General features: G+C 49.7%; 1 protein-coding gene and 1 long non-coding RNA gene across 5 annotated transcripts; one reads left to right on the top strand and one right to left on the bottom strand.

Annotated features, from left to right (window-relative positions):
• The first annotated feature begins 9,613 nt into the window (after positions 1-9,613).
• Positions 9,614-13,050, top strand: LOC129647899 (uncharacterized). The gene is made up of 3 exons (XR_008712563.1): positions 9,614-9,680; positions 12,228-12,396; positions 12,537-13,050. It is a non-coding gene; the product is annotated as an uncharacterized LOC129647899 (long non-coding RNA).
• A 7,791-nt stretch (positions 13,051-20,841) lies between these two features.
• NKAIN1 (sodium/potassium transporting ATPase interacting 1) lies at positions 20,842-67,094 on the bottom strand. 4 transcript variants are annotated; one of them, XM_055573870.1, is made up of 7 exons: positions 66,691-67,094; positions 27,384-27,521; positions 25,431-25,511; positions 24,006-24,203; positions 23,600-23,660; positions 22,974-23,055; positions 20,842-22,824 (listed from the first exon to the last, which is right to left on the bottom strand). In XM_055573870.1, the coding sequence occupies exons 1-7, from the start codon at positions 66,742-66,744 to the stop codon at positions 22,815-22,817; spliced, it is 624 nt and encodes a 207-aa protein (XP_055429845.1). In that variant the 5' UTR covers positions 66,745-67,094; the 3' UTR covers positions 20,842-22,814. The 4 variants fall into 4 exon arrangements, with proteins under 4 accessions (XP_055429845.1, XP_055429847.1, XP_055429848.1 ...); XM_055573872.1 differs by lacking the exon at positions 66,691-67,094 and adding an exon at positions 33,146-33,411; XM_055573873.1 differs by lacking the exon at positions 66,691-67,094 and adding an exon at positions 33,135-33,408.
• Positions 67,095-71,013: the final 3,919 nt, after the last annotated feature.

Below are 71,013 nucleotides of genomic sequence, written 5' to 3'. Positions count from 1 at the left end.
CTCTTTTAATTCTGATTTCCTCAGTGTGTATGCCCAGCAGTGGGATTGCTGGGTCGTATGGCAGTTCTATTTCCAGTTTTTAAAGGAATCTTCACACTGTTCTCCATAGTAGCTGTACTAGTTTGCATTCCCACCAACAGTGTAAGAGGGTTCCCTTTTCTCCGTACCATCTCCAGTATTTATTGTTTGTAGACTTTTTGATAGCAGCCATTCTGACTGGTACCTCATTGTGGTGAGATGGTACCTTATTGTGGTTTTGATTTGCATTTCTTTGTTAATGAGTGATGTAGAGGATCTTTTCATGTAGGACAAGCCATTCTTAAGGCTGACTTTCTAGGGAGAAAAAAGGAGTGGCCTGAGCCTTTTCTTTGCTGATGACCCTTCCGAATTTTTGGAACTGTGTACTTGTATTAATCATTTTAAAATATTGATCCATTATTTTCAAAAATGAATGCCATGGATTTCCCTGGTGGTCAAGTGGTTAAGAATCTGCTTGTTAATGCAGCGGACATGGGTTCAACCCCTGGTCTGGGAAGATTCCACACGCCACAGGGAAATAAGCCTGTGTGTCACAACTACGGAGTCCACTCACCTCGAGCCAGTGCTCCGTAACAAGAGAAGCCACTGCAATGAAAAGCAGCGAGGGGCTAGCTCACTACACCTAGAGAAAGCCTAACTGCAGCAGTGAAGATCCAGGGCAGCCCCCCCCAAAATTAATAAGTTAATTAATTAAATTTTTTTTAAAAGCAATGCCATAAGGAGATACATTGCACCCACTTTCACGAAAGTGAAACGACTGGCGGTGCCAAATGCTCAGGAGCGTGTGGAAGAACCAGAAGCCTCTCATGTTGCTGATAAGAATGTAAAATATTATAACCACTGTAGAGAACTATTTGGCAGTTTCTTATAAAATTAAACCTACAACAACCTTATGACCCAGAAATTCCCCTCCTAAGAAATAAAAAAAGCAGGTCCACAAAAAATTGTGATGTTCATAGCTTAATAATTGCCACAAACTGAAAACAACCCCAGAGGCCATCAACAGAGAAACGAATAAACAAAGCATGCTATGGCTATATAATGAAATACTACTCATCAATGAAAAGAAACAAATTACTAATCATACAATATATCTGAATCTCAAGAAGAATACGCTGAATGAAAGAAGTCAGGCTCAGAAAAGTCATACTGTATGCTTTAATTTATATGAAGTTCTAGAACTGGCAAAACTTATCCAGGTTAACTGTAATAGGAACAGTGGTTGTGGGCGGTGACAGATGCTATTCATTGGGAAGGGAACTTCCTGTGGAGTTCTCTGTCTCCACAGTGTTCTCTGTCTTGATAGAGGTGTAAGTTACAGAGATGTTTCCATTTTGTCAAAACTCATGGAACTGCGTGTTTAAGTTCTGTCTGTGCGTTTCATTCACCGTAAATTATACCTCAATTTAAAAAGAAAGTAGGTGCAAGTATTTGAGTTGAGGAAGCTACTGCCTACTATGGAAATGTGTGACAGGGTAACTCCAGGAGCTTGTAGGTGTTTAAGAGAGATCAGGGAAGGCCCTTACTGAGAAAGTGTGGTTTCAAAGATCTGAGGAAGGTGAGAAGAAATGAAGGAGGTGAACTCAACACACATGTCAGCTTTTATCAGTGGAGCCCTTCCAAAGCCAAGCATCTAACATTCATTTTGTGTCTGCAGCTTTCATAATCGTGTTTTCGAAGTTAATCTCCCAAGTGTTCCTTCAACATCAGCCTTCTGGTTCCCATTGTACAAATGAGCAAACTGAGGGTTTCCCTGGTGGCTCAGTGGTAAAGAATCTGCCTGCCAATGCAGGAGATGCCTGTATGATCCCTGGCTGGGGAAGATCCCCTGGAGAAGGAAAGGCAACACAGTATTCTTTCCTGGGAAACCCCATGGACAGAGGAGCCTGGTGGGCTACAGTCCATGGGGTCGCAAAGAGTGGGACACAACTTAGCGACTACACAACAACAAACCTGAGGTTCACACCAACAACCACGACGTGGTAGGAGCCAGGTTCTAGGGCTGCATATTGGGTATCACGGTCCTGAAACAGGAACCGTGAACTCCAGGTTGGGAGGGCAGGAGCAAAGGAATGTTCTCCGAACAAAAGAAGAGCGGCTGGGCGGGCACGATCGCACCTCTCATCTCCCCAGGCGCCAACCTCCAACTCTGCTGGAAGAGTGGGGTGGGGCTGGGGGCGCCAAGGACTGGTTCTATTCCGCTGAGTCAGCGCCTACCAAGACCCAGGAGAGCTGGCTCCTGAACAAAGGGAATCAGTGGGGCTGAGAGGCGGGGCGCAAGCCTTGGGAGGAGCAGGGTGGAGGCGGGGGGCGGGGCTCAACTCCGGGGAAAGGGGCGGGGCTCGGAGGGGCCCAGAGTCAGGAAGAGGTGCTCCACGAAGGGTGAGGCTGGAGGCGGGGCCCGAGCTCAGGGAGTGTCAGTCCAGGAGGGACCAAGGGGTGGGAGGTGTCAGGCTGGAGGGGCGCAATGGGCGGACCGAGGACCCGACGCCCTGTTTGAGCGCCCGCGGCCCCAGAAGTTTCCAGGAACCCGCTCGCTCTGCAGCCCCACCTGCTGGTCTCCGCCAGACCCTGCCGGTCCACCGAGGCCTGGAGGAAATCCTTTGTCTGCATTTTCTTCTGTAGCATGACCACGGCCTATCTTGTTTCTCAGGGTCTTTGGAGAGTGGATTGGGAGGATGGAAGTGAAAAGGAAGGCTTGTTGTCAGCCTCTTCACCAACACACATTTTGAATACTTGCTAGGAAGAATTGTATTAATAGCTGTACTAATAACTTCACACGCAATTTCCACTTTTCCACACACCAATCCATAGAATAGGTGGTATTGTTGGTAGCCATGCATTCTGGGAAACAAACTCACTCAGAAGGACAATGCAGATGTGCAGTTTATTACACCAGCGGGCCCAAGGCAGAGCCTCCTCTTGGCCAAGGACCCCGACCAGCATTTGTGAAAATCTTTTATACCCCCATGTGTACATGTCTGAACCCACCACGCCAAATTCCTTGAGACTTACATAAACCAAGGAAAATACAATCCCAATAACCCCATCATTAACATGCTATGTGCTCATGTGCTCAGTCAAACAATTAGCCAATAATCAATAAACCTGAGGTTAAACTCTGATAGAGAAAAATTTATGGCCTGTCTGGAGGAAGGGGTGATTAGTGTGTGTTTTCTCTTAGGCGATGAGTAACCTAGATACGATCTTCAAGGTTCCCCTGTCTGGAGGGGGTCTTATCCTTCTGTTATTGTTTTCATAGGCACTAAACACAAGAGTTCAGAGTCCATTGGAAAGGTGGCCGAGCATGATCAGGCCTAAGATGGAGTCCAGGCCCTATGAATTCCTTCTTCAGTATTATCATCCTATTTTACAGCTGAGAAGACTGAGGCTCAGAAGTGTTGATATGACTTGCCCGGATTAACACAGCTAGTAGGTGGTAGAAGCACTTCAACCTGGGGTCTGACTTAGAATTTTGAGAGTCTTTCTTACCCTGAAGCCGGTGCTTTGAACCACCGTTTAATTACTGCCTAATTATTTTATTCACTAATTTATTCACTTTGATTTCGTTCAAAAAATAGTTATTGATCACCTGCTCTGTGCTTGGTCATATATTGAGTATAAGGTATGCAGTGACGAGTTTACAGTTTGTACACAAATAAGGCTTACAGTCTAATTGGAAAACAGTGTACAGCTGATGGCAAAACGAATTACCCAGTTAAAATTGTGGTATGTACTTTGGTGGAAAAGTATGGGGAACTGTAAGAGCAATGTCTTCTGGGAGATGAGGGCCTGTGATGTGTCATGGATGCTCAGCCGCTAAGTTGTATCCAACTCTTCCCGACCCCATGGACTGTAGCCTGCCAGGCTTCTCTGTCCATGGGATTTTCCAGGCAAGAATACTGGAGTGGGTTGCCATTTCCTTCTCCAGGGGATATTCCTGACCCAGGGATCAAGCAGCTGTCTCCTGTCTCCTCAATTAGCAGGAAGATTCTTTACCACTGAGCCACCTGGGAAGCCAGGTTCATGCTAAACGATTTATGATTTGACTTGGGTCTCCTGCCCCCTTAAAATCTAGCTCAGGGGGCTTCCCTGGTGGTCCAGTGGTTAAGACTAGGTGCTTCCAGTGCAGGGGGCACAAGTTCGATCCCTGGTGGGGGAACTAAGGTCCTGCAGGCTGCAGTGGTGCAGCCAAAAACAAAAGTCTTTATCAAACTCGTTTGAGCATTGTGTTAACCAGGATTCTAGCAGTTACAAGTGACAAAACTTACCACAAACCAAAGTAAGCATTGCTATGTCACATTCTGGATTAAGAGCACATTAACAAGTATTGACTCAGCTCCTGCCCCCTCATATGTTGGGGGACAGGCACATGGATGTACAACTTATTCACTCAACAAATATTTGCTGAGCTTTTGTTATGTGTTAGGTGAAACTATCTGGTGACCCTATTCTTGCCCCCATGGGAATTTACTGTCTGGTGGGGAGACTAATAACAAACACTAAATACAAATGAGCATATAATTATACTTGTGAGTAGTGCTAGGAAGAAGAGCAGAGTGGTCCAAAAGCCTCTAAGCAGAGATCTTTGCCTCGTCTGGAAGGTCAGAGGAGACCTTCCTCTTCCAGAGGAATGTTTGATGTGACATTTGAAGGATTCTTAGGTTAAGTAGGAAAAATAAGAGATAGTGCATTTTAGACAGAGGAGCCTGCATGTGCAAAGGTCCTGGGGTAGAAGGGAGCATGGTAATATCAAGGACTTGAAAGAAGGTCATTGTGGGGCACTCAAACAAGAAGGAGGACTGGCATGAGATGAGGAGGAAGAGGTCATTAGAGGCTGGTGGATTTTCTCAGAGCTTACAGTTTGAAGAAACAGGGGCTGTGCACAGAGGCTACCATTTTTTGTGTGTTTGAATCAAATGTGGTGATGTGTGAAAGGCATAACAGTGCCTGACATACAGCAGACACTCAACAAATGGTAGCTTCTAATATTGTTCCACTGAACTGTGAATTTGTAGAAGTCAGGGATTGTATCCATTTCTTCTCAGTTTACAGCCCCTCTATGGAGAAAGAGGACTCAGCAAATGTTTGTGAACCAAACTAAAAGAGGAAGGTATAGGCCTTGACCAGGAAGCAGGAATAGACATTACTGATTTTTGGAAAGGCTGGTGGAAAACTGAAGGGGGTTGCACCATAATGATCATTTGTGAATTGGCTCCCCAGCATCCATCCCCTCTGATTTTCATTTGGAGATCGATCATTTCGAGGGAAGTGCCCTTCCCACTGACTCAGTGTGGTGAGGATGTGGCTACATTCACAGCATCAGGGATGAAGTGAGTACAGGAATGGCTTGACCAATCTTTATATCCATTCTCTTCGCTGTGGTGATTGGCTCATGTATGGGCACATGACATACATTTGTCCAATCGGAATGGGTTTTGGGAGTTACAATGATCTAGTGCGGATGGAGCTGGAACGTCTCCCCAGTATGAGGGCCTTTCTGAAGGCTGAGCCAATCTAGAGTCCTTGTCACTGAGAGATGAAGAGGGAGAAATCAGTCTGGGAAGGGCCTGGATGTGGGTTCACCCTGACTTCAATGAGGAGACAAGTGAGCTCCATGCTGTGTCTTTTTTGACCCACAGCATGGACACAGGCACACGTGGTGGAGACAAGAGTTCCCAGTAGGAGAGGAGCAGGAAGTGGAGATGTGAGAGCTGAGACAGTTGCAGAGACGTTCATGATGACAATTTTGTAGAGAATGGCCTGGGTCCTTGAGTAACTGCAGGGAGCAGAGCTGGCCACCTACCTGGGCAATTCACATGGGGACTGTAATGTGAGAAAGACATTGTGTTCCTTAAGCCACTGTGTTGTTAGGTCTCTATGAAAGAGCTGTCTGGTTTGGCACCAACTGATTCATTCTTCCTGATACCCAGCAACCTCCTTCTCATCCTTTGAAACTCAGCTCAAATGTCCCCTCCTCCAGGAAGTCTCCTCTGAACTCATCCAGAAGAGTGATCAGTTCTCCCTGCTCCGTGTTTCAAGGTTGTGTTTCTCTCTCTCTCTTTTTTGCTGCTGTTTTGTTTATTTCTTTTTAATTGAAGGATAATCACTTTATAACATTGGTTTGATTTCTGCCATACATCAGTGAACAAGGTTGTGTTTCTAAGTCCCTTCTCCAGGCCTCCATCACAGGCCACATCTGATTCTGATGTGCTCCGGTTTTGGAGAGGGTGCCTACCCTGTTGGATTGTGACCCCTTAAGGGCTGAGATTATGAACCCAGATTGTGATTTGACTCATCCATTCATATATCTGTAGAGGTCCATACACTTGCAGGCTGTTTGCAAAATCCTGGGAGATGCAGTGTAGGGATGGAGCTTGGAATTTGAGCCCCTGTTCCTGCTTAATTAGTTGAGCTCATGGAAGCATCTCCATCTTGTTCTGTCTCTGGTACTCATTTTGTTAGACCAGATCTAGAACTCAGCCTTGTTCTCTGACTTCCACAAATCCCCCCTCACACAGGCCTTTGTGTGGGTAGCAGATTTTACTAAAGATTTGATGAAGGTGGGAGGAGGGTTTTTATATCTAAAGTTGGTTCTTATTTTATTCTCTTTTTCAGCAACTTGTGAATTTCCTTAGTAAGATTTATAGCAATTTGTCATTATTTTATCTGTCTTTTTAGTTTTTGTGTGTTCGTTTTCTTCCCCTGTGATGTTGTATATAAGGACTGATCTTGCTCATCATCCTGTTTATAGTGCTCAGAATTGGTAGGCAGTAGACTGACCTCAGATGAATGAATGAATGTGAATTTGGACATCTGTCTGAAAAGCTCTTCCACCATGGGGAGATTTTCATCCAGCTCACCCCCTCCAGTTTTTTCCAGGCCTTTTCCTATTTCTCATTTTTCTTTTGTATCAGTTTGTTCCCCAACATTCTTCTCACCCTGTATGTGGAAAATGTTCTATTCTTTCTAGCCCCTACTCCTAAACCCATCTGCAAATCTAAGCCCCTAAGGCATTCAGAAACAAGACATCTTTTATATAAGGATATCTCCACTTCTTAAGACACAGCCATGATTTTAAGTTTCCTCTACCATGACCATTTCATCCCTAGTACCCCATACAGGGCCTGGCACAGTAGAAGCTGAGGCTACACACGTGTGTGTTAAATTCAAGGGAATGGAGAGACTTTAGATGGTGTGACAGACTAAAGACGGCCACAATTTCTTTGCCAGTCCTCTTGTTGAGAGATAGGGTTAGTGGTTCCCTTTCTTGAATGTCGACCAGCCATTGTCGACCAGCTGTTTTGACCAATGGATTATAGTGGAAGACATGCTGTACCAGTTCCAAACCTAGCTTTTATGAGGACTGGAAGTACCACCTTGGGTTTTTGAAGCTCTGAATCACCCTGTGAAACTCCAATGATTCTGCTGGAGAGACCATGTGGAGAGGCCCTGAGACAACAGGGAGATGGGCCCAGTTGAGCTCAGTCTTGTTGCTGATGCCATCCAGACAGCAAGCATGTGAGGGCAGCCTCGTGGGTGCCTAGGACTCTCAGACCGAACTCATCACTCGTTAACTACTGTTGCCCAGTGACTATGGTTGGTGCCATGGAGCAGAATAACCCACCCAAACCCTTGATCCCCCCCAAGTTGTGAGATATATTAAAATGTTTTAAGCCACAACATTTTGAGTTGATTTGTTAGGCAGCAATAGGTCACTGGAAGAGAGGGAGCAAGAGCCTTGGGGAGCCAGGCCAAGGATGCTGGCTGGGCCACCAGCAGGACTCAGGAGGGTGGGCAGGTGACACTCTGATGGGAAAAGGAAAGCACCCTAATGGGGCTGTGGCTGGAGGAACAGGTAGTCCGTGGCCACCTCACCTCTCCCTGGCTGGTCCAAGCTTAGAGAGTCCTTCGTGGTCCTTGGCATTGACCTCATAGTGGAGGTGTCAACGTACCTTGTACTGATGACATGGGTCAGAAAAGCTACATATATAGAGGTCCTACTCAGTGCCAGGCACAGTGATGCATGGGTCCTTATAAACCCGGTACAACCCAGAGAGAGAGATGCAAATACTGCATCTATATAAGTAAAACTAAGGCTTGGAGAGGGTAAGTGAGCTTCCCAGGGACAGAGCTGGGGTTGGATTCTACGCTGTCTGTTCCAAAGCTCCAGCTATGGCACTGTGACCTGGCCACACTAGAGGGGTCAGAGGGGTTTGAGGACCTCATTGTGGTAGTGGTGACCACAGCTCCCAGGGGTGTGACATGTGCATTCACCCAGGAGACGAGGCTGTGTTGCCCCCTGCCAGGATGAGGGTTTTTAAGTTTTTTCCATAGAAAAGAAGGTGGGGGATGTAGGGGAGCCCAGGTTCCCTAAAACCCAGGGAATTAGGCCAGTAGTTCTTACCATGCTGCAGGACCCAGGCAAAGAGGCAGGATCTCTGCCCGCAGGAGAACAGGGCATTAGAGTGGGAAAACAGGAGTCCAGTCATGGCTGGGTGGCCCGGCGAAGGAAAGGGCCCTTTGCCTCACCAAACCTCAATTTCCTCGTTTGTAGAAGGGAATAACCACAGTATCCGCCCTGCTATTCTTTCACTCATTCATTTATTCATTCGTTCATTCTCTCACTTACTCAGCAAGCACCTACTGAGCATCGACAGGACCAGGCTGGATGCAGCAGTGTGCCAGTGACATCCAGACCCCTGGCCAGTGCTTGCGGTCACGGAATGGGGAGAGATGATGGTCCTCAGACCCGGAACAGCTCCTTTTCCATCCGGGAGCTCTCTTTTCACTTCCGGGCAACGGCAGTGCTTATCACAGTGGAGGCTCAGAGATGCTTCCTGGGGCCTCTGGGCGAAGGCCGCAGGGAGGTGAGCGGAGCTTGGGATGGAGAGGAGGCAGAAGCGGATGGTGGCTGATTCTCAAGGCCAAGTCCTGCGACAGTGAAATGGGTCCTCTGCCCGTGGCCATCTCAGGAGGGTGGGCTGGGTTGCAGAGGCAGATGGAGGAAGACTGGGTCTGGCTGGTTGAGGAGGCATCTGGGAGCCCCTCTGGGGTTCGGAACTGAGATTCAGGTCCCACCAGACTGCTCCAGAGTGTAGTCTGTCAAGGAGGCCTCAGGCCACCCCAAAATAGAGTGAGTTCTTTCCCTGTGTAGTTTTTTACAATTTCCAAAGCTCTTACCCTTTATGGCCTGAAAATATACATTAAGAGGGTCATTTTCCAGATGGGAATATTGAGGCTCAGAACAGCGGCTGGCTTGTCTAAAGTGATCCATTAAACTGAGACAAGAACTCACCTTCCTGGTCCCCTAGTGCTCTGTCTCACCCTGACTCCTCTCCTCTCCCTACTGACCTTCTCCCCGTGGAGTCCCATTGACCCCCGCTCCCCATCTACCTTCTCCCTGGGGCCCTGAGCGCCCCCGCCATCCCCATCCATGGTGATTCAGGAGCTGCCATCTTTCAAGAAGTGGGGAGATGCGACGGAAGAGCAGGCGCGCAGGCTGGAGTGCAATCCTACGTCCTCACACTCACCCCGGGCGGGCAGAGAGGACACCTTCTGTGCCTGGAGGCCAGGGGGCGGAACTCACGTTGCATCTCTTACTTTCAGGAGCACCTGTGATCCTCAGAGAACCCTGCCTGGTGAGGAATTTTACAAGTGAGGGATTTTTATCAAGAAATGATAAGACATGACCAAGATTTCCCAGTTAGCAGGTGCCAGAGCCAGGACACGAACCCTGGTCTGGTTCTGCATAAGCCTGGTTATTCTGCAGAGCCCTTTCTGAGTCTGGTGCCAAGAGAGGGAGGGTGGTGTCTGGGCAGCAGGATGGTCAGGCATTCGCGGGGGACGTGGAGTCCAGGTGTCTGGAGGCAGTGTAGATACGGCACCAGCCAGCAGGTGTCACTGTGACAGCCGTGCTCCCCAGAGTTCCCCCCGGAAGGAGGCAGAGTGAGATCACGCAAAAGCAAGATTAGGATTTTTGTGAAAACAAGCAAGAGACAGCAAGGGTAAAACAGGGGCTATACCTCTACTGGAGACGGTGGGGAGGATGAACAATATCACTCATGAGGAGTCCAACCAGGCGTTCAACAAGCAGGCGTGGTCCCCTTGTACCACTTGTGCAATCTTAATTTCTCTGTGGCTCAGTTTCCCCATCCATCAAATGGGAATTACAGCAGCTGCCTCACCGGCTCTCTGTGAGGATTAAGGGAGTTGATGTAACCCCGGCACACTGTAAGGGCTCGGTGAGGTTTAGTGTTGGCTATATTCCTCCTGTCAGTAGCATCCTCTCCTGTTGGGCCTCACAGCTTTATTTCCCACCACCCTCACAAACTCCACCAGTCACACTGAGGACCCTCCGTACACGCAAGAGCAGGAAGCCAAGAATGTGGACAGAAATGCATATAAGGTGTACTCACCTGGAGGGTGAGGGAGTTTGGAAGTCCTTATCCTTGGCAGGTGACATACTATGTCTAGAAAACCCTAAAGATGCCACATCAAAACTACTAGAATGGAAACATGAATTCAGCAAGGTAGCACGATACAAGATTAACATACAGATGGACTTCCCTGGTGGCGTACTGGATAGGAATCCGCCTGCCAGTGCAGGCGACACGAGTTCAATCCTTGGTCCAAGAAGATTCCACATGGGTGGAGCAACTAAGCCCATAAGCCACAACTACTGAGCTTGAGTTCTAGGGCCCTTGAACTGCAACTATTGCACCCAGAACCTGTTCTCCACAAGAGAAGTCAGTGCAGTGAGAAGCCCGAACATTGCAACAAAGAGTAGCCCCCACTTGCCACAACCAGAGAAAACACACACACAGCAACGAAGACCCAGCACAACCGAAAAAAAAAAAAGATTAACATATAGAAATCTATTGCATTTCTTTACACTAATAATGAAATATCAGAAAGGGATGATAAAAACAAAATCGCTTTAAAAATCACATTTTAAAAAAAAGCAAACAGGAATAAACCTGACCAAGGAAGTGAAAGGTTTATATACTGAGAACTCTAAGATAGTGTTAAAGGAAATTAAAGATGACTCCCGGGTAGCTCATACAGTAAAGAAACTGCCTGAAATGTGGGAGACCTGGGTTCGATCCCTGGGTTGGGAAGATCCCCTGGAGAAGGAAATGGCAACCCACTCCAGTATCCTTGCCTGGGAAATCCCATGGACGAAGGAGCCTGATGGGCTACAGTCCATGGGGTCACAAAGAATTGGACACGACTGAGCAACTAACACTTTCATAGAAATGGAGAGAGATCCCATGCTCTTGGATTGGAAGAATTAATATTGCTAAAATGGCCATAGTGAACTTCCCTGGTGGTTCAGTGGTTAAGATCAGTCTGTCAATGGTGGAGACAGAGATTCCATCCTCGATCTGGGAAGATTCTGCATGCCAGGGGGCAACTAAGCCCGTGCACCACAGCTACTGAGCTGGAGTCCACGAGCCACAACCACTGAAGCCCATGTGCCTTAGAGCCTGTGCTCTGCAACAAGAGAAGCCTCTGCAATCAGAAGCCTGTGCAACACAATGAAGAGTAGCCTCTGCTTTCTCTGGCAACTAGACAAAGGCCATACACAGCAATGAAGACCTAGCACAGACAAAAGGAATTAATTAAGATAAGATCATTAAAACATCAAATTGTTTGCTTCCTAAAAAAATAAAAATGACCATAGTACTCAAAGCAAAATACAGATTTAATGCAATCCTTATCCATGTCCTTACCTATGAAACGGTGACAATAGCAGCGAATGAGCCATTGACACGAGTGAAACCCCAAGTCCAGTGCCCGGCACAGTAGCTGCAGGGCTTGGTGCTGGTGCTGGAGGCTTGGGGATCCCCGCTCTCTTATAATCACCAACCATTTGTGATTCTTAATCTGATATTTGGGAGCCTGTGTAGCAGATTGGGATCCTTGTGACCTCGCAGTATTTCTGAAAGCCAGAGAACCATCTCGTGCTGAAATGGGAAGAGGTCATCAAGCTGATAAAGGAGCCAGTGCTCCAGGAGGTCATGTGGTGAGTCCTGCCCCACAGAGCTGGGACAGCTGCCTTGAGTAGTTGGGAAATAAATTATTAATCAGTGCTCTCTTTTAAAAAAATAATCAGGTGAGGATGAGCATGGTAATTTCAAAAGTCTGGAGCCACTGATCTAGCTTCATTCCTCCCTTCTCCCCAGGGCCATTGTCTGGACAGAAACACTAACGCCCTAGTTTGGAGCCTAAAGATCCCAGTCTCGGAAGCAGCCCATCATTTGATGAGACAAGGGTCAGAAGGTGTCATTTTCGTGTTATGATGGAAAGGAAGTAACATTTATCTGGGACCTTCATATGTCAAGTGCGTTACAGGTATTCTTACTATCACAATAAACCTTTCAGATACTGCACCATTTTACACATGAGAAAAAATGAGGCTCAGGTTAAGTGATTTACCCAAGTCTCACTCATCCCTCCCTGATGACTTAACTCACTTTATTTCTTCTGTCTAGAGAGGCAATTCCCCACTGAGGGCAATGTCGCCCTGCAGGGATATCTGGCAATTGTCACTACTGAGGGTGGGGCTACATCCGGTGAGTGGAGCCCCAGGTTGCTGCTGAACATCCTACAGTGCACAGGATAGCTTCCCAAGGCAAGGAACCACCTGGCCCCAAGTTCAGACGGTAAAGAATCTGCCTGCAGTGCAGGAGACCTGGGTTCGATCCCTCGGTTGAGAAGAGCCTCTGGAGGAGGGCATTTGGCAACCCACTTCAGTATTCTTGCCTGGAGAATCCCATGGACAGAGGAGCCTGGCGGGCTACAGTCCATGGGGCTGCAGAGAGTCGGACATGACTGAGCGACTAACACTACTACTATTAGGTTGAAAATGTGGAGCTGGAGAAACTCTGATCTAGAGAAATCCAGGCGCTTCCCTCTGGGTCACTCTGGGAGGCCCTCCTTGAGTCCCCACTGGGAGAGGTTGCCCCTCCTCACCAACCCTGCAGCCACTGTCTGTCCTAATAGGTGCTGATCATGCTGCCTCGAATCAGAGCTTTCAGTAAATGGTGCTGGATTGATGATCAATAAATGCTTGTTGGCTTAACACACAAGGCAGTGCCTGTCTATTAACTCCTTGCTTCAATTAGGCTGGCAATTCCTAGCATTTTAGGACTGGAAAGAAATACCCCGAGGCCTCTTTGTTCTGGCCATCCTAACTGAGCACTACCATCCCTCACTTGCATTGTCTTGATAGCGTCTGACCTGGTCTCCGTGCTCCAGTCCTTGACCTCTTACAGTGTATTCTTCATACAGTATCCCAAGGGATTCTTCCTAGGTCTATAGTTTCCCATCTCAGATCAGAAACTAAAGCCCTTATGGTGGTGTTCAAGCCAATACAGTGTCAGACATTCACACCCTTATCTCTCTGACTTTGTCTCCTCCCACTCTCCCCTTTCCTTGCTTTGAGCCACAGTAGCCTCCTGCGGCCGGGAGGAGCAACCCCACGCCCGAGGCCAGGGGCAGTGGCCGGGAGGACCAACCTCACATCCAAGGATCCATGGCTGCACGGGCGCAGGAGGGCCTAGAGGAGCTATCCCACGTTGAAGGTCAGAAAGGGTGGCGGTGAGGAGATACCCCTCGTCCAAGGTAAGGAGCAATGGTTGCGCTTTGCTGGAGCAGCCGTGAAGAGATACCCCACGCCCAAGGTAAGAGAAACCCAAGTAAGACGGTAGGTGTTGCAAGAGGGCATCAGAGGGCAAACACACTGAAACCATACTCACAGAAAACTAGACAATCTAATCACACTAGGACCACAGCCTTGTCTAACTCAATGAAACTAAGCCATGCACATGGGGCCACCCAAGATGGGCGGGTCATGGTGGAGAGATCTGACAGAATGTGGTCCACTGGAGAAGGGAATGGCAAACCACTTCAGTATTCTTGCCTTGAGAACCCCATGAACAGTATGAAAAGGCAAAATGATAGGATACTGAAAGAGAAACTCCCCAGGTCAGTAGGTGCCCAATATGCTACTGGAGATCAGTGGAGAAATAACTCCAGAAAGAATGAAGGGATGGAGCCAAAGCAAAAAGAATACCCAGCTGTGGATGTGACTGGTGATAGAAGCAAGGTCCGATGCTGTAAAGAGCAATATTGCATAGGAACCTGGAATGTCAGGTCCATGAATCAAGGCAAGTTGGAAGTGGTCAAACAAGAGATGGCAAGAGTGAACGTCGACATTCTAGGAATCAGCGAACTGAAATGGACTGGAATGGGTGAATTTAACTCAGATGACCATTATATCTACTACTGCAGGCAGGAATCCCTCAGAAGAAATGGAGTAGCCATCATGGTAAACAAAAGAGTCCGAAATGCAGTACTTGGATGCAATCTCAAAAATGACAGAATGATCTCTGTTTGTTTCCAAGGCAAACCATTCAATATCACAGTAATCCAAGTCTATGCCCCAACCAGTAATGCTGAAGAAGCTGAAGTTGAACGGTTCTATGAAGATCTACAAGACCTTTTAGAACTAACACCCCAAAAAAGATGTCCTTTTCATTATAGGGGACTGGAATGCAAAAGTAGGAAGTCAAGAAACACCTGGAGTAACAGGCAAATTTGGCCTTGGAATACGGAATGAAGCAGGACAAAGACTAATAGAGTTTTGCCAAGAAAATGCACTGGTCAAACAAACACCCTCTTCCAACAACACAACAGAAGATTCTACAGATGGACATCACCAGATGGTCAACACCGAAATCAGATTGATTATAGTCTTTGCAGCCAAAGATGGAGAAGCTCTATACAGTCAGCAAAAACAAGACCAGGAGCCGACTGTGGCTCAGACCATGAACTCCTTATTGCCAAATTCAGACTTAAATTGAAGAAAGTAGGGAAAACCACTAGACCATTCAGGTATGACCTAAATCAAATCCCTTATGATTATACAGTGGAAGTGAGAAATAGATTTAAGGGCCTAGATCTGATAGATAGAGTGCCTGATGAAGTATGGAATGAGGTTTGTGACATTGTACAGGAGACAGGGATCAAGACCATCCCCATGGAAAAGAAATGCAAAAAAGCAAAATGGCTGTTTGGGGAGGCCTTACAAATAGCTGTGAAAAGAAGAGAAGTGAAAAGCAAAGGAGAAAAGGAAAGATATAAAAATCTGAATGCAGAGTTCCAAAGAATAGCAAGAAGAGATAAGAAAGCCTTCTTCAGCGATCAATGCAAAGAAATAGAGGAAAACAACAGAATGGGAAAGACTAGAGATCTCTTCAAGAAAATCAGAGATACCAAGGGAACATTTCATGCAAAGATGGGCTCGATAAAGGACCAAAATGGTACAGACCTAACAGAAGCAGAAGATATTAAGAAGAAATGGCAAGAATACACAGAAGAACTGTACAAAAAAGATCTTCATGACCCAGATAATCACGATGGTGTGATCATTGACCTAGAGACAGACATCCTGGAATGTGAAGTCAAGTGGGCCTTAGAAAGCATCACTACGAACAAAGGTAGTGGAGGTGATGGAATTCCAGTTGAGCTATTCCAAATCCTGAAAGATGATGCTGTGGAAGTGCTGCACTCAATATGCCAGCAAATTTGGAAAACTCAGCAGTGGCCACAGGACTGGAAAAGGTCAGTTTTCATTCCAATCCCAAAGAAAGGCAATGCCAAAGAATGCTCAAACTACCGCACAATTGCACTCATCTCACACGCTAGGAAAGTAATGCTCAAAATTCTCCAAGCCAGGCTTCAGCAATATGTGAACCGTGAACTTCCTGATGTTCCAGCTGGTTTTAGAAAAGGCAGAGGAACCAGAGATCAAATTGCCAGCATCCGCTGGATCATGGAAAAAGCAAGAGAGTTCCAGAAAAACATCTATTTCTGCTTTATTGACTATGCCAAAGCCTTTGACTGTGTGGATCACAATAAACTGGAAAATTCTGAAAGAGATGGGAATACCAGACCACCTGACCTGCCTCTTGAGAAATTTGTATGCAGTCAGGAAGCAACAGTTAGAACTGGACATAGAACAACAGACTGGTTCCAAATAGGAAAAGGAGTACGTCAAGGCTGTATATTGTCACCCTGTTTATTTAACTTCTATGCAGAGTACCTCATGAGAAACGCTGGACTGGAAGAAATACAAGCTGGAATGAAGATTGCCGGGAGAAATATCAATAACCTCAGATATGCAGATGACACCACCCTTATGGCAGAAAGTGAAGAGAAACTAAAAAGCCTCTTGATGAAAGTGAAAGTGGAGAGTGAAAAAGTTGGCTTAAAGCTCAACATTCAGAAAACAAAGATCATGGCATCCAGTCCCATCACTTCATGGGAAATAGATGGGGCAACAGTGGAAACAGTGACAGACTTTATTTTTGGGGGCTCCAAAATCACTGCAAATGATGACTGCAGCCATGAAATTAAAAGACGCTTACTCCTTGGAAGGAAAGTTATGACCAACCTAGATAGCATATTCAAAAGCAGAGACATTACTTTGCCAACAAAGGTTCGTCTAGTCAAGGCTATGGTTTTTCCTGTGGTCGTGTATGGATGTGAGAGTTGGACTGTGAAGAAGGCTGAGTGCCGAAGAATTGATGCTTTTGAACTGTGGTGTTGGAGAAGACTCTTGTGAGTCCCTTGGACTGCAAGGAGATCCAACCAGTCCATTCTGAAGATCAGCCCTGGGATTTCTTTGGAAGGAATGATGCTAAAGCTGAAACTCCAGTACTTTGGCCACTTCATGCGAAGAGTTGACTCATTGGAAAAGACTCTGATGCTGGGAGGGTTTGGGGGCAAGAGGAGAAGGGGACGGCAGAGGATGAGATGGCTGGATGGCATCACTAACTCGATGGACATGAGTCTGAGTGAACTCCGGGAGTTGGTGATGGACAGGGAGGCCTGGCGTGCTGCGATTCATGGGGTTGCAAAGAGTCAGACATAAATGAGCGACTTATCTGATCTGAGCCTCCTTGTTTCCTTCTAGTATTCGGGCTTCTACCTCAGGGCCTTTGCACTTGCTATTCCCTTTGTCTTCTAACTTCTTCAGGTATTTTATCAAAACAATTTCTCAGGGACTTCCCTGACGGTCCAGTGGTTAAGACTCTGCACTCCCAATGCAAGGAGTGTGGGTTTGATCCCTGGTCACTTGGGGAACCAAGATCCCACATGCCATACGGTGCATGGCCAGGGGGAAGAAACCTTTCTTACGGACCTGATGTCCAATTTAAATCAGAATCGATCCCTCTCCTGCCTTCCCTGCCCTACCCTCTTTTGCTCCACGACAATTATCTGACAAACCATATAATTTACTGCTCTGCCTTTGTGTGTATCCTCCCATAGATTCCCCCCAGGAGAGCAGTGATTATGTCCTGCTTTGTTCACTTCATATCCCCAGTGCCTGGTACACAGTAAATTCTTAATCAATATTTGAAGAATGAATTCAGATGCTTGGGTCCCAGTGAATTGGAATCTGGTACATGAGTGGAGCCCAGAAATCTGTATTTTAAAAACACACCCCAAGTACAGGTAGGGTGGAGAAGCCCCATCCCAGAACGTCAGCAGTAAAGAAACCCAGGAGTATTCTGCCAAGTCCAGTCCTCTCATGTCATGAAGAAGTCGCCAAGGCCAGAGGTGGGAAGGAGTGGCCCCAGGTCCCAGGGGAATCTCAAACTTCAGTATTGGAAGGCCAACACAGGGCTCTCTCTGCACCTCATCGGCCTGGACCTCATCAGACTGGTATCAGGGGAATCGCTGAGTCTGAGACTCGGGGCACAGTGTGGTCCCCAGCTCAGGTGGTGGTGGGCAAACTCAGATCTGTCTTTGCTCAAACTAACCCAGTGGTGAAGTTGTCAGTGTTAAAGTTCAAGAGTTGATCCTACCTTTTGACACGATTAACCCATTTTTTAAAAAATTTAAGACTGTAACAAGTATTAACAAATGAAATTTAAACTTTAGAGAGCCTGTAGAGTTCTGCGGGGGATGGCAGGCATAATTTGGGTAGGCCTTCCATGACCCTGGTAGCTCAGACGGTAAAGTGTCTGCCTACAATGCAGGAGACCCGGGTTTGATCCCTGGGTCGGGAAGATCCCCTGAAGGAAAGCAACCCACTCCAGGACTCTTGCCTGGAAAATCCTATGGACTGAGCAGCCTGGTAGGCTACAGTCCATGGGGTCGCAAAGAGTCGGACACAACTGAGCGACTTCACTTCACTTCCATGACCCTGGAGGAGGGAAAGTTTCAAAAATGTTTGGAGGCCTCTTTACCTGGTTCTAGAATTTCCCAAACCTGGATCACTCTGGGCATTTGGGAAAAACATAGGTTCCTGCTGCTGCCCAGATGTTGGGTTCAGTGTGGCTCAGATCAGGCTTAGGAATTTGGATTTTTAAGGCATTCTCATGCTCTGTAAACGTGAGAAGCTTGGCCTGTCAAGCGCCAGTAGCCTGTGGAGTAATGAACCTTACAAGGCAACGAGGTCTGGTGTCAGGCACTCCCTCTGTTTAGAAACAGGAAGACCCAATCCTAACTTATTCAAGCAAACACTAGTCTGTCTACAAATCCCAGGAGACTCTTGTGTTTGTCAAATGCACCTTGGGGAATTCGTATTTTAGTGCTTCAAAGAATGGCTTGGGCAGCTTTATGACTCAATAGTCATTGGAAGATCCATCCTAGCTGGATTATTCGAACGTGCAGAGGTTGCCAGGAAATGGCCCCAGGGTAGCAGAAGCTGCACTTGGTCTTCGTTGCTGCACGTGGGCGTCTCATTACCCTGGCTCTTGTTGCAGAGCACGGGCTTCAGTAATCGTGGCATACGGGCTTAGTTGCCCTGCAGGATGTGGCATCTTCCCTGACCATGGATCGAACCTGTGTCTCCTGCATTGGCAGGTGGATTCTTAACCACTGGACCACCAGGGAAGTCCCTGTGCTGGGCTTTGTGGGAAGGCCAGCTTAACTAGTTTCTAGAGTGATGAACGGGGACCAAGGGATGCCTGAGTCCTGCAGTTCATGCTGATCGTGACTCTACTGCAGGGGCCATCCCAAGTTTATACACATAGAGCTCCTGGTCACACACACACCTCCAAGAACACATGTTTACACAGAGAAGAGGGAAACCCTAAACCTCTTCCAGACAAAACACTGCTTCCTGCTTCCCTCCTCCAACCCACTGTTCCAGCCCTGCCAGTTCTCGCTAGAGGACAATTCTGAGTAGCTTCTGCTGAAAGTCCTTCAATAGCTACCCCCACACACCTACCCCCCCACCCCACCCCCCTGGGTTTGACATTCTGATGCATTCTGGTTTGACATTCAGGGCTGCAGGACAGGACTCCTTCCCTGTGGAAGGTAGAATAATGACCTCCCGCTCTGGCAAAGATGTTCTCATTCTAATTTCTGGAAACTGTGAATGTGATAGATGGCAAAAGGGACTTTGTAGATGGGATTAAAGACTTTGAGAGGAGGAAACTATCCTGGACACAGATCCTTCTAAGTGGAGAACCTTTCCTGGCTATGGTTAGAGAGATGTGATAATGGGAAAAAGGATCAGAGAGCTGTGATGTCACTGGCTTTGAAGAGGGAGGCCAAGAGCTAAGAAATGCAGGGAGCCTCTAGAAGTTAGAAAAGACCAAGGAGATGTATTCTCCCCTAGAGCCACCAAAAGTGCAATCCTCTAGACATCTTAATTTTACCCCAGTGAGACCCATGATGGACTTCTACTGAACTTTAAGATAACAAATGTGTATTTCTTTAAGAGACTAAAGTTGTGATAATTTATGATGGCAAGAGAAATCTAATACATTCCCCACTGAACCTTCCTCCAGCTAGCTCGTCTCTGGCCATTCTTACCCTAGACACCACAGGCTTTCCTCCTTCCCTACCTTTGCTCATGCTGTTAGCTCCTATTAACAACTACCTTTCATGCTAAACTGTCCTTAGCATTGACCACCTGCTCTCAGCGTCCACCCTTCCACCTGACCACTCCACGGGCTCCCCACTAGACCATAAACTCCTTGATTTACTTCCCTCTGACTCCACAACCAGGAGTGGTCCACAGATGTTGGCATAGTGGATGGACCTGGCATGCTTATGTGGAACCTCTGGTTCTTGGCCCTTACTGCAAGGTCACCTGGAGATCTTGAAAATCTCAGTTCTACCAAATCACTGTGGAAGAATGGGAGACAGCTCCACATGTGTTATTGGGAGATTTCCAAGAGTTAGGTTGAAAAAAGTAGAGTTGAAGAGTAAGTAACATATTTTACCATTTGTGTGAAAAGGGGGGAAAATTTTATATAATTTAAAAAAATTGACTATCTTTGGAAAGATATGAAAAATAGGTGAAGAGTACATAGCCCCCTGAAACTTTCTGAATTCTGCGTCATATATACATATTACTTATTTACACACAAAAATAAATGTTTAAGATTCAAAAGACTGATTCTCGTGGTGTGGTCAGTAAAAGAGCCAGGATGTCCCAGTTGGGAGGCAGGAATCTGTCTAAAGCACTGTCTGCCAGTTTATTCCAAGTCAGGAACTGAATCATCAGAAGAGGGCAGAGCCAAGATGCCAATGATATTTGAAAGCATAATCTTAAAATGCACTTAATCAGAAAAATAGAAAGCTCTCCAAGGGATTGTGAAGCAAGACAGGGAGGATCATTTGTCCAAAGCCACACAGCCAGCCAGAGGCACAGGCCAGTGTCCCAGGAATGTTTGATCATGACAATGACATAGGTTCCCAACCTCTGCCCACCCTTCATACAGAGACTTTTCCCTTAGAAGACCCTGCTAACTCACGGGCAGGACAGGAAGAGAGAAAACACAGTCTTTAATCAACCCACCTGCACAGAAACCAGGGCAACACTCCCTGCCTTGCAAGTTCCCAGTGAGACGAAAACCTGGTCTCCTTGGGAAAAAAAAACCATCTTATAAAAACAAAAGGCTTCAAAGCACCAGTGGCTAAACCTGCTGAGTAGAAAAGGGGTTCGGGGTGAGATGACAGCTGGCTGGGGGTGGGAGGAGAGGGCTGGAGGCAGGAGTTGGCCCAGGGGCAGAGCAGCAGCCAGGCTGGAGGGAACCATCACACTCTTGAGCTGCACCTGTAGCTGGTCAGGGCTGATCTCAGGTCCCGCAGTGACCAGAGAAATGCCCAGGGTTGGCTCTTCAGCATAGACCTGCACACTAGATGTTGGGGTGGGGTCCGAGTTCAGGATATTTTGGCCTTAGACAGGAGGGGATGGCAGATCAGCATGTGGAGAGTGAGGAATGGTCACCATGGAGGGGCTCAGGTGTACGACCATCCATACTTCCACCTGGTTCCCCCGGGCCTCCCACCCTCCCTAAGCCAGGGCCACTCCTGTTTCACAAACTGGAAGCTGAGGCCCAATCCTCCTGCCCTCGGATTCACCAGCCAGCACACAGGATGCAGGGTCCTCAGAGGTGTCTGAGGAGGGAGGTGAGGAGACTGAGCCCTTACGTCGACTTGCTCTTAAGGAAGAGTGCTGGCCCTCCAGACCCCTCTTCCCAGTGGCATCCCTCCCCCACTCTGCCTCTCCGGAACAACTTCTGGGGTTGTTAGAAGTTGCTTCTGGACACCAAAACGATCATGAACGCTGGTGATCTTTCAACACTGGTGGCCAGGCAGCACAGATGAGTCCTTTTCCATGCTGGAACCACTGGTCTTTCATCAGATGAAGTGGATGGTGTCCTTAGAGGTTGGCAAAGTTGCTGAGGGGGTGAGGGGTCATGGGTGCAGCAGCCTCAGGGACCTGGGAGGGAGTGGGGCAATGGGGTTGTGTCCCCCCTTTGCTAGAGAAAGCTCGAAAGCTTTGCCAAGGGTGGGCAGAGGCCGAGTCTAAGAAGGCTTCCCTGTAGGTCAGGCGGAATTCAGGGCTCTGGGATCTGTCCATCCCGTGCCCAACAAGAGAACGGGTATATTGCTTTAAGAGAGGCGTTGGCAAGTGGTGGCGGTGGTATGTGAGAGTGGTGTATGCCATATGGGTTCTAGAGTGTCCAAGTTGGAAGGGGGCTTGGAAATGGAATTCAGAAACTGGACACTGGGTTTTAGAGCCTGAAACTACAGATGATATACTGTATTCAAGGCCTGCCTCCACCAAAAGCCCAGCTGTGTGACCTCAAGCAAATCACTTTACATCTCTGGGACTCAGTTTCCATATCTGCAAAATGGGGATTATAGCAAAACCCCAGTATAGTCCAGAGAATTGAGAGTCAAATGAAAAGGCTAGGAAGAGCTCCATTTACTAAGGGATTATTTTAATTATTTGAGGTGAGAAGCTAAGGCCCAGAGAAGACAAGGGCTTTGCCAGATGTCACACAGAGTTAGTGATGGAGCTGCGATTAGAACCCAGGACTCCTCCTCTTCATGGTTCGGGGGAACTTTCCCCAGGGCTGGTGAATAAATGTGGGGAGATGGGGTGTGTGGGTCTCTCCTGCCCTTTCCCTCTGGACAGGGGACAGGATGCTGGGGGAAGAAGGGAGAAAGGGGAGGCTGGAGAAGGGCGGGGGGGTCTCCCGCACACGTCAAGGCTGAGATTAAAAAAAAAAAAAAAATACAAACCCCGCGATTCTCCCCGCCACACCCTGCTCCCCGCCCCACCCCTCAAGTCCAGGCTGCTCAGGGCCAAGTCCAAGTCCGCTTCAGACCCAGATCCAGCCGGCTCAGGCTGCAGTCAGTCAGGGAGCCGCCAGGGGGCGCGCCTGCCATTTTGGCCAGAGCTCGCGGCAGCGGCGGTCAGTCTAGCCGCGGCGGTGGGCGTGGGGCAAACGCTACCCAGACCTGCAAGAAACAAAAACCAATTAGGGAAGCGGACCACTGAATAGGGAGGCGGAGAGATCCGCCTGCCCTCTCCGCTCCCCCCTCCCCTTCTTTCTCCTACACTAATGCCGGGGTCCCTCCACCCGACACGGCTCCGCGCCATGACCCACGTGTACAGAGGCTGCAGTTGTAAATGCGACGTCTTCTGGGGCGCCTGGTATCCGTAGGAGTCAAAACCGCCGATGAAATCGACTGCGGAAGGGGAGATGGCACGTGGTTAGAGAGATGGTCCTGTGGATAGGCGAGGTGATGAGAGGCTGGGTCTTGAAAGGGAGGAATCTGAGACCACATAGGGTACAGGGCCTGCGGGGTTGAGCTTTGCTGTAACATCCCGAGGGATGGGCCAAGGCCTGAGATAGAGAGCTGGAGCGTAGATGCGGAGGGCTGTTGTGTAAGGCAGAAGGCTGTGGGGTGGGAGTGAGGGAGCGAGCAGGGAGGCAAGACCTTCCGAGGGGCTGTAGTGGGAAGAACTGGGAATGGGTGGTGCTTGACTGGAGTGAGGCCGTGGACCCCTCCGAGGGGACAGGATGGGGCCTAAGGGGCGGGTAGTGGGGCAGTGCCTTGGCTTGGGCACCTGGACATCTGGTCCTTATCCAGAATGGGCCGGCTATGCAGATCCCCACCCAGCCTAGTCTCAGGGACCCCTTAACTGACCCAGGGCTCCCTCCCGCTCGGGCCCCTGTCCAGGGTGCTGACGACATGGGGTTCCCCACTTCCCTAGGGGTTCCGGACTCACAGCTGTCCTCCTCTTCCAGGAATACTTTGCTCACGTAGCAGGCGAACACGAAGCCGAACAGCTGGGGGAGGACACAGCGCATCAGAAAGAGAGGGAGGAGTGGGAAGCTCTTTCTTCACCCCCTGCCTGGCCCTGCCCACCCTGGCTGGAGGGGCCAAATGTGCTGAGAGGAAGGCAAACCCATAACAACTTCCCAAGTTTAATGACTGTGCCTTAAACTTAATACACTTGGTTCTGTTCTCCGTTCTGGGTGTGACTTTGAACAAGTGATTATTTTACCTCTTTGTTTCTCCAGTTGGACCTGGGCGAAATCTTACTGGCTTGTTAAGAGGAAAGAGGGTTATGTAACTGTGTGTGTGTTAGTGCCAAGGGCAGGGCTGGGATGGGCAGGGGGACAGAAACTCACAGCCAAGAAGATCTGCAGGGCACTGCTAAGTGCTTCAATGTAGGGGTAGTCGAGCAGGCAGCCGGTGACTGAGATGACATGGTGGTCCTCCAGGGCCAGGCGGGAGTTCAGGACAGGTGTCACCAGGCAGCCTGGCCCGTTCTCCATCCACCAGGAGCGGTGCAGGGATGTGTTGAAGGTCATGATGAAGTCCCGGTCCTAGGGGCAGAGGGGCCTAGGATACTGAGCTGGGGGGAGGGTGAAGATCCTTCCCAGGTTCCAGGAGACCTTATATAAATGTCTACTTCACACCTGGGTTATAACAGCTTCCCTTCCTGGCTTGATTTGTGAAAGGTATGGTCTGTATCTGCAAGTCTACGTGTGGCCAGTAGGTGGCGCTAGATGATCATACCGGGCTGCTACAGCCCCACAGGAACCTCAGAATTTCAGGGCGGGAAAGGATATTAATGGTGACCGGTTCCCCTTTTCCAGCTGTTAGTGAAATCTCCAATACAGACCTTCACAGCTCATTCAACCTCTCCACTGCTCCCTGTGTGTGACCCTGGGCAAACCTCTCCTCTCTTTAGTCCTTGGTTTCCTCTTGAAATGGAGAAGGGGCTGACTAATCAGTTCTCACCCACGTATGCATCTGTGTTTCCCAATCCATTCACTCATATGGTCCATTAACAAATATTCACTGCATACCGACTGGGTGCCAAGCACTGAGATGTGCGATCTCCCTCCGCAACCACATGAAATTGGAGTTTCTATTAACTGCACTTACTAGATGAGGAAACTGATGCTCAGAGAGGGTAAGCCACCTGCCCAAGGTCACACAGCTAGGAAATGTTTGAGCTGGGATTTAAATCTAGCAAAGTACGAAGCCAAGTGCTCTCATTCATGTATTTCGCCTCCTTTCTATCTAAAACTAGGAGTTGTGCCCTCTGGATTTGTTCTTCTCCAAGTTAAATACTCCCACTTTCTTCAACAGTTCTCCATGTGACATGGTCTGTTCAGTTTTCCCAGAACAGACTCTACTACCTAGTCTCTTTCTCATCTGAAAAATATTGATCAGAATTGGGCTCAAATCTTCACGGTCTAAGCCATACAAAGCATGTTGCATTTTCACTTCTTTTGCACTGAACATGTGTGAAGCCTAAGAGAAGTCTTCTGGGTCATGACATATTGATGGTTTCTTCTGAGACTGTGATCAACTGGAACCCCAACCCATCTTCATTCAGACTGCCCTTCAGCTTCATCATTTGTTTTTGAGAAGTACAGAGGAGGCCAGAAATGAAAATGTGGGGGTGGAGGGGGAGCACAGATTACTCCAATGTGTAAAGAGTGTTCTCTTTAGGAGATGACACCCCAGACCCACACCACAGGAGCCCTCGGGGCAGGGGATGCCAGGCTTTGCCCTCTGACAATGCCAGGCCCGAGGCTTACCTGGGACAGCTGTCCAACCTCCAAATAGAAGCAGATGATAAAAGCATTCCAGCCAACCCAGAGCACCAGCCAGGCTGCATACTGGGGAAAGCAGAGGGGGGGGTCAGGGCAGGGCCTGGGGGAGTGGGGAGGGGGCGGGTCAATGGACTAAAGAGACCTCTGCAGGGAAACTATGACAGTGCCTCACTCAGAGAGCACTTCTCAGTGTATAAATCATCTTACAACCAGGCTCCCTTACGAGAGCCCTGCAGGGAAAGCGCCGTCTTTCTCTTTAAAGCTAAGCTAAGGCTCAGAGAAGAGGTTTACGTTTTCCAAGATCACACAGCTAGGAAGAGGTAGGGCTGTCATGCAAACCCAAGTCCTCTGGTAGGTAGTCCTATCCACTCTGTAGAGAACAGAGACACCAGACGGCATCCTGCGCATGGCCAAGAACTAGAGAGGAGCTCGCGGTTGCTGTTGTTTAGTTGCTAAGTCGTGTCCGACTCTTTTGTGACCCCATGGACTGTAGCCTGCCAGGCTTCTCTGTCCATGGGATTTTTCAAGAGTACTGGAGTGGGTTGCCATTTCCTCCTCCAGGGGATTTTCCCAACCCAGGGATCGAACCCATATCTCTTACAGATTCTGCATTAGCAGTTGGGTTTTTTGACCACTGAGCCACCTGGGAAGCCCAAGGAGCTGGATGATTTCCACCCAAATCCTACGCCTGTGATTCTAATGGCAGCCTCCTGGCAGACAGTGCTGTTTACAGAGGTGCCTGGGGCATTCCTGAGGACTGGAGAGAAGAGTCCTCTTAGGTGAGGGAGAGCTTTGGAAGGACCCTGTTCACCTGGCTTCTGGAACTGAGCCTGTTGGAGGTGGGGAAACTCAGCCTAGAATGAGGGTGAGTGGGCTCGGGGGTGGGAGGGGCATGAAATTACATGTCATCAGTATTTGAGGCGTCAGGCATTTATGAAGGTTCATTTATGAACCTACCAAAGAGCCTTTTCCCTCAAAAGAGGTGTGTGAATGGGTCACTGCGGAAGAGCAGCAGACGAGGATGAGACCAGCTGAAAACAGGAGTTTGATCTTCAAGGACCAGGGCTTAGAAAGAGGACGTAGGTGGAGGGAGCCAGGGACACAGTTTACTCCTGGGATTGGGCGCAGGAGGCACTGGCCTCAGAATCACACGAGTCTCTCTAGACCACATGCTTGATAAACATCAAGGGACAAGAGCCAAGCCTTCCTGAAGCAACTTGAGAAACCAGACCAGACCAAGTGCATCCCTCACAGGGACCTACTGGGGCCGCGTGGGGATGCGGCAGAAGCCTTCGCTCTGGCAGCGATGCTGTAACCCTGCCACTTATTAGCTGTGTGACTCAAGGAGTCCTCGTCACCTTTCTGAGCCTCATTTCCTCATCTGGAAAATGGAGACAGTAAGATACACCTCGCAGGGCTGTCGTAAAGGTAAGTAAAGCTAGTGAAACTCTTGGCATGTGCCTGGCACATGGGAAAGTGAAGTATGAAAGTGAAAGCCACTCAGTCGTGGCGGACTCTTTGCGACCCCATGGACTGTCCACGGAATTCTCTAGGACACAATACTGGAGTGGGTAGCCTATCCCTTCTCCAGGGGATCTTCCCAACCCAGAAATCAAACCGGGGTCTCCTGCATTGCAGGCAGATTCTTTACCAACTGAGCTATCAGGGAGCTCTGGCACATGGGAAGCACTCGCTCAGTGATGCATCTGGTTAATAGTTGGACTTTTCCGTAGAAAATTCTTTAGGAAAGTACTAATCTTGTCTCCACTGAGCAAAGAAGCACTGGGATTTGGATATCACCAGCCAGGCTGGAGCCAAGACTCAGGCAGGGGTCTAGGTGCCCGGGGTTGGGGGGCAGCTCTGGCTGGAGAATGAGGTGGGAATGGATGGGGATGAGAAAGAGGGAGTTGGTTTGGGGAGGGGCTGAGTGAGCCATACCAGAATGAGGTACCGGGAGCGGTACTGCACGGTGCCAAAGATGCCCAGGATAACTGCCATGATGTGCAGGAAGTTGGCTAGGATCGGAGCCCACTGGTAGCCCAGGAAGTCAAAGATCTGCCGCTCCAGCGCAGCCACCTGTGGGAAAGAGCAGGCTGAGGCCACGTCACTCCCTAAAGGAGGAAGACGGGGACTCCTCCTCAACCTTGTGGAGCAGGGGACACCAGTTACCAGGGTGATGAGGCACCATGACCTGACTGCACACACGTCTCAAGGTCACCCCAGCCTGGAGTACCCAAGGGGATACTGGGAGGTGAGGACGAATTGGTGAGGATGAGAGAGGGATGGAGCCCTGGTGATCACTTTGGGGTGGGCTAATGGGAGACGGGAGCCAGGGTTCAGAACACCGTCCTCCCTGCCAAGAAGCCTCCCCGCCTGGCACCTGCAGCTTCCCAGGGGGGTGGGTCTCAGTGGAATCAGGATTCAGACTGGCTACCCCTAGCACTGGTCTAGGGATGAGCCATGGCTCTGGAGGACCCAGGGAAGCCGGTAGGACTGAGTTTCCTCTTTTAAGGACCCCTCTCTGGAGGTTGTCCTGGCCCAGGGGATCCATGGGCTGCAGAGAAAGGGATTTGCCTTCCTTTTTCTCCTCCTGCTTCCACACTAACTTTGTGCTCCTTGGCAGTGCCTTCCCATACTGATGCTTGTGTTCGGTCACATGACTTGCTTCATTCAATGAGATGTGAGCCAAGAGGAAGCAGGTGAAAAAGCTTGAAGAACGCTGGTGCATTGGAGCTTGCCCACTTTTTACACTGATAACACAGAAAACAACTTTTGAAAGATCTCAAGCTCACTTTCAGGAGGACAAGAGGGTATGGGGAAAAGAACCAAGGCACCCCAGCCGACAGCCACACCAATGCACACGAGTGAGGCCATCCTAGATCACTCAGATGCTAGCCAACCCACCAACAGACCAAAGACATGTCCCTGGACCAAAGAAGCTCCAGCTGACTCACAGAATCGTGAGCTAAATCAAGCGGTTGTTTTATTTTTTGTTTTTATTACTGTTTTTAAATTTTCAGCCACATCATGCAGCTTGTGTGATCTTAGTTCCCCGAATCAGGGGTTGAACCTGGGCCCATGGCAGTCAAAGCCCTGAGTCCTAACCACTGGACTGCCAGGGAACTCCCTAAAATGGTTGTGTTTGCACCACTACATTTTGGAGGGATTTGTTATGCAGCAGGAGGTAACTGATATAGGACTCGATCAACAGTCCCTTTCCAGTAGCCCCTGATTCAACCTTTCAGCTGATACACTTAGAAACAAAGGTCCCAAGGATACCAATGCTTATTGACCGTCCCATATCCCTTCTTCTGTTGACAGAATGTATCTCTTTGTTTTGGAAACTGCCTCCCAGACCCTCAGTCCATGTGTACTGATTTCTGTGGTGGGCTCAGGACCCAAGTCGAAGTAAATAAGCAGCACACAGTGATCTGCTCATGGATGGGCACTCTCTCTGCGCTCTGCCCCTGAGAGTTGCCTGGATATTTGCTGGGGGATCAGGACAGAGATGCTGCCTGTCCGCCAAGATACCTGGATGGGTATAGTGTCAGCTGAGAGCTCCTGGGGACTGTCTTTGCCACCACGCAGGGGACAGCCTGCTTGAGGAGGAAGCCAGAGCTAAGGGGCAGAGAGTGAGGAAAGAAGAGTGAACACGCAAGGGGAGGGTCTGGGAGACCTTGTTTTGGGTCTGAGGATCCAGCCACGACTAAGCGAATTCTCCCTCCTTGTACTGATTTCTGTCACTTATACCCAAGAATCCTGCCTACATAGAAGGAGAGAGAAGAGAGTCTGTCTAGGTAGGGAGAGATGATCCTAATAAAATAAGGTCCCAGAAGGCTTTTTCCTGGCCAGGAGGCAGGAGGGGGTGAAGGTGATGGTACCACACAGATGGTAAAGCTTGGGCAGAGGCCCAACCCTGGCATCCACTGACCTGGCACCAGCCTGCCTCTCGCTGGTGACTCCCCTCCCAGGGCTCTGCAGGTTGCAAAGAGCTTTCCAAGTTCATCTCTCATTGGATACTTCTTGGCAGAAAGGCACCGCTGAGATCATTAGCTCAGAGGAAAGCAACGATGAGGCCCAGAGAGAGGAAGTGACTTGCCCAAGGTCACACAGCAGGTTGGTGGCAGAGCCAGGCAGACACCCTGCCTTTCTCTGCCTTCTGTCCCATTTTGGCACCAACACGCCACCTTTCCCAGTTGGCACTGGCTTGGGAGTTTAGACATGTGGTTTCTGGTTGAGGTTCTAACACTGACTCCTGGTTTACTTGGGCAAGCTACCTTCTCTGTGGGTCTTGGGCTCCTCTTTACACAGACGCTGCCAGACTAAATAATCTAAGGGCCCTTCTGGTCTTGAATTCAATGGCCTGAACCCAAAGCTCCTGCCCCAAGTCTGTTCTCCTTTCTACCTTGACTCTGTGAGGCCCTGGGGAGCCCTGGTGGTTTGAGGTCCGGATGGGTGCTCTAGACTCAGCTGGCATGGGATCCTGGAAATGAGGTTGCGACAGAGTTGCCCAGGCTCACAGTGTAGCTGGGGAGACACCCTGCCTGGACACAACTGCCTAAACCTGACATCACCCCCACCCCCACCCTGGCCCTTGCTCAAAACCCTTGTGTTCTCAGGGCCCTCACTGATGGAGTGAGCAGCAGTCAACTCGGGTTCAAACTGCAGCTTGCTGTGTGACTCAGGACAAGTTAATTCCCCTCTCTAAGACTATTTCTTTAATTATAAATGGGGAAGATAGGAATTCCCCTAGGAAGTTGTGAGGATATGGAGACATCACATAAACTATTAGACTTAATATAAGGTAGTTAATTAATAGAAGACCTAACAGTCAAAGCTTCTTAGTTGGGCTTTGAAGGCTGCTAGGATTTGGCTCAACTCAATTCTTTATTCTGGGTCAGTTTCTTCCCCCAAGCAGCTGAAATAACAGTTGAGGTTCCACTATCATTTCCCTTTTCCTATACCCAAGTCCTCCTCATTTTTCAAAATATAGCACAATTTTCTCCTTCCCTAGCAAGACTTCCTGCCTGGCCCAGAGGGACCTCTCTTTCCACTGAATATGGAACACTAGCTGTTCTTGTCACTCTGAGCCATCCTTGCAGCCTCCCATCCAACACTCACCCACTCATTCATCAAAACCCCATCCACATCCTTTTATTTATCCCTCCGACATCTGACATGCCCTCATCCATCCAGGGTCCATCATTTATTTATTCACAGAACGTTTAGTCTGTGTCAGGCCCTGTGCTGATGCTGGGATGCTGAAGTGAATATGTTGCAGTCCCTGCCCTTTGGGAACTCAGAGCCTAGGCGGGGAGATGGATAGAAAACTGGACAGTTACAAACCATTGTGATCAGCGTGATAACCCAGGCCTGAACGATACTGCCTCTTCTGCCGAAGGTGAGTGCAGAGATCAACGTAAATAAATAAATATTTTAACTGAGATTCCATAGCTTATATATAATCCCAATTCTAAAGCTGTTATTACTCCAGAACTCCTGCTTCCCCAGCACTGATATGCAGCTAATTAACAAGTAAAGATAAGAACAAAAAACAGGAGGAGTATCTCCCCTATCTGGTTCCACCAGCTTAGAAACACTAGTCTGAAGACTGCAGTGGGTGTAAATCATAACTGGCCTTGGAGTGTCCTTTTTCCTTTGATCAGAGGACTTGTGTGGGGACAACAGCAACCTATCCCTTTGCAAAAAGTTCAAGTGCACATACAGTGAGAGGGAAAGAAGGACTTTGGGGAAATTTTGACCTGGTCAGCCTACAGGCCGGAGCAAGCGGGCTTCTTGGGTCTCTCTCCTCCATGAGCTGGCACGAGGCTTCTGTGGGCAAGTGCTGCAGCTCCTGCCAGATTTCCTGGCAGAGGGAGGCTGCCGACCACCTCTGTGGAGTGCTTTTTCTAAAGCACAAAATATGCTTGAGTCACTCTGTCGTCCATGCAGCCCAGAGAGCCTAGGGTAATCTCTATGGCCTCTGGGCCAGCCAACTCACAGGTCACTCAGGACCCCAGACAAGCAGGATGAGTGGTAACTAGTCCCAGAAGGACAGAAGAAATCCAGACCCCTCAGCCCCACAGCCCTCTCTGGATCTGTCAACACCCACAGAGTAAGTCCCACTTTTCTGCCCGTCGGTCAGTCCTCTCTGCCCTTGATCTGAATGCCCCTCTGTGCCGCTTCCTGACCCAGACCACCCCCCCACCCCCGGCCCCCTTTCACGAGCCCTTCCACACCAGCGAGTGTCTCTCTGGCCTCAGTGCCTTTTCTAAGGGGTCCCCCACCTGCTACACATTGCACCCAAGGACCCTGCTTCTCTGGAGTCTTTTCAGTGACTCTGTTTCTCTTCTCTCATCTCCTGTTCCTCGGGCACAAAGGTGGGAGCCCTGTGGCTGTCCCACCCTCATCCATAGCTGGCTTCATCATCCACTCCAGGTCAGGTCCATTCCTTGAAGATGATTCCTCGATCCCTGCATCACCCTGGTTGACTCTAACATCGGGTGGAGGCACCCCCTCCAGTACCCCAATCTCTCAGCCTCTTAAGTCCTCTCCCACGACCCAGGCTTCCATTCTTCCTTGTCCACAGCCACCTCTTGGGCTGGGTCACCATCTGTAACTGCCACGCTTTCCAAAGTCAGCGATTCCTGAGCCCCTCTCGGACCACCCCAGCTTCTTTCCAATAGCCTTCATGATGACGAGCCCAGCCCAGGGTGCCAGCTCCCCAGCCCTCTCCTTGCTTCCATTCCCCACTTCACATCCCAAGTCAGCCTGCTGGGATCACGGGACCCCTCACTTCACCATCAGCTTCACCTGCAACCCAGACTTGCACACTCCTCTGCCTTTTCATCACGAATGTCAGGGAAAGCCCACTCCTGGATAAACCCAATTAATAGTTTTCTTAGTTCTTGAAAAGCAGCCAAGCATTGCTGCAGAGTCACTCCCCGGGGCAGACTGGGGCCCCTGGAGATCTGGAATGATCAAATCCAAGAGGCTCCCCGGGAAATCACTCTCCCTGATGATATTCAGGTCTTCTCGCCGTCCTCCACCTACTGGGTGTCCTTCACCCCTGCTCTGGGTGAAGACCTGGTCTCCTTCACCCCCATCTCCTACACTTGAGGCTCCATCCCTCCTCCCACCCAAGGCCAATGCCTCCTCCTGCACTCCGAACTGTGTTCTCTACCTTCTCAGGAGCCCATGTCATCCACAATCTCTTCTCTTGTAAACTCAACTTCTTCCCCTGCCCGGGATCCTTCCCTCTGGCTCCTAAACATGCTCAAGACTCTTCTATTAAAAAAAAACAACAACCCCTTTTCCTCTCCAGTTAATGCCTTATCTATCCCAAGGTTCTCACATCCAAAGTTGATTAAAGGTCTTCACATCCTTCCTTCCACTCACTCCCCCACCCACCTGCTATAACAACTTGGTCTGGGAAATTAGGAGCAGAGCTGGGTTAGAACCCTGGTGCCACTGGTTTTTCTACAACTCTGGGCAAGTCACTGAATCTCCCTGTACCTCAGTTTCCTCACCAACAAAATGGGTATGTTTCACAGAACCTCCCTCATCTCATCTTGAGGAGAGTCAGCACCATGTAAAATTATATTCTGTTGCAGAACTCCCGGCTCCTCCCACCCTTCACCACTTAATTATTTTTCCGTGGTACTTTTCACCGACTAACATACTACTTACTCCTTATTTACCGTCTCCTGCATTAGACAGCAAATTCCACGAGAGTGGGGATGTTCACTGCTGCATTTCCAGCGGCGAGAGCCATGCCTGGCACATATATCCTCCACTTCTCAGGCCTGACTGCGGTGCAGCCCATCCTCTCTTCATACTCCATGTGTCCCAGCAAATGCGTGCCCCGACCTCCTGCCAGCTTCAGTCCTTTAAGCCTCCAGCCCCTTTATAACCAAGTACCCATTGGATGGTTCATTATGAACTTAATACCCCCAAACCTGGTCCATTGCCTGGGATGTGGGCCCCATGAGGTGTCCAGCTGCATGAGCTAGGAAGTTAAGCTTTAGGTCCTAGTCTCTTGCTCACCTGCATGCCCAGCCTGTCATCAAGTCCCGGCTCTCTGATCTTCTGAATCTCTCACATCTGGCCATATTCCTCCCTCTACCCTCTCACCTGGCTGATTGCAATACCAGCCCCCAGGCCACTTCAAGCCTAACCCACACCTCTTTCCAGAGTGAAGCCTCCACCAGGCTCCCCTGCTGCCCCTCCCCCGGCCTTGAGCTCCCCACCCCCATCCCTGATTATTTATTTATCGGGTAGCTGCCAGCTGAAGGGGATGCAGTTGCCATGGGAACCTTCAGACCCGAGTCAGGGCTGCCTCTGTTCTCAGTAGGATGCTCTTGTCTGTCTAGACGCCAACCCCAGGAGCCCAACACCAGGTGGGGGGCTGGGGGTTGAGGGGTGAAGAATGAATAATGCAGATGGGCCCACCCCAGCCCCAGGAAACTAGCTGGGGGAGAGGGCTAAGCCTGGGGCCACAGAACCCCATCAGAAGCCTCATGTGCCCAAGCCCTTGCCAGCCAGTTCTTCAAGTCAATCACTTTTTGCCCCAAATTCTAGCCATGTCACCAGGGGACTTAGATACAGAAGTCAGATTGTCTGGGGAAACAATGAGGCAGGGGACCCTGAAGTTTCTGGAGAACAGTTTGGTTCAACCTGGTCTCCTTTACTGACTTCACATTATTAATTTTTTTCCTTTACTGGCTTTAGTTCACAGAAATGCTGAGGCGGGAGGAGCTCACCACTGGGGGCTCTAGGCAGATCAGAGCTCCACTCCCAGATCAGTCCCTGACTCGCTGTGTGGCCTTGGGCAAGTTACTCCCCCTTTCTGAGCCAGGCTGTTTGCCTACTGGGAAAATGCCCTGAGGGTTCCGGACAGTGCATGTGAAGCTCTAGAGCGGGTGCCTGGCACACAGTTGGTGCTTAGGACATGGCAGCAGCCTGAGATGCATCCCCAAACTCAAGCCCCTCTTTTCCCAATGGATTTCTGAGGCAGCTGACAAAATTAAAGTCGACTCAGCTCCTCATCCGTGAAATGAGGTAGTGGGGCTGAAGCCACAGATGGCAGAGCTGGAAGGACCCCTGGAGACCCGCTGGTCCAAGCCCTCATTAGAGAGGGGAGCAGACTGACAGCAGAGAAGGGCAGTGACTTGTCTAAGGGGAGGGTCTTCTCTCTTTCTCTGAGCTCTGTCTCAGAGCTCAGGGATGGACCCCCTCTCTAGGGTCCATCTGGCATCCATAGCCATTTGAGCATGAGTCAAAATAAACACCCAGCAAGAGATTAAAAAGAGTACAGTCAACGGAGACTAGGTAGTCTCTGGCAAGGTCAGGGAAGATGGGCCTAAAAGGGACTCAATTCATCCGACAAGCATTTCTTGAGCACCTACTATGTGCCAGGCACAATGCGGGGTATATGGTGATAAGCAAGCTAGCGTGGCTTTGACCGCAGAGAAGTCAAGCCTAGAGACCAGATGCCACAGTCCTCTGGGAGCCGAGGATGGAGGCTGCTCTGCCTGGTTTCCCACCCACTGTGTGTAGTGACTTGTGGGGAATTCCTCCTACCCGCCACACACACTCTCTCTCTCCCTTTCTTTGCCAGGGCTCTTGCAGCCCTTCTGCCTCTCTCTGGCCCAGCCTGGATCCTCCTGGAAAATGTCCAAGGCTATCACTGTTAAGTGAAAAGAAAAAAAAAAAAAGAGCTGCAGAACAATATGATTCCATTTATGTTTAAAAAAAAAAAGAAGACAGATACAAGATGTGTGTGACTGTAGAGAGCCAGGGAAACATACAACAAATGGTTATGAGAAGTTCTCCCTAGGGAGCGGGAAACGGGAGACTTTTACTTTTAAATACACAACACTTTTGGATTTCTGAGATGTTTTACAACAAAGCTACATTTTTTTTAAAAGTTAAGAGAAAATGTAAGATGTTGATTCATCACAAGACTATGTGGAGAGCACCTGGGTGGCTCAGGATCTGAGATCTCCTGTGATGGGAACGTGCTTTGGGACCAAGGGCAAAACTCCTCTGAGCCTCAGTGTTCTCTTCTGCACTATGGGGGCCACTCCAGCTCCAGGTTACTATCTAGGCCTGCTGTTGCTGAAGCCTACCTGCCTGCAGGGGGACTGGCCTTGGGATCCTGGGACCTCTGGTTTTGCCAGTCCCTGGTACAACCTGTCTCTCTAGGTTCTGCCTGGGTCATCACAGCCCTGCCTCCCCTTGCCTGACTATACTCAGACCCATCACCACCCCTTCTCCAGGTGCCAGCAGCCCTCTCCCCAGAGCCCTAGTGTGGCCACCTTGATATGAATGTTCCCCTCTTACACAGCAGGCTCAGAGCGGTCTTCTTGAGTCTCTGCAAGTGTCTCAGGCAGGATGTGGCAGAGCTAAGATCTGAGTTCTTATCTCTATCTCCCCTGCTCTTCCTACCTGCCAGACATCTCTCCAGACAGCCAAGGTGATATGAAGGGACAGAGCAGAAGTGGGGACAGAATCTGCTCTGCTCTGGTGAGCCCCCCAGCCCAGCCTCCCATGGGCAGAGAAGTAATATCTGATGTCTATTAACCTCCAACTAGAGCCAGGCACTGTTCTGAGCACTTCACATCTGCTCATTCATTCATTCTGCCAACAGTTCTCGAGTGTCTTTTGTGGGCTTAGTGCTGACAGCTCAGTGTTGAGTCCACAGGGCCCAGTTCCTTTCCTCCCTGGATGAGAAACCTTCCCCTCCTCAGGACAGGTACCAGAACACCTGGCCCAGGCCAGGGAGCAAGGGAAGCCAGAGGGGGCAAGAAGAGAAGAAGCTCTTTCCCACAAGAAAACTATTCACTGGTGGTCCAGGGGTTAGGACTCTGCGCTTTCACAGCCGAGGGCCCAGGTTCAATCCCTGACTAGGGAACTAAGATCCCACAAGCTGGGCAGCGAGGACAAAAAAACAAAACAAAATACAAAGAAAGCCCCCACCTAAACTAACCTCTCCCAATGGGTCTTAGAATTGTACAGCCACTTATTGAGTACCTACTGTATACTGCCCCTCATACTCGAGTCACATCACTATTTTTTTTTGGCTGTGCCAAATGGCTTGCAGGCCAGTGCGGAGTCCTAACCACTGGACCAGTTGGGAAGTCCCAGGTCACATCTCTTAATCTGACCTCTACTGATAGATGAGGAAACTGAGGCTCAGGGAAGCCAAGGGGCTTACCCAGGGTCACACAGAAGAGCTGATTCCGCAAATGTCTGCTGGGGCGGAGCCCTTACAGAATCCCACCACATGGTTCTTGGAGACTGGGATACTCACCCCTACAACCCCGCGCCTTCTGCTCTCAAGGGGTAACCTTTCCCGCCCCAGTGCTGCACCCTCTTCCTCAGGACAGCTCCCCAGCCTCCAAGCCCCCAGACTGCCATCTGTCTGTCCTCATACCCACCCGCTGTGGCCCAGCCCCCTCCCTCATCCGGGCCTGGAGGAGCCAGGGAGCAGCTGGTCACTACCTTCCACATAATTAGCCCTTGGAGACCACACTTAGAGCTGTTAGAGAGGCCCTGGACTGTCTCAGTGGGCTGATCTGGCCAGTCCTGGACTATCCTGAGGCAGTGGCTGGGGCTTGGCCTCTGTCTCCATGGCAACCCCATCCCTTCATCCCAGTGACTGCTGACCTATCCCCAGTTGGGGGCTCCTCAGGCCCTTTTGGGCAGATCTATCCCCCTATACCTCTGAGCCGGCAGCTCCATAAGAACAACAGGCCTTGAAGAGGCCTTATTAGCATACATCTACATTAATTTGCATAACCCTTGGGCCTAGCAGCCCAGGGTGATACCAAGGTCAGTCTAAAATCAAAGGGTCCCTCTATCTCATGGGACGCCTAACTCCTCATTGACCATCTGGTCCAAACTCGCAGGCACCAGAGTGGGAGGTGGTGTGGACAGTGCAGAGAAGGACCTTCAGACCAGTGACTCAGTCTTCTCCTCTGTAGAATGGGCACAAGGTGCCTACTTGACAGCAGTATTGAGAAAATCAAGGGGTATTCTAGATTCCCAGTGGTAAAGAACCCGCCTGCCAATGCAAAAGATGTAAGAGATGTGGGTTCAACCCCTGGATGGGGAAGATCCCCTGGAGGAGAGCATGGCAACCAACTCCAGTATTCTTGCCTGCAGAATCCCAGGACAGTAGAGACTGGCAGACTATAGTCCAAAGGGTCGAAAAGAGTCGGACATGACTGAAGCGACTTAGCATGCACACACATCTGTAAATTCATTCCCAAGTCCAGGCCTGGCCCCACTCCTCCAACCTCCAATCTCCAATCCTGGCACTCTGCTTTCTGCTTGTGGGCATACCCTTCTTACAGGCCCAGAAAAGCCCAAGAGCCTGCCCTCCCCACCCCTAATTTGTGGGTCTTGGCAAGAGTGAATTAGACACCGCAGGCTACCAGCTTTGGCCTTGCAGCAACAGCACCTCTGGGCTTTGACCTGCTTGGTGCACAGCTGGGAAGGAGGGCAGCAGGGGGCCTCTGGCCTGGCCCGGGCCCGGCACCACCACTCCAGTGTACCCTTGGGAAAACCATGCAAGGCAGTTCACGGCATGCTCTGGAGTCACACTGCTTGGATTTATCTGCCATGTAAGCCTGAGTCTCCCCATCTGTAAAATGGGGATCAAGGTCTCTGCACTTCTTGGACTTGTGAAAATGAAATGAGATAATGTATGTCAAGTGCTGCATAATCAGCACTCCATAAATGCTAACTATTATTATTAAAATAATGACAGTAATAAGAAAGAAACTTGAGACCACCTGGAGGGTTAAAGAAGGGTTTACAGAGGAGGTGATACTTAAACTTGGCCTTGCACTTCCCTGGTGGTCCAGTGGTTGCTGGTTTGATTCCTGGTTCGGGAAGAACCCACAAGTCCATGCACCACAACTTAGAGTAGTCCTAGCTCGCACCCCACTCCAGTACTCTTGCCTGGAAAATCCCATGGATGGAGGAGCCTGCTGGGCTGCAGTCCATGGGGTCGCTAAGAGTCGGACACAACTGAGCGACTTGACTTTCACTTTTCACTTTCATGCATTGGAGAAGGAAATGCAACCCACTCCAGTGTTCTTGCCTGGAGAATCCCAGGGACGGGGGAGCCTGGTGAGCTTCCGTCTATGGGGTCACACAGAGTCGGACACGACTGAAGCGACTTAGCAGCAGCAGCAGCTCGCCACAACCAGAGAAAGCCTTCGCACAGCAACAAAGACCCAGCACAGCCAAAAATAAAATACATAATAAACTAAAAAAAAAAAAAAGGCCTTGGACTTAAAAAAAAAAAACAACCGCAAATCCTCCAGATGTCCCTCAAAAGGACACACAGTAAATTATGACATCTCCCTAAGATGAAACCAACACAGACATTACAATAGGGTGTGGAAAGAGGGTCAAGCTGTGTGGTATGAAAGGCTGCAGGACCACCTGAGAAGTATGACCCTTTTTCTCTTTCTTTTGGCTGTGCCGAGAGGCATGAGAGATCTTAGTTCCTGACCAAGGATCAAACCTGTGCCCCCTGCAGTGGAAACGCAGAGGCCTAACCACTGAACCACCAGGGAATTCCCAGCAGGATCCAAATTTCGTGCAGAAGAAAGGAAAAGAATCATCAAACTGTTAACTTTGGAGACTGGAACTGGAGGGGGGTCTTTGAGAGTCCACTAGAGAGATTTCTGTAAGGTTGCTACATTGATGAGCAATGCTTTTATAAAAAAACAAAATAGAGAAGAAATTACCAGGGGATGAATGAGCATGGGCAAACCCCCGAGGTGTGGGTGGGGTGATCAACCACCCCGATTGGCCTGGGGCTGTGGAGTTTCTCCAGGTCCAGCACTTGAGGGGATAAACCCCAAAGTCTCAGGCAAACTGGGACGAGTTAGTCACCCCAGATGTGGAAGGGTGTGGTCCACTTGGGGTCCTGGAGCAGCTCTGCATGGATGAAGTGAGGGTGGCAGGGTATGGATGGCTGCAGCTGGGCCTCAGACCTAGAGCTTTATCCCACTGGCCCCAGGAGCCAGGGAAGGTTTGAGTAGGGTTAGCCAGGGCTTCCCTGGTGGCTCAGATGGTAAAGAATCTGCCTGCAATGCTAGAGACTTGGGTTTGATCCCTGGATTGGGAAGACCCCCTGGAAAAGAGAATGGCAACCCACTCTAGTATTCTTGCCTGGAGGATTCCATGGACAGAGGTAGAATCCATGGATGGATGCCTCAAGCACAGGGCTCCCTGACTGGGGAAGGGGGCTGGAGATGGGCAATCTAATGGAGACATCAAGGCCTTCTTCGGATGGCTGAAGGCAGGAGCCAGAATCCCTCTCCATGCTCGGAGACTCCCTCCTAGGGCTCCCACCTTCCTGGAGATGCCCCCTCTACCTCTGCCCCATTCCCATGTCCAAACTGTCAGCACATCCCCAGTGCCATTCCTCAGCAGGCTCTGGAGTGGGGAGTGAAGGCCTGGGAGGAGGATGCCCTCCAGAGAGAATCTGGGGAGTGGGGGAAGACAACCCAGACAGGGAAAACCCACCGTAAACCAGGCTCTCCCAGGACATGGCTGCTATAGACAAATGGACATTTGGATAAATATAAAGGTGATTAATCAGATTCCCCCCATTAAGTACAATGAACAATACCATATTATTAAGTCAAAAACTCACGGAAGAAAGAACATTAATGAAGCTGGCACTTAAGCAGTGAGAATTAATTAGTTAAGGAGGTGTAGAGGATCTCAGGAGTGACTATGACTATGGAAGTGGGGTAGCACAGATCAGAAAGTTGATGAAACAATCAGGAGTCAACATCTGCCCAGGAGGGGGCTGAGAACAGAGTCTAGGAGTTATCAGCGCAGGCTCTGGATGGAGTCCTAGCTGTCACTTAACAAGCTGTGGGATCTGGGAAAGTAATTTCCTTGAGCCTCAGTTTCCTCATCTGTAAAATGGGACTACTACTGTTACTAAGCACAAGCTGGAATCAAGATTGCCGGGAGAAATATCAATAACCTCAGATATGCAGATGACACCACCCTTATGGCAGAAAGTGAAGAGGAACTAAAGAGCCTCTTGATGAAAGTGAAAGAGGAGAGTGAAAAAGTTGGCTTAAAGCTCAACATTCAGAAAACTAAGATCATGGCATCTGGTCCCATCACTTCATGGCAAATAGATGGGGAGACAGTGGAAACAGTGGCTGACTTTATTTTTCTGGGCTCCAAAATCACTGCAGGTGGTGAATGCAGCCATGAAATTAAAAGACGCTTACTCCTTGGAAGGAAAGTTATGACCAACCTAAACAGCATATTAAAAAGCAGAGCCATTACTTTGTCAACAAAGGTCCGTCTAGTCAAGGCTATGGTTTTTCCAGTGGTCATGTATGGATGTGAGAGTTGGACTGTGAAGAAAGCTGAGCACCAAAGAATTGATGCTTTTGAATTGTGGTGTTGGAGAAGACTCTTGAGAGTCCCTTGGACAGCAAGGAGATCCAACCAGTTCATCCTAAAGGAGATCAGTCCTGGGTGTTCATTGGAAGGACTGATGATGAAGCTGAAACTCCAATACTTTGGCCACCTGATGCAAAGAGCTGACTCATTTGAAAAGACTCTGATGCTGGGAAAGATTGAGGGCAGGAGGAGAAGGGGACAACAGAGGATGAGATGGTTGGATGGCATCATCAACCCAATGGACATGGGTTTGGGTGGACTCCGGGAGTTGGTGATGGATAGGGAGTCCTGGCATGCTGGAGTTCATAGGGTCGCAAAGAGTCGGACACGACTGAGTGACTTTCACTATGAAGTCTTTGGTTTCATCCCAAGGCCAGACTCTTGCAGCTTGACCCCAGAGAAGCTATACAGTGTAGTGGTTAAAAGTGTGGTCTAGAAGCTAGACTGTCTGGGTTTGAATCTGACCTTCAACACTTCCTAGCTGTGTGATCATCAGCAAGTCACTTAACCTCTCTGTGCTTTAATGTCTTCATCTGTAAAATGAAGATAATAATAACAGTACCTATTTCATGGGATTGTCCTGAGGCCTAAATGAGGGAATATGTGTAAAACACTCAGAACACTTGCTGGCCCTCAGCTATAGGTAAAGCCATGTTAATGGCACTGTGATTATTACTCATGGTGTAGACTCCAGAACCCCACAGTTCAGAGGACTCCTGTACTGAAGGACAGGAGACCACAGTGGTCCAGGTGTGCAGGTTCCTTTAAGGCACTCTCCCTGATCCCCCTGACCCTCCCGCCCGCCTCGCCACCGCCACCACCACACTTCAGTCCAGCAACTGCCTGGCTGGGTCTGGCCCCTTGCTCCACCCTTGATCTCCTCACTCACTCACCAAGCATTCGTGGACACTGACTCTGTACCAGGCCTGCACTGGCTGCTCAGAAGATTGACTCCAAGTGTCTGTGTAGTGAGAGACCAGAGCAGAAAGCAAGGCCTCCGCTCCAGGCATTTGCCCTGTACATGCGGCCTGACGTCCGTGTCATCGACTCTCTCACTCCTGAGAAGTGTCATTTTACGCTTGTGGACACTGTGGTTCAGGGAGCAAAGTCACAGACCCCGGGTCACAGAGCAGGATTCAAACACACGCTGTGGGCTCCAGAGCCTGCACACCACCCCACTCTCCCTATCAGCTCCTCTTCTTCCCACACAGCGTCAGCACGACTCTTGCTGATGCCTCCCTGAACTGCTGAAACCGGTGCCCTCCCAGAGGATCCACCAGGGCCACAGAGGATGCTGAGATGTGTTCTGTTCAGACTCCTCATTTGCTAGCCGTGTGATGTCCAGCGAGTCTAAACCTCCTAAGCCTCGGTTCCCTTGTCTACAAATAGGAAAAGAATTAAACCCGCCTTTCAGAGCTGACATGAGAAGATATAAAGCAGATGCCTGGCACAGAAGGTGCACCCAGAAGATGCTATTCTCTGGTCTCCTCTGAGTCCAGTCCTTCTGTCCACCTCACCCTCACTTTTGTAGATGGTGTTCTGATCTGCTGAAGTTTTCTCACTCCTTCAGTGAAGGTTTCTTTCATTCTTTCTGGATGCCTTCCTGCAGCCCTTGTACTATCACCTCAAGTGGGTGGCCTGCCTGCCTTCACAGCATCTCTGCAAATCTCCATGTCAAATGTGCTATCCCAGGGGTCCCTCAAAACGCTCCCTTGAAGCTGACCCAGTGCTCCCTCTGAGCCAGCCTGGCTGAGTCAGCCTTGAGAGTGGGCGGCCCTTGTCTATAAGCAGAGGCACTCAGACTAACACCAGTTTCAGGGCCTCCTCCCGACCCTGCCTTTTCCCTCCTGGACTCTGCTATGAACCTATGACATCCTGTCTAACTCAGAAAATTATGAATGCTAAGACCTTGGGCAAATCATTTGACTGTTCGGGGCCTCAGTTTTTTCATCTGTAGAATGGGGCCTGAAGCCCCTACCCTACTTGCCTACCAGGTTAAGGAGTGGACTCAATGGGGTAACAGACCCCTGGGAACCATCAAGCTCCCCTCCTCGCTGGGCAGAACTCCTGGGCTCACACTTTCTGTTCCAACTGGGTCAAGAGGAGCGGAAGAGTAAAGCCCCGGCTCCTCCTCCTTCCCACCTGAGCATCCCCAACAGCAGAACTGACCTCCAAGGAGCCTGGTGCAAGAGAAGAATCTCCTGGAAGTCTCTTTTATCTCAAAAGAATATGCACCTAATATTCTACTCTGAAGCTTCCCAGGTGGTGCAGTGGTAAAGAACCCACCTGCCAATGCAGGAGACGCAAGAGATGCGGGTTCAATCCCTGGGTCAGGAAGACCCCCTGGAGTAAGAAATGGCAACCCACTCCAGTATTCTTGCCTGGGAAATTCCACAGACAGAGGAGCCTGGTGGGCTACAGTCCAGGGGGTTGCAAAGAGTCAGACATGACTGAGAAAATACAAACACACACACACACTCTCTACTCTGACATAGTAGAGTAGACTATGGTTCTCCTTCTACCATTTCCCCTCAGATCAGGATAGAATGGATCTTCTGTAGAGATACAGGTCTTTATCCTATGGTTCAGCTCCTCTCACCCTGACCCCTCACCAACCAGGCAGGTACAGGAAATGAAATCTGAGAAGTCAGCCAAACCAGGTACAAATCCTGCCTCCACCATTTGCCCACAGGCCACACAGCTAGTAAGCCTCTTACCATGGCTGAAATGGGGATAACTGATATTAGAGCCCATCTCATCTGAAATGGAGGTAATTGATATCAGAGCCCACATCTATGGGTCAGGCCAGGATAAGCAAAGGGAATGAGTGAAGAGAAAGTGTCTACACCTGAGGTCAGGGATATAGAAGCTGGAATCACTGTAGGAAGGGTCTTGAGAAGATTGAGCTCTTTAGGTCATTACGAGACTTTTTCATTTTCTCTTTGTTCAACCAGTACATCTTCACTGAGTATCAGTACCAATACTAGATACTGGAGATCTAGTGGTGAGCAAAAGCAGAAACAGACACAGCCCTGGACTGAACCAAACACTCAACTGAACAGGAACAGAAGGTAACTTCCTCAACCGGGTAAAAGCCATCTATGAAAAACCCCACAGCTCGTATCATATTTAATGGTGAGAAACTGAGATCAGGGACAAGACAACGTGTCCACTCTCCTTCACTTCTATTCAACATTGTATTGGAAGGACTTCCCTGGTGGTCTCCAGGGGTTAAGAATCCACCTTCCAATGCAGGGGACGCAGGTTTGATTCTTGGTCAGGGAGCTAAGATCTCAGATGCCGTGGGGCACCTGAGCCTGCACACCTCAAGTAGAGAAGCCCAGTCCACACGTGGCAACTCTTGAGCCCACACTGTCTAGAGCCCATGCTCCACAACAAGAGAAGCCCGTGCACCACAATGAAGACCCAGTTCAGCTCAAAACAAACACAGAAATGTCTAAAGAGAAACAACCAAACCCCTCACATCATTGTACTTGAGATTGTAGCCAGGGCAGTTAGGCAAGAAAAAGAAAGCCTGGATTGGAAAAAAAAGAAGTAAAACTATCTCTGTTTCCAGATAATATGATTTTTTTTAATTGAATGAAAAAGGCTTAAAATTCTATAGTGCTTTACAATTTATAATAGTTTTACTGTAATGGAAAAGGATATGAAACAGAATACATGCATACATGTATAACTGAATCACTTTGCTTACACCAGAAACTAACACAACATTGTAAATCAAATATACTTCAATTTAAAAAAAACTTTCACAACCTATTTGCATATAATCCCATGGCCCTTTCCCCTCTACCCCTATATATTTCCCCCCTACCCCTATATATTTCCCCCACCCCTATATATTTCCCCCCACCCCTATATATTTCCCCCATCCTTATATATTTCCCCCTCACCCCTCCCTCTTCCCCCACCCCTCCCCCTTACCTCTCCCCCTACCCCATATATTCCCCCCACCCCTATATATTCCCCCACCCCTATATATTCCCCCCACCCTTATATATTCCCCCACCCCTATATATTCCCCCCACCCCTATATATTCCCCCCACCCCTATAAATTCCCCCGCCCCTATATATTTCCCCCCACCCTTATATATTTCGCCCCCCACTCCTCTCCCTCACCTCTCCCCCCCACCCCTATATGTTCCCCCCACTGCTCTCCCTTCCCTCTCCCACTGTAGCCACTAGTTTGTTCTCGATATCTGTGAGGCAAATGACATGACGTTGTACATAGAAAGCCCTAAAGAAGTCACACACACACACACACACACACACACAAAAGTTAGAGCTACTAAATCAGAGCACTAAAGTTGCAAGGTCCAAAATCAGTATGCAAAAACCAGCTGTATTTCTATATACTAGCAATGAACAATTCAAACTTGAAATAAGGAAACAATTTTATTTACGATAATATAGAAAATAATAAAGTACTTGGGATAAATTTCACCAAGGAGTTGCAAGACTCATACAGTGAAAACTACAAAATATTACCGAAAGAAATTAAAGACCTAAATAAATGGGAAGACATCCAGTGTTCATAACCTGGAAGACTTAATATTGTTAAGATCGCAATACTTCCAAATTGATCTACAGATTCAATGAATCTCTATCAAAATTCCAAAATTTGTATGGAAATGCAAGGGGCCCAAAACAGCCAAAATAATCTTGAAAAAGAACAAAGTTGGAAGACTTCTTGACTTCAAAACTTAACAACACACTACAGTAATCAAGACACAGTGGTAATGAGATAAGGTCAGAAATATAGATCAATGGAATAGAATCTAAAATCTGAAAATAAACTCATATATTTACAAAAAACTTTCAACAAGGTGCCAAGATGATTCAACGGAGAAAGTATTTATTCAATAGAGGATGCTGGCACAATTAGACATCCATATGCAGAAGAATGAAGTTGGACTCCTACCTCACACCATATATAAAACTTCATTCAAAATGAATCACAGACCTAAATATAAGGGCTAAAAATATACGGCTCTTACAAGGAACCACAGGAGTCAATCTGAGTGAACTTAAAAGAGGCAAGAGTTCCTAAATATGACAGCAAAAGCACAAGCAGCCAAAGGAAAACTAGATAAATCGGACATCATCAGAATCAAAACCTTTTGAACATAAAAGCATACTATCAAGAAAGTGAAAAGTCAACTCATGGAATAGGAGAAAATATTTGCAAATCATAGATGTGATAAGGGTCTAGAATCCAGAATACATAAAGAACTCTTGTTGCTATTTAGTCACTAAGTCAAGTCTGACTCTTTGCAACCCCATGGACTGTAGTCCGCCAGGCTCCTCTGTCCATGGCATTTCTCAGGCAAGAATACTGGAGTGTGTTGCCATTTCCTTTTCCAGGGAATCTACCTGACCTAGGGATCAAACCCATGTCTCCTTCACTGGCAGGAACTGCCACAAGGGAAGACAAAGAACTCTTCCAATCAACAATAGAACAATAAACAACCCAATTAAAAATGGGCAAAGGATTTGAATAGAAATTTTTCCAAAGAAGATACATAATTGGCCAGTAAGTACATGAAAAGATGCTCAACATCATTAGTCACCAGGGAAATGAAACCCACAATGAAGTACTACCTTACACCCACAGGAACAGTTACTCTAAATAAGCTGGTATAGTGAGGATGTGGAGAAACTGGAACCCTTATGCATTGCTGATGGGAATGTAAAATGGTACAGCCACTACGGGAAACAGTTTGAGAGCGCCTCAAAAAATTACACATAGTTATCACGGGTCTTCCCTGGTGGCTCAGATGTAAAGAATCTGCCTGGACGCAGGAGACTTGGGTTCAATCCCTGGATTAGGAAGATCCCCTGGAGGAGGGCATGGCACTATTTTTCAGTATTCTTGTCTGGAGAATCCCCATGGACGGAGGAGCCTGCAGGCTATCGTCCTCTGGCTTGCAAAGAGTCGGACACAACTGAGCAACTGAGCACACACACATCACATGGCCCAGCAATTCCATGCCGAGGATATACCTCAGAATTTAACAGAGCTCAAACAAAACTTGTACAGGAATCTTCACAGCAGCATTATTCATAGCAGCCAAAAAGGGAAAACAAACCAAACATTCATCAGTTGATTCGTGGATAAACAAAATGTGATACATCCATTCAATGGAATATTATTAAGCTACAGAAAGGAATGAAGGAATGACCTATGCCACAATATGAATGAACCTTAACATCATGCTAAGTGAAAGAAGCCAGTCCCAAAGGACCACATATCGTATGATTCTATTATAACAAATGTCCAGAACAGGCAAACCCAGAGAGACAGAAAGTAGATTACTGGTAGCCAGGGGCCAGAGGGCAGGGGGAATGAGTTTGAGGTTTCTTTTTAGGGCAATGAAAAATGTTCTGGAATTAGATAATGGCCATGGTTACACAACTCTGTGAACATATTAAAAACCACTGAATTGTTAAATGGTGAATTTTATGGTATATGAATTATATCTCAATAAAATAAGGAGGAAAAAAAAGTCCAGACATTTTTGCCCTTCTCATCCTGATAGAGATTACATTCAAGGGTGGGTAGGGGGAAGGAACCACACACACAGAGACACATGTGCACAAACGGAAATTATTATTGTGCTAATAATGGGAGAGGTGTCAAGAATGAGAGGTATGACAGAAGTGGTTGAGGAAGACTTCAGGGAGGAAGTGATCTGAAGGAAGAGGGGTTAGCAAGGACAGGAGAGGAGGAAAGACCGTTCAGGCTGAGGATTCTGCATGGGAGAAGCTTGGCAAGTAGAAGGGTCCAGAGAAGACCCCCAGGTCTAGAGCAGGGGGAATGAGAGGGAGAAGGTAGACAGAAGGGCTGGGAGGCCCACTGTGGCTGGGGCGGGGGCATCGAGCCCTCTGAGTGCTCTTTGGGTAAAGGTTCACGGTGTGGGGGTGGAGGGCGATAAGCACCTAGTGCAGGGGTCAAGTGCTTCCAGTCAACATCTGAAATGAGCTGGGAGGTCATTTCCCCTGGCTGAGTCACTCTTCATGTGACCTGATGGAAAAAACCCCAATTCCCTGCCTTATTTAGTGGCCCCTCCTGTACTGATGCTCCCAAGGAGGAAACACTGATGAAAACCAGTCTCACTGCTATGGTAACAGCAACCACTTCTGACTTGCCATCCTGATGAGAGGCCAGGTGGGAAGTCTGCCTAGCAACTGTGGTGGGTGTCAGAAGTGCCTCTCCGGGGCTTCAGGATCCCCCCTTCGAGCACCGTCCAGACCTTGGCTCAGGTCCCGGCTTCTCCTTCCAGTGGGGAATCACAGCCAGCTGCCAACATCTGGGCAGCTCTTCACAGCTCAGAAGATGGTGCGATGGATGCCACCACCCTGGAATGTGGGATTGTTAGCCCCCCTGGACAGATGAAGACACTAAGGCTCGGAGAGTAAAGGGGGGGCTCTGGTATCCTTCCTTCTGTGCTGCCTTCACTCTCCCATATGGTAAAGGTCTGCTCATCTGTGCAAGTCTCCTGCTCTGATTCATCTGTGGCACCTAGGAAAGAATGGAGTGTCACTCCCCCTTCCTGTCACCCTCTTCCTTTCTTGGTGATCTATCAGTTCCAGGGGACCTGCCCCCAGCGTTCTATTCTGGCCCAACAGAAGGCTAGAGGAAGGGATCATGTGAGGTCTGTGAGAGCCAGGGTGGTAGAAAAGGATTGTGAGAGACCCTGCACAGGAGGGCAGTACCCCTCCTGCCCCTCTGGGTGACACAGCTGAAGTATTTCCCTTTGAAATGCCTGGCTTTGAACTTCAACACTAACATCGAAGACTAGTACTTTGTGTACACTTATCCTGTGCCAGGGGCTTCCCTGGAGGCTCAGTGGTCAAGAGTCCACCTGCCAAGCAGGAGACATGAGTTCGATCCCTGGGTGGGAAGATTCCCTGGAGAAGGAAATAGCACCCCACCCCAGTATTCTTGCTTGGGAAATCCCATGGACAGAGAAGCCTGGCGGGCTATAGTCCATAGGGTCGCAGAGTCAGACATGACTGAGAGACTAAACAGCAGCTCTGCTCCAGGTTTTGTGGCACGTGCTTTGTGCGCACTCTCTCATTTAAATGAGGGATGGGCTATCACCCTTTTTCTATGGAGGGTAGCGTGGCCTGAGATCTCAGAGCTGGAGAGGGCACTGAGCAGTGGCAAACCAGGTGGTTCTGGAGCCAGAGCCTGGTTCTTAACCAGATACCTGCCACCCCCAGGAGACCTTCTCATCCTTGTCCCTATCCCCCTTCCTGAGGGACTGGCTGGGAAGATGAAAAGGGAGGGCAGGGGAGCTGAGGAGTGGAGCTGCCGCCTGCAATCACTTCCTGGCTGCAGGCCAGAAGGCTGCTGGGGACCTGTTGGAGGAAGGGGTGCGCGGTCTGCAAGGCAGCCAAGAGTGGAGGGAGAGGGAGGGGCCCTCCCAAGGATGGGCCCTGCCTCATCCCCAGGCCTGGTTCACAGGAGGAAAGAAAGGGAAGGCATGGTTCTTTTTTGTTTGGCTTCGCTGGGTCTTTGTTGCGGTGTGGGCTCTCTAGCTGAGACGGCTCAGTTACCTCTTGGGCTTCCCTGGTGGTTCATATGGTGAAGAATCCGCCTGCAATGCAGGAGACCCTGGTTTGATCCCTGGGTTGGGAAGATACCCTGGAGAAGGGAACAGCTACCCACTCCAGTATTCTAGCCTGGAGAATTCCATGGACTGTATAGTCCATGGGGTCTCAAAATGTCAGACATGACTGAGCGACTTTCACTAGTTACCCCTTGGTATGTGGGATCTTAGTTCCCCGACCAGGGATCAAATCCACACCCCCTGCATTGGGAGGTGGATTCTCAAGCACTGGATCACCAAGGAAGTCCCAAGAAGTCACGGTTCTTAGGTGCCTACTATGTGCACATGTGAGCAGCGCCCTTCACAGGTGGTATTTCATTCTATCCCCAGAAAGACAAAGAGGCCAACAGCTAACGCTTATGATTGCCAAGTATCTCAAATGCTCAGCATGCTTGGATTCACTTAATCCTCCATAGAAACACGCCAGTTCAACGCTCTGCACTTGGGAAAACTGGAGCATAAAGGAGAAAAGTAACTTGCCCAAGGTCCCACAGCTCGTAAAGCTTTAATTCAGGTCCTCTGGCCCTAGATGACCTGAGTAACAGACTTTGTATCCTGCTAGGGAAACTGTGTCCCCATGGTCCAGAGAGGGAGAGGGAGGCCCTTTCTTGAGGTCACCAGGTGTCAGAATGGAGTTTGAGCTCATCTCCTGGGAATGTCTATAGCATTTTGACTTTGTGGCACCTTTGCCCCTGTTCCCCACCAACTCCTGCCCAGAAACATCGAGCCCACGAGAACAGGTCTACCTACAGCCATGTGCCCATGGCTGCCCAGAACTGAGCAGTCCGCTTCCACCCACCTGGAGAGCTTATTTCTATTCAGGGTTTTTTTGGTCTGGAATCACACGCGTAATCATGATCCTTCCCAGCTCGCTTTCTAGAACAGTCCACGGTGAGCCTCAGTGACAGGCTCCCTGAATTTCACTGGGAAGGAGACAGGGATTAAGATCCCCTTGGGCCCACTGTCTCCTGGGGCCTCTGTGGACTCATCTGTACAATGGGTTGGAGGGATGTTCTCTGGGAACTTTCCGGCTCCCACAGTCCCAGATTCTCTGTCATGAGCTTCCCTTTCAGCAAACAGTCCTACCACCTCCTGGAGCCTCAGCACGATTTGCCTTGGCTGTAATTACAGCAGCTAAAGCTGAGCACCGAACAATTGATGCTTTTGAACTGTGGTGTTGGAGAAGACTCTTGAGAGTCCCTTGGACTGCAAGGAGATCCAACCAGGCCATCCTAAAGGAAATCGGTCCTGAATGTTCATTGGAAGGACTGATGTTGAAGCTGAGACTCCAATACTTTGGCCACCTGATGCGAAGAACTGACTCATTTGAAAAGACCCTGATGCTGGGAAAGATCGAAGGTGGGAGGAGAAGGGGACGACAGAGATGGTTGGATGGCATCACCGACTCAATAGACATGAGTTTGAGTAAACTCTGGGAATTGGTGCTGGACAGGGAGGTCTGGCGTGCTGCAGTCCATGGGGTCACAAAGAGTCAGACACGACTGAGCGACTGAACTGAACTGAACTAAACCACATTGTAAGCATTAAGGGCCAGGTGCTGCACTGAGCGCCTTTCACGGATTCTCTTGCTGAATTTGCTGGGCAGCCCTAAGAGGCAGGATCCAATGATCTCCACTTTACAGATGAAGAAACTTGGCCCTGGAGAGGCTGAGCACCTTGCCTCCGCTCAAGTTCCCCAGGAGAGGCAGAAGCCAGTTGTCTCGCTGTTTCCTCCCGAAGCTGGGAGGGCAAGAGTCCATTAGCATATGTCAAGGATTTGGCCACAGGCCTTTGGCCGCATCCCCACACCCTCCATCCCGCCCCCATCAGGTCCAGGAGCCAACCAGCCCCACCTGTCAACAGCTGACAAGCACGGTGTGATTCCCAGGCTGGACTCCAGCCAGCCTCTCCCTTCACAGGAGGATCCTTGTGTCCCTGGTGGCCTATCTCGGGGATGACAGCGAGTGAGCTTAGGGACAGCAGCCCACTCAGGTGGCTTCCAGGGCTGCTGACCAGCAGACAGGCAGTGACAGGCTGGAGCAGCTGGCATTGCCGGAGGCAGACAAGGCACCCGGGAGCCTCTGCCTGCACACACCCCTGAGTCCAGAAGCTTCGCTAACATCTGGGGGCCTTCAGACACTGAGGCGAAAGTACCAACAGAGCACCGCGCGCCCAAATATTTAAGTTCCGAATCAAGCTGGCAAACTTTTGAATAAAATATGGTCTCTCTTCCTCTCCAGACCCAGCAGTCTGGAAGGCCAGGCTGTGTGCTGAGATTTCTCAGATTCCTCAGGGCTCTGCGCTGTTAGACAGTAGGGTCTTCCTGGTCCCTTCTGTGCAGGGGCTTCATACACAGGTCTGGGGGCCTGGGACACACGTGCAGGCCAACACCCACACCTTCCCGCCCCCCGACAGCGGTCCTTTGACTGTCCCAGGGGTTCTGGAGTGTACACACCAGCTGCACAGGCTCCCTCTGGACGTGCCTTGGCAGGTCCTGAGAGTGGCCTTGGGGCTGACCTAACAGGGGACCCTGGGGTCTGCTGCGAGCAAGCCAGTAAGCCCTCACTGGAGCCACGTTCCCGACAAAGTCTCAGGCCACATAGGTGCCTGGACTCTGGGTAGCCCCAGGAGATGGAGAGCTTAGGATTTAGCGTCACGAAATCCAGGCAGACCTCAGCTCTGCTGCTTGTGTGCTGTGATTTGTGGCTGGTGAATTCCCCTTCTGTGTCCCCCTTTGCTCATCTGTAAAACAAGGACGACGACAGTTCCTGCCTGGTGGGGCTGTAGTCAGGAGTAAATGCAGTAAGTCTGTGAAAAGCTTTGTGCCTTGCTTGCAGACTGTTAAACTCCCCTGAAGGCTATCTCTGAGAAGTCCTCCCCTTAACACCCGGCTCCGTCACTGTCTTCTTTTTTGCAAAGCTCTGCCCACACGGCAATATGATCACTGACAGCACCTGAACCCACATGGGCCAAGACTTTGCCTCCCACACCACTGAATCCCCAGGATCTCACAGAAGACCAGAACTAGAGTAGGCAAAGTAAGCTTTGTGATTATTCACCCGGGTTTTCCATCTGCTTACGGGGCTCACTCAAGCATCGCCACCACTGAGGGCCTTCTGAGGGCCAGACTCAGCGCCAGGCTCCAAGGACCAGATGGCTCAGGCTCCTCTGCAGACTCCACGGAGCTCAGAGTCTACAGAGAACGATTTCATGTGGAAATAGGAACAGATGACAACACAGTGATACCTGCCGTAATAGGGGCAAGGTGTTGCCAGAGTCCATAGGAAGACAGGTGCAGGAAGACAAGCTCCAAAGAGGAGATGATGAGTGAGCGGGCCTTAGGAGATGAAGAGGGGAAGGGCCCTCCAGAGACAGAAACAGCAAATGCAAGGCACAGAGGTGTGAGGTGCAGCTGTGAGCTTCCCTCCACGTGGCCTGAGCTCAGGGGCGTGGAAGTGGTGTCAGGGTTCGTGGGGCGGCCCACTGTCCCACTGGCTAGCCCACTGGTCCTCAATGTGAGATCAGCAGCAACAGAAGCACCTTGGAACTGGTTAGAAATGCAAATTCTCGGTCTCCACCTTGGACCTACTAAGTCAGAAACTTGAGGCAAGGTGCAGAAATCTGTATTTGAACAAGCCCTCTAGATGAGTCTGATGCATGCTAAAGTCTGAGACCTATCAGATGTCCCCCTGTAGGCAACAATGAGCCATGGAGAGGGGAGGAACAGAAGGAGGCAGGATCAGACTGTACTTCATGACGATCACTGGGCTGGTAAAAGGCCCACATCTGAAAGCTGGCCCCACGCTGGAAAAAAAAAAAGGAATTTCCTGGCAGTCCAGTGGTTAAGATTCCACACTCCCAAAGCAGGGGGCACGGGTTCAAGCCCTGGTTGGGGAACTAAGATCCCACATGCCACACAAGGCTGTCAAAAACAAACAAAAGCTGGTTCCATGTGAACCCTCAGCTCTAGCAGGAGAGCTGCAGCGTGTAGCAGAACCATCTATCTTCACATGTAAGGGAGGGACTCCTGGAAAGTCAGAGACCCCTGGGGGACACAGAGCCTGTTGCCAGGGTGACCACCTGTCACTTGGAGAAAGAGGGCAGCATCCTGCAGAGGGTCAATGAAGGGGAACTAGTTATCATGGCAACCTCCCCTCAGGTGGGACAGGACAAAGGAAGAGGAAGTCTGTGGTCCCCAGGTATCCACCCCATCCCCAGGTGGGAGCATCACAGTCCCGGGCTCCTTCTCAGACCGCATGTAGCCCAGCATCTCCTTCTCTGTCCACCTGGGCCCCAAGTGGCAATTTCCTCCCCTCCCCATCATGAGGCCACACCGTCCTGCTACAGTCTAAGGGCTGGGGGGCTGTCTCCTTGGTTACAGCCCAGGCCCTTGTATCCACGGTGACCCTCTCTCAAAAGGCCCCAGATCCTCATCTGCTAGGCCAGCAATGTCCTTTGCCAAGGCTGGTTCTGGGAGCAGTGACCCAGATCAGGAGTAGGGCTCTTCCATTCTTTCTTCAGTTGGCACATGGTGAGAAAAAGAGGTATAAGATGATTCAACACGTTACCTTCTGCCAGGAGATGGACACAGAGGGTGCATTAAATAGCTTTCCAAGGGCCAACTTGAAGCTCAGGAGAAAGCAAACTGCACCCTCAAACCCAGTGAAGTACAAAGCACAGGAGGGTTCTAGAGTCTGAAAGGCCTGGGTTTGAGTCTTGGTGCAGTTATCTTGGGCAGCCTGTGTCACTTTTTGAGCCTCAGTTTCCTCACCTGTACACTGGAGATATTAGTATCTACCCTCTAGAGTCCCTGCAAGATTCAGTAAGAAAATGCGTCTGACTGAGAAGCATAGTGCCTGGCACCCCACTGCATCTTATCTTCCTGTCCTCAGGTTCAGGAGGAGGAACGCTGCCTCTTTGCTGGTGGGACCCCCGCTGGTCAAGAGCCGTGGCTCTGGGCTCAGAAGCACTCCATGCACATCGACTGCTCGTGCTGTTAGTATTACTATTAATCAGCCCTCAATGAATGGTAAATTGCTTCCTCCAGGTAATTTACATTTCCTATTGTCACTGTAATCTTCATTCAATGCAATCTGATACAGGGATGTTTTCTGGAAAGCAGGAGCCATGTTGTGCTTCTTAGTTTTCCTGCAGTGTCTGGCTCCGGTCCTGGCAGGGGCACCCAAGCAGCTCAGCATGGAAAGGTCTTGGAAATCACCTACTCTAACTCAGCGTGCAAGGGTTAGGGTTTATCAAGCGCTTGGACGCCTCCAGGGATGAGGTCCTTATTCTCTGCTGAAGATGGACTAGTGCCTGGGACTCCATGGTGGCTGAGCTCCGTGGGGTGAGCAGGAGCTGAATGGGCAACTGCAGGAGTTGGGGTGATGGGAACTCCCGGGGCCACCCCTATGCCCTAGCAGCCCCCCTTCCTCTCCCACTGAGAGTTGATAATAGGAGTGGTTCTAATTATGCTCTAATTGCTTTCTTCCAGGCAGTTTTCTCTGGAGCCAAAGAGTTCAGAGTTCATGAATAAATGAAGAGGGAGGAAGCAGAAGGGATGTTTATCGATCCACAAATCTCCGTGTGCCAGTGTCTGCCCCACAAATGCTTGGGCATGCAGCTGTGTACAGCTGCATGTATACGTGCATGCGTGCGTGCTAACTCACTTTGGTTGTGTCCGACTCTTTGCAACCCTATGGACTGTAGCCTGCCAGGTTTCTCTGTCCATCGGATTCTCCAGGCAAGAATACTGGAGTGGGTTGCCATGCCCTCCTCCAGGGGATCTTCCTGACCCAGGGATTGAACCCTATCTCCTTATATCTCCTGCATTGGCAGGTGGGTTCTTTACCCTAGCATCACCTGTGAAGCCCCTGTATACATACATACAAACACAGAAATATACAGACCACAGGCCCCAGATACCTCTCTCCAAAGGACTGGTGGGGGGTGGGGGGTGGTAAAAGGAAGGTAGCAAGAAATGTGCGAAACTGACTTTGGGTTCTAGTCTCAATTCTGCCATTGACTTGCACTGTCCTTGTGTTAAGTCGCTTTAGTCGTGTCTGACTCTGTGCAGCCCTGTGGACTGTAGCCCGCCAAGCTCCTCTCTGTCCATGGGATTCTCCAGGCAAGAATACTGGAGTGAGTTGCCATGCTGTCCTCCAGGGAATCTTCCTGACCCAGGGACTGAACCTGGGTCTCTTACATCTCCTGCATTGGCAGGTGGGTTCTTTACCACTAGCTTAGGCAAATCGTAGTTTTCCCAGCTGGAGAGTATGGAGGGGAAGTGATGTGCCTTGATACCCTCCTCTCAGAAGACCCAGCCTTTAGGGCTTCAGTGGGTACCATCCAGCTAGACAGAACCGTGGGTGAGGGCACTGTCGCCCTCAGACTGCCCTCTCATCTGGATGCCTCCCTCCCTAAGAAGAGCTGGCCAAGCAGCCAGGGCCTCCAGGGAGGTGGCAGGAGGAACTCATGCATGTCCGTGCTGGCAGGATGCCTAGTAAAGATAAGTAGGGGCTCTGGACTTGAGGCTTCTGGGGCCCTGGGCAAGGCACTTGAACTTCTTGAGTCTCAGTTGCTTTGTCTGCTAAACGGGAATGAGAGACTCTGTGTGATGAAGGTTCACCCAGAACATATAGTGAGTGGTCTTAGCCAGATGCTTAGCATACAGTAAGCATCTGGTAAGTGGCAGATATTATTGAGAATACTGTCAACACCATGCAAGGTACAGATTGATGCCTTCATTACACATGAAGAAACTAAGGCACAGAGAGGTTAAACACCTTGCCCCAGACCACGCATTATATGACGGGATTTGAACCCAAGCCCACCTGACCCTGAAGCTCTGGGGTCCAGTGTCGCTTCTCTGCTGTGTTTGGTCATTCTGGGCCCCAACAGTTGGCACATAGTCAGTACCAGCTCTTAGGGACATACGGATATTATGGATGTATGGATATTATGGCATACAGTATCCATAATATGCTGAATGACAGAGAAAGGAGGTAAAAAAAAAAAGAGAGAGAGAGAGTATAACAATATGCTCTGTTTACAGTGACCAAGGTTGGGGTAGATTATTAAAGAACTAGACCAAGATTTCCTTCAAGGTCAAATAGAAGTGCTGGATCTGAGAGATCCCAGGATTCATCCGTGGCTGGGGCCAGGCCAGGTGGTGATCAAGGGGTTCTTGGTGTGCACTTTTAGAAGGAAATCTTTTCACCCTTTATGACTTCCACTAAGAGGCCAAAGTTAGCCATCCTGACTCTGGCATCAGCCAGACCCGGCTGTGTCACTGCCTTGCCGTGTGACACTGGGCAGGTAACTGCTCCTCTCTGAATCTCAGAGGCCTCCTCTAGGAGGTGAGGAGAAGAGCGGTCCAGCTCTGGGGATGTGGGATGACACAGGTGGGGCCACATGCTAGAGGCCAAGAGCGGGATCTGGAGTCAGCCTTCCAGGTTTGTATCCCAGCTCCTCCACTGCTCGACATAACTGCCTGTGGCCTTGGAGTCTGCTCCTGGAAAATGGGGCTCACAACTGTCTCCCACATGGGGTGCAGTGAGTGTGAATAGGCTACTCCAGGTAAAGCAGTTGTGACATTAGGCAGTGCTTTGAAACGCTCCATAAATCTTCTCTATTGGACATTTTACACATGGGGAAACTGAGCCCTGGAGCGGGGTGAAGACCTCTCTGAAGTCATGGAGCCAGTGCACAGCAGAGCCAGGCCCATGCGGGAGCCAGCTGTGTGCACGGCTCCTTGTCCAGACTGGGGCTCAATAACCTCAGACCTTTCACAGCACCTGGGCCATCCTGCTCCAGCCTCGAGGACTCTGGGGCCGGGGGAGGGGAAGCTGACGCTCCTGCCTCCTGCCCTCCCTGATGGCTCTGAGGCTAGCTCAAACCAGTGGGGTATTTCAGAGGGCAGGGAGCACCTGGCTGGCCCCTCCACTCCCGGGCTGGCCGCCGAGACCTCGAAAACAATCCAGGGGTCCAGGACCAGAACACCATTTGTCAGCCCTGCATGGTGGTAGCGGGCTTGTCTCCATGGCAACAGTGCAGTGTGAAGGCATCCTGGCAGCATTAGGGAGCGCGCTGAGTAGTATAAACAGAGGCTGCAGTAGATTACACGCCTATTATGAGCAGTCTCGGGCTCTGAGCACTGGCAATTATGCCTAATTGTGCATTTAATTGTGTAATTGAAAACCCACGTCTCTGGTTCAGGCTGGGGCTGCAGAACCTAACACCCCCACCCCCAAAGAAAGAGGCGTAGAAGCCACCCCACCCTAATAATCCCAGGGCTGCCTCTCCATCGAGGGCTATGGGTAGCCGGAGTGAGCATGGAGTAAAGTACCTGCAGACTTCTACTCTTCCCCACTTGAGTGCCAGGAGCTCAGCCAGGCTCTGTGATTTGGGGTGGTGGGGGAGCAGGCTCAAGGTAAAGGGACATGGTGAAAGCACAAAAGTGCTCACAATTTTCATCATTCATAATATACACCATTTTGTATATTATGAGGATAGCCACTGTCCTCTCAGGATCTAGAATCAGCATCTCGTGCCTCCAAAGGACTCAGATCATCATTAGATCGGTACACATCCAAGTCATCCAACCTACATGTTAATCCTTAATCACTATGAGAGACAGGGAACTCACCACTCAATGGTCAGCCCACCAAGGCAGAGCCTCTGCAGTTTGAAAACCACTGATGGAGTTCAACACCCTCTCTTCCATCCCCTGGTTTCATAGACTGGAGAAAAAGAGGCCCATAGAGGGACAGGGCCAGCTCAAAGTTGCACAGCAAGTGAGTACCAGAATCCTGGGATTCTGACTTGCAGCTGAGGGCATATTTTGTACCCTAAAGTGACCAAGAATCATGGTTCTGGGCAGCAGCAAGAATCATTTCCAGAACTTTGTAGATGCTTCATAAATATTTGCTGAATGCCACTCGGGATAGGGTTAGTTGAGGCAATGTTTGCCCTCTTACCCGACAGTATTTTATCTTCCTAGGGGTGAGGAAGTTCCCCTGAGGTGGGCCAGGTGTTAGTGATGGGTTAGACCCTCCTGCTCTGAGCCTCTGTAGCCTGAGACTTGATTTTACAACCAAATATGCCATGTGGGCATTGAGATAGGGAATCTCATTCAAACAGACAGCGGAAGGAAGAGGTTCCCTGAGTCCTGGACAACCTGACACCCAGGTGTCAAGCTCAGGCAGGTCTTCGGCGGCAGGAGTCTCCTCCTCCGCCCAGAGTCTGATACTCCCATCAGTCACCACAGCCTGCAGCACAGTGGGCTGATGTGGCAGCAGCTCTGATCTCCACCCAGGAAAGGATGGAACTCATCGATGAGTCAGAGCTGCAGAGGTCCTTTGAGATGAGGAGTCCAACCTTCTCCCTTTACAGAGGGGGACGCAGAGAGCCAAGCTTCCTCTCTGATCTCCTCTGAGTGAGCGCTGGCCTCTGTGCCCAGAGCTCTCTCTGCCTTATCTCAGGCCACCCTCACTGTAGTCCCATGAGAATGTGCTATTATCATTCCCGTTTTAGGCAAGAGACGATCGAGGGACAGTAAGGCGGAAGGCCACACAGATTTAGCAGAACCTCTGCTTCAACTAGTTTAATAAAAGGACATGTCCATTTCCTATCCCACGATATTCAGGGTCATAGAATCTGCTGTCTCATTTCCAAGGTATTCCAGAGTGAACCCTGGGGCTTCCCTGGTAGTCCCGTGGTTAAGAATCTGCCTTCCAATTCAGAGGATGCGAGTTCGATCCCTGGTAGGGAAATGAAGATCCCACATGCCATGGGGCAACTGAGCCCAAATGACTGCAAACTGCAGAGCCCACGCGCTCTGGAACTCGAGTACCACAACTAGAGAGAAGCCCATGTACCACAACGAAGACCTCGCATGCTGCAATCAAGACCTGACACAGCTAAAAACAAATAAATATATAAAAATTTATAAATAAAAAAATAAAATAAGAAAATTATAAACAAATTTAAATAAATGTACTTTTAAAAAAGAGTGTGAACACTTTGTGGGCTCCTAGGCAGCCTATTTTATCTCCAGGAAGGACAATTCCCTGAGGCAGATTACTAGTACCCTGATTTAGAGAAGTGCAGGTGGAACCTCACAGAGGTTAGGTGTCTTACCCAAGGTCACCCGGCTATAAAGAGACAAGAGATGGAACTCAATCCCCAGCCAGACGACACAGCTCAAGCTCTTCCCAGTTGAACTCCCTGCTTTGAAAGGCAGGGGCCAGGAGGCCAGGGTAAGCCATCAGAACGCACAGCCTCAGCAACTGCTCTTCCAAAACCCCGGTACTTGCTGGCACAAGTCCCAGGGAGGCGTGCTTTGCTGCCTGAGGCTCTCCCTCGGTCTCTGAATCACCATCCTTCTTCCTCTCCAGGACCAGCAGGGAGACCAAGAGCATAGGACTGGGGTCCCCCAGACCAAAGCCATCTCCACCCACTGTGGCCAGGAGCCGGCCTTTAAAAACACACCTCTGCACTTCCCCGGCGGTACAGTGAATAAGAGTCCACCTGCCAATGCGAGGATACGGGTTTGATCCCTGGTCTGGAAAGATTCCACATGTTGTGGAGCAGCTAAGCCCATGCGCCACCACGACCGAGTCCGCGTGCCTACTGCCTGTGTTCCACAAGAGAATCCACCTCAATGAGAAGCCCATGTGCTGCAACAAAGAGCAGCCCCCTGCTTCCCCCAACTAGAGAAAGCCTGTGCAAAGCCACGAAGACCTAGTGCAACCAAAAATAATTTAAAAAACCCCACATCTCTGGTCTCAGCCTGCTTCCCATCACTCACTACTCCCTGAAACTAGAGGAGAAAAGAGACTTCAACCATCAGAGCTGACCATCTCTACTTGGTCCAGATTTTGCAACTATTCTCAGATCCTTTCCCCTTGATCATTTATGTGATGCCTAGACTGTATCTTCTGTTTCCTTGGCAACCAGTCATTTCATTCTTCTGACTTCAGTATGCCCATCAGCAAATGGGTATAAAGACCGTCCCTATCTCATCGAGTTGGTATGAGGGCTGATAAGTCTTCAATATAGGTTAATTTCTTGGGTAATTTGTTCTTAACCTGTGTCATAAATTCCCTTAAACCTAACACAGGCCTTGGGGTGAGTAGAAGTTGGGATGGTGGATGGGGTTAGCAGTTGAATAAGCAGCTCAGAAGGTCTGGCATCTAGTCATCTAGTGACAATTCTTTACGGATGAAGGAAGATTTAGATTATTCCATCAGCTTCCGCATCCTGCATCTCCCAAATCCTACAGGGGGCACAACAGGGCATGCAAGGTAGAAGCTGTGGAGTTCTAGATCTGATGTGTGAATCCTCTTCTGTCCCCAGTATACAGGTGGCCGTGGATAAGCCAGATAGTAACAAGAGACAAGGTATGTAAAATGCTTAGTGTAGTGCCTGGCTTACAGCACACACCAAATAAAAAGGAAATCGTTCTTATTATTTTTTCCGGCAGAACCACACATTTTCCATATAAAGAAACTAAGACTTGAGGAGTTTATGGGTACAACTCTGATCACTAAAATCTCTAATCCAGGCAGAGATGGGAGCTGAAGTGACTTATCCGAACCTCAAGGCCACAGGGAGCACTTGCCTGGGCCAGGGCTGTCGGGTCATCAGCTCAGGGAACACCCTCAGACTGCCATGGGGTACCATGGTTATTCTGATTACTTTATAGTAGAGGCTCAGAGAAGGCAAGGGACTTTCTGGAAGTCACAAAGCAAGGCAGCAATGTCTGCCTGATCCCGGAGGTACTGGTCTTTCACCCCTCTATGCCAGATCTCAGAGTGGCTGCCATTTATGGGGTACTTAGGTCAAATTCGCCCAGCCACCCACCCCTGCAAAGGAGCAGAACCAGGGTCGTATGTTGCCCTCTGCCCCAATCCAGGGTCTTGAGAGCTGTTTGGCCTTAGTCTGTCCATCTGCAAAAGGGACTTGATTACCTGAGCCCCTATGTTGTCCAAAGGGGTATAAGGAACAAAGAGGGCCAGTGCTCTGACTCTGAAGCCGGCCCCTCCCCAGGAAGCCCTGAGCGTGCGGATGCAGCTGCTTCTGAGCGCAGGCCCCCGCAGAACCCAGCTCCCTCCGGTCTTCTCCATCACTGCTGCTAATAACGACATCAATCAGGTTGACCACGTTTCACACCATTACTCGCAGCTCAGCAGGAAGCAACATATTTCCCCCCCTCATCCACTACCTTCCAGAAAGCAAAGAGCTTTCCAGAAGGGAAAAGAATAAAATCGGTGGGTTTGTTTTTTTTTTTTTTGAGTACCTACTATGTACATGGCAGTTGGCCAAGCCCTTTTTCCAACTCTGAGGGGTAAGGATAACTCTTTCTCTTGGACAGAGAAGGACACTGCGGCCCACAGGAACGAATGCATACGTCCAAGGTCACCCGGAGCAGGGACAAGAACAACCATGGCAATGATGTATTACTGACCACTCACGGCTCACGGAGCCCGGCAGGTGCGTGATCCTACTGAAGTAGTACCATTTCAGTTTTCAGATAAGGGAACTGAGGCTTGACGCAGTGATGAGATCTGAGGCCACAGGCTGCTGAAGCATGAGTAGCAGAGTGACACAGGGCAGAGAGGGTGGCTCTCTGCTCAGGCCAAAGAGCGCATGAATCTTGGTTCCGTCACTGACTAGCTTAGACCTCTCTGAGCCTCAGTTTCCTCATCAGAAAAAGGGGCTAATAAAAACCTCTATCACATTTTGTAGGGTAACAATAAGAAGGATAAAAGCTGTAAAATAGCTTACGTTTATTGATCGTTGAACACACACTAGGCACTCTGCCAAGTACGTGACATATGTAAGCTCATTGGGTTAAATGAGGTAATGCATATAAAGTGCTTAGCACAGGAGTCCAGAAAATGACGATGGTGAAGAAATTGATGATGATTCCCTTGGGTAAATCTCCTTGGTTCATCCTCTTACTGGAAGAATAGCATAGCCTGCAAGGTTTCAGGAAGGAGGTGAACCAGGAAAGAAGGGCAGGGGAGGTAAATGGGAAACACACAAAAATTAGGAATAACATTAATAATGTCAAGATGATACACCAGGAAAGGAGAAAGCAAGGGACCCAAGATGTTCCACATAGTGGAACCAGACTGAGACACACGGAAACCTCCAGGCCAGTCCAGACATCCTCCCAGTGTGCCAGATGGGCAGAACTAGCAGGACCCTAGAGACACAGATCAGTGGTTCTTCCCATTTTAAGATGAGGAAAAGCCAAGGCTTACAGTAGGGAAAAGACTTGCCCAAGTTCACCGGATGTCAGTGAGGAAGGCTTGAATCCAGGCCTCCAGACTCTTAGCTTCGTGTCCAATTACGTGCTGCTTCCCACAAAGGAAGAGTGCAGGATGGCCCTTGGATATGTCTGGGTCACAATTCCGGGGAAGCATCTCAGGATATACATCATTAAGATAATAACAATACGGACTTCCCTGGTGTCCAGTGGTTAAGAATCTGCCTGCTGATGCAGGGGACACGGGTCCGATCCCTGTTTCCGGGAAGACCCCACATGCTGTGGAGCAGCTAAGCCTGTGGGCCACAACTACTGAAGCCTGCGTGCTTTGGAGCCTGTGCTCTGCAACAAGAGACGCCACTGCAGTAAGAAACCCACACACCACAGCTAGAGAGCACGCCCCGTTCTCCGCAACTAGAGAAAGTCCGAGTGCAGCAACAAAGACCCAGTGCAGTGAAAAAAATACATTAAAAAAATTTTTCTAAAAAGATAACAACAGCAAAAAGTTACAGTTTACTGAATGCTTACTCTGTGCCTGGCACAGTGCAAGCTATATGCATTTAACCCTCACAACACCTCTAAGGATTGGGCACTCTTTTCTTTTTTAAAAAATATTTATTTATTTTTGGCTGCACAGGGTCTTTGCTGCTGCTCGAGCTTTCTCTAGTTGCAGAGGGCGAAGGCTACTCTCTAGTTGAGGTGCACAGGCTTCTCATTGCGGTGGCTTCTCCAGTTTCCACAGGTCCCAGGGTGCAGGAGCCTCAGTAGTCACAGCACGTAGGCTCAGAAGGTATAGGCTCCAGAGTACAGGCTTACTTGCCTTGCAGCACGTGGGATCTTCCTGGACCAAGGATCAGACAGGTGTTCTGCATTGCAAGGCAGATTTTTAATCATTGGACAACCAGGGAAGTCCCTCGGGAACTGTTTCTATCATCTCCATTTAACAGATGACAAAACGTGACTCAGAGAGGCCAAACAACTTGCTTATGATCACACGGCTAGGAAGTGACAGAGCCAGGACTCAATCCCATGTCTGTCCTGTCAAACGCCAGAGGCTTGTCCCCTGTACTTGTCTACCTGAACAGTTTAGCCCTCACCCGCTTCTTCCACCTCTAGTGCACCATCACATCCTACTCCCTCACCCAAAGCAAGTCTAACCCAACTCCAGAAGTGTTTAGAACTGGGCTGTTTTATTGTAATCATCAAACCCCACATGAGAAAGAAAAATGATACAGTTCTTCTGCAAAAGTTTTTAGCTGAGAAACATTTAGCAGCCTCTTCCTTCTCTGCCCCTTTCCACTGGATGAGAAAACAGGCTCCCTTCTCCCTGGGATGGTCAGGTTGGTGAATTCTACCATCCAGGAGCACATTACCGAGGCTGTGAGGCAGCAGAGGCTCCTGGGGATTAGTGACAGCTGAAGGGACCCACTCTGCAATCAGCCCAGACAGAGCAACAGACCCAAGAGACCAATTTCCAAGTCCCTCCTTGGAGCACCTCCCCAGATTATCTCATGGAATGCTCACAAGCTGCCCAAAGGCATCCAGCTAAGACTCAGAAGGATCAGAATCCCACCCAGGTCTTGTTGGATTCCAGAGCCACTTATGCTGGGGAGCCCTCCAAGTGGAAAGGTGGGTTTAGCTGAGCTGGGGAGAGCTACGGAGGCAGGTAAGAGAGAAGCAGGGAGACTGCCTCGCCACCTTCATTTATCTACAGAGAAGTAAGCACCCCTCATCACAGCCAAAACTACTTATTTTCCAGTAAAGAAGGCAAGGGAGGATGCTGGTCAGCTGCCTGGCTTCATAGCTCCTAACTAGAGAACTCAGGACCAGTAAATTCATAGGATCGTTATGAGAATTAAATGAGTTAATACATGGAAAAGTGCTTACAAGGGCACCTAGTAACTGTTCCCTAAAGCTAAGGACTGTTATTATCATCAACAGAGAATACGGTGGGTCAAACTGTTAATACTGCTTATCTTTGGAGTATGGGACTGGGCATAGAAGGAAACGTCTTTATCTTCTGCTCTATTTGGTTATTTATTGATTTAATCATTTTATAAAATGTGTATGTTACTTTTCTTTCTTTTTCTTTTTTATTTGCAGCAAGTGGATCTTAAGTTGCAGTAAGCAGACTCTTAGATGCTGCATGTGGGATCTAGATCCCTGACCTGGGCTTGAACCCGGGCCCCCGACATTGGGAGTGAGGAGTCTTAGCCAGCGGACCACCAAGATGTCCCTGTATATTACTTCTTTAATAAGAAAAAGTCCTAGTTTAAAATTTTAAAATAAACTCAGAAAGAAAATTCCTTGGAAAGTTTCAGCACTTTTTGGAATTTTATGTTCTTGAAAGGAGATAAAGAAGGGTGTTTCTACCGGGAGCCAGGAGTTGCCAAATAACTGATTCACTCATTTACTTTACAAATATTAATGGAGTGTCAGGCACTGTTCCAGCTGCTGGGGATTTAGCAGGAACAAAACAGATAATCTCTGCTCTTCTGGAGTTTCCATTCTACCTGATCTTAATTAATCCCCTCTGCCAACCTCAAGGATGAGCAATTCACAGAGAGGCTCACCAAGATGTCACTTGCCCTGCAGCCCACAGCTGGGAGCAGGGCTCCAATCTTCAGGGCCCAGCTGTTTGGGCCACTGTCCAAGAGGGCAGGTCTGTGGATGGAGTGTTCGGGGCTGGGGTCCCCAAGAGGAAAGAAGAAAGATGAATGGGGTGTGTGTATCCACACTCAAAGCTTCCTTCTGCTTTACTGTATGTACACACCAGTGGTGGAGGAAGGGCAATGGATGCAGGCAAAAGTGGAACCCAGACCAGACCTCTTTACTGGTTAGATCTCAGCTCTAGCATAGGCAGGAGATCCTGGCCTCTCCTTAACCACTTTCCCAAACTCACTTGCCAGAGTCTGTATTGAGGGGCAGAGCTGGTCCCCTTCAGCCCCCAAATTCACTCCCCTCGCTTCCCTGAGACAAGAACCTGATTTCCCTGAGCTGAGATTATGTACAGTGTCCCCAGGTACTCCCACCCTCCCTGGGCACCCAAGTATCTCCACTCCCATCCTTGCCAGCCCTATCTCACCCCCTCCACCCACCCCCCACACCCCGCCCCTCTGGTGGAAAGACTGACAATGCCTATCGCTAAAGTGGTCACAGCCAAAGCAGGGAGGGCAGTCCCGCACCTGGTTGGTCAGCTGCCCCAGGACCTAGTAGCTCCTTGTGACCCTCTCCAGGGAGGGGCTCTTAGGCCTGCCCAGTCAGGAGGGTGGAGGCAGGCAGGAAGAGCACAAAAGAGTGAACGGTTCTTGGAGTCTAAGAGCCCCCCACACACAGATGAACATGGACCAGAAATGGTCAGAGATCTAGACACATACCAAGGAGAAACGCGGAGAGAGACACACACAGGAGCAGAGAGTTTGTGAGAAACGCTCAGTGGGGCGGAGACCAAAGGCAGAGACCCACGCAAACGAGTGATCTAGAGGAAAACACACGGCAGGAACCTCAAGGGATCCACACACCCGCCTCGGACACACCCCCAAGCCCCGTAGAGCCACACTCCCACAACATCTCCCCAACAGGAGGCCACTCGTCCAGTGCGGGCCAGTCGCGTGGAGCCCCAGGCGCCGGGCGGGCCGGGGACTCGCGCACAGGACGCACTCGGGGAACGGGGAGCGCCGGGCGAGAGGCGCACACAAAGAGACAGCCGGGCCAGCAGGAGCAGGCTCCGCCCGTCCTCTCCGTGACTCCAGACCACCCCCAACCCGGGCGCTCGCCCCAGACCCACACCCAGACCCACACCCCACCCGCTCGCCCCGGGACCCCGCCCCGCCGCGCCCTACCCTACCCGGCCCGGCCGCCCGGGCGCGCGGCGCTCACCAGCTGCAGGCAGCAGAAGGCGACCAGCGTGCAGCGCCCGCTGCACTTGCCCATGGCTCCGGGGGTCGCGCGCGCCGACCGCCGCGGCGCCCCTCTGGTTCGGCGGCCGCCGCCTCCTCCGTGCCGCGCGGGCTCCGCGTCCTCCGCGCTGGGCGCCCCGGGCGGCGGGGCCGGGCGCCTTAGGGCCGGGCCCGGGAGCGCCGGGTCCTCAGGGCTGGGGCCGGCCGCTCGCGCTCGGAGTCCATGGTCCGTCCGCCCGCGCGCCGGCTCTGCCGCGCCTCCTTTGTCTGGACGCCCCACTGCCGGGCGCGCCTCCCGCCCCGGGGCGGTTGGCGGGGAGTGCGGAGAGGGGAGCGCAGGCACCGAGCGCGGCGCAGCGCAGAGCAGCACTGCCCAGCTGGGGCAGCCGCCAGGGTGCTCCGCGGCCGCGGTTTCCCGGCCCCACCACGTGGCTCGGCTGCCGCGGCTGCCGAGAGGGAGGGCAGGAGAGAGAGAGAGAGAAGGGAAAGAAGAGGAGGGGAGGGGAGAGGAGGGGAGGAGAGAGGTGGGGCGGGGCGGCCAAGGAAGCGGAGGGGTGGGGAGAAGGGGTAGGGAAACCGAGAGCAGAGCCGAAGAGGCAGGGAATGAAGTGAGCAGAGGGCAAGCTTGGGTCAAACCCAGACTTCGTAGTTCGCTCGCTGTGTGACCTTGGGCAAATCACGTCACCTCTCTGGGCCTCCGTTTTCTTAACAAAATAGGAGCAATAATGATTGCTGTCGTGTTGCCACAAAGATGAAATGCAGTTATGTGAATCAAGCGCTTAGTTCTGTGCCTGGTCTCCCGAGAGTGTGGAGCATGCCTCTGTCCACCTTGTCTCCAGGGCCTGGCGGCTCCAACCTCGGCCTCTATTTCCTTCACTCCACTTCCCCCATCCCAGCCTCCCTCCAGAGTTCTTCCTTCTCTCATTTCCTCTACTGACATTTACTGAGCCCGACCTGACTGCATACACACCCCTGGGTCCCCTATGATCCAGAAATGAGCCCTGCAGCGCTGTTCCGGGACCCACTGAGCTTCCCAGGCTAGGGAACAGGCAGGCTCCCAAGGGCATGAGCACAGAGTTGCCTGATGGCAGAGGTCTGCCCAGGGGGCTGTAGTCCACGTATCCCAGGCAGCAGTGGGGAGAGAGTGAAGGACTTGTCAGTGGAAACTGCCTTCTCCAAGACACCCCCCTTGAAAAGCACTCAAACTCTCAAACACATCCCCAATCCATTTACTCATTCCAGCACCACTCCTAACTTCTTACAGTCGTCTTGAGGACTAGCATCACTCAAGTGGGTATCTCTGCATTATCCTCGGGGGCTTCTCTATCCCATCTGACCTGTCATTATATTCTATGAACTTACCTTCCAGCTGGTATCTATGGAATACCTACTAGGTACCAGGATCTCCACTGGGGGATAAGGGGATGAACCGACCTCTGCATTCACTGAGAGAATAGTCTAGAGACAGATTGTCATCAAAACCAGAAAACATACAAATACATAATGACAAATTCTGATAAGTGCCTTAAAAGATAAGGAAGAGTAAAAGAATAAGGAGGCTGTAATTCACGTTTGGAGACCAGGAAAGCCTCCTTTAGGACATGGCATTGATACCCAGATTTAGAAGGAAAGGCCAAGGTGAAGATAGTGCTCTGGAAAAAGAAACAATGTTTTTTTTTTTTTTTTGATTTATGTATTTTTGGCTGCATCAGGTATTAGTTGGGGCACTGCAGGCTTAGTTGCCTGAGTGGCATGTGGGATCAATCCCCTTCCTTGCAAGGCAGATTCTTAACTATGAGACCACCAGGAAAGTCCCCAAGAATGAATGTTTCTTATTCTTTCACCCTTTCTCCAGTCTCACTAGCACTCTGGACACAGAAGGCACAATGACATAGACCTTATAAGACCTATGCTTCTGGACCCAAGCAGCCTGGGTTCCAGTTGCAGCTCTGCCACTTTTGTGCAGCTTACAGAGTGAAGGACAGGGAAGCCTGGCATGCTGCAGTCCACGGGACTGCAAAGAGCTGGACACGACTGAGCGACTGAACAACAACACAGAGTGAGCACTCAAATGCATAAGTTCTCATATGACTGGTGAGATAATCTGTGGAGTCCAGTGCAAAATGAAAATGCAAGGCTCCTATGGCTCATTAGGAATGAAAACACAGCAGAGCAGGAAAACCAGCACAGGGTGTGTCCCACGTGATGCAGAGGATACATGCCCCTGAAGCCAGCCCTGTCTTCTTCCTGGATTATCAGAACGGTCCCCTCACTGGTCTCCCTCCTCTACCCACTTGTCAGCATGCCACTAGGTACTTTAATTTATTGTATTTTTTTTGCCACATAGTTGTGTGTTTTTTTTGCACTATACAGCATGTGGGACCCTAGTTACCCAACCAGGGATCGAATCTGTACTCCTTGCATTTGAAGGCAGAGTCTTAACCACTGGATCACCAGGGAAGTCCCAAAGTTAGAGTGTGAAGTCGCTCAGTTGTGTCCAACTCTTTGCGACCCCGTGGACTGTAGAGTACAAGGCTCCTCCGTCCATGGGATTCTCCAGGCAAGAATACTGGAGTGGATTGCAATTTCCTTCTCCAGGGGATCTTCCCAACCCAGGGATCGAACCCTGGTCTCCCGCATTGCGGGCAGACGCTTTAACCTCTGAGCCACTAGGGAAGCCCCACTTGGGAAGTCCCAAGCACACAGCATTTAAGAGGGAGGGGATGTAGGTATGCAGCCTATGGCTGAGTCATGTTGATACTTGGCAGAAACCAACACAATACTGTAAAGCAATTATCCTTCATTTTAAAAATAAATAAATTTAATTATTTTTTTGAAAACCACACAGATTATTGGTAGATTTGAAATTATGTAGATGGGTGAATGAATTGGGAGATTTAGATAGACATACACACATTCCTGGTGGCTCAGACGGTAAAAGAGTCTGCCTGCAATGTGGGAGATCCAGATTCAATCCCTGGGTTGGGAAGATCCCCTGGAGAAGGAAATGGCAGTCCACTCCAGTATTCTTGCCTGGAAAATCCCATGGACGAAGGAGCCTAGAAGGCTACAGCCCATAGGGTCACGAAGAGTCAGACATGACTGAATGACTTCACTTTCACTTCATGTATAAAATAACTAATGAGCACCTGCTGAATAGCACAGGGAACTTACTTAATGCTCTGTGGTGACCTAAATGGGAAGAAAATCTTAAAAAGAGTGAATATATGCATAAAGTTAAAATGTGAGTTGCTCAGTAGTGTCCAACTCTTTTCAAACCCATGGACTGTGGCTTGCCAGGTTCCTCTGTCCACAGTATTCTCCAGACAAGAATACTGGAGTGGGTAGCCATTTCCTTGTCCAGGAATCTTCCTGACCCAAGGATCGAACCTGGGTCTCCTGCATTGCAGGCAGTTTCTTTACCATCTGAGCCACCAGGGAAGGAGGAACAAATGTATACATATAATTGATTCACTTTGCTGCACAGTAGAAATTAATACAACACTGTAAAGCAACTACGTGTGTGTTCAGTCATGGCAGTTGTGTCTGACTCTTTGCAACTCTATGGACTCCAGACTCCTCTGTCCCTGGGGAGCTCCACGCAAGAATACTGGAGTGGGTTGCCATTCCCTTCTCTAGTCAAGTAACTATTCTCCAACAAAAATTAATTGTAAAAAATTAAAAAAAAAAGAAATTACGTGAGGTGAGGTTTTCACTTAGAATAATAAGATAAGAGTGGGTTCTTTTCTCAGCCATGCTTGGCAAATAACAGCTGTGTCCAACCAGTTTCCATGACTAAACAGGCCTCCAGGAGTCTGGGAAGTCCCTGAAATAATACACAAATCATCATCTGAACAGATGTGTCTTTTTCTTGGGAGAAGGTCCACAGGTTTCATCAGATTCTCCAGAGTCCATTTCCTACAAAAGAAAAAGAACCAGCCTGGCAAAGTCTTAGCCCAAATGTAACGGTTCTCTAGCAGATCCTCTCTGGAGCCCCTTCCACATACAGCATCTGCCAGTTCCCTCGTGACACTCAACAATGCAATTCAATAATAATAACAATAATAGCTTCCATTTATTGAGTGCTTGCTTTGACCAGGTACTTGACATACACTATCTCATTTACTCCTAATAACAGCGGATTCCACTGGGGCTGTGACCTGTGCTTGCCAGGCTCTTGGCTGTATCACATCATGCCTGTGACACCCTGCTCAAGGACAGGCTGACTTACTTTTAAATCTGTCCTATGGGAACAGGACTGATGATCAGCAGAACTAGCCTCTGCCCCCGGGTCATTCCATTT

This window comes from Bubalus kerabau, chromosome 3, assembly GCF_029407905.1.
Source record: "Bubalus kerabau isolate K-KA32 ecotype Philippines breed swamp buffalo chromosome 3, PCC_UOA_SB_1v2, whole genome shotgun sequence".
NCBI classification, from domain to species: Eukaryota; Metazoa; Chordata; class Mammalia; order Artiodactyla; family Bovidae; genus Bubalus; species Bubalus kerabau.
Note: the sequence above shows the minus strand (reverse complement) of the source record. Positions and strands in the feature narration are given on the sequence as shown.

Coding starts and splice junctions, on each gene's coding strand:
- NKAIN1 (XM_055573870.1), bottom strand. CDS start 66,744: ATGGGCAAGTGCAGCGGGCGCTGCACGCTGGTCGCCTTCTGCTGCCTG. Junction 24,204..25,430: donor AGGTTGGACAGCTGTCCCAG/GTAAGCCTCGGG, acceptor CTCTGCCCCTAG/GACCGGGACTTCATCATGAC. Junction 23,661..24,005: donor CCCTGCAGATCTTCTTGGCT/GTGAGTTTCTGT, acceptor GTCCTCCCCCAG/CTGTTCGGCTTCGTGTTCGC.